Below are 72,089 nucleotides of genomic sequence, written 5' to 3'. Positions count from 1 at the left end.
TATAACTTTAACTTTATTGGCTAATTGTGGATCCACTAGCCTAAATAGCCTACAAGGGCTCCTATGTTGGCACATACTTAATGCATCATGAGACTTTACTTAAGGACCCCTTAGGTCGAGTCCCCATCTATATGCTACATTCGGTGCTAGGTCAATCCCACGGAATAACATTTAAATATCATAATAACATAAGCATTGTATAACTTTAGACATCAAATCATTTTCGGTGGAATAGCTCATTAAATATTTCATTTGATTCAACTATGTGAGAATTATCCCTTCACGTTGAATCCCTTCTTTGGCTAAAAGCCCTTTCATCATCATTCAATCATTTCTCAAGACTCCCTTAATCATGGGTATTTGCTTCATAACTTTCAATTCAACTTCATTTCACTTTACTTTAATCATGAGGAAAACTAGGTGGAATTTCTTCATAAAACCTTTAAATGTATTTTGAAGAATTATTGCAAGCAAGAGAGTGATGAAATGCATCAATTTAAAACATCTCAAAATAATCCACCATTCATAGTTAAAACCATCCTTCAAGCCTTCATAGAGGCACATTAGCAAATCATTCAATTCATGCAATTGAGAGTCAAAATACATCAATATAGGTAAATAACTCAAAATACACCATGATCTATGCATTTAAAGTCATCATATAAAAGCCCATGAAGATTCACCCTTAAAATTTCAATATAAAATTTGAAAAAAACTTTTGGACTCCATGGGTGGAAGGACCCATGGATGGAAGCTCACATACCTTGAGGAGTCAACTCTTGAATGAAAAACTTAAAAATAAATGGAGGCTTGATCTTCGTGGAGATGGAGGAAGAAGGCTTGAGAGCACTTGGGAGGTTAGGGCTTCTTGTTCTCTTTTGTTCTTATAGTGTGAGTGAGAGTGAATGAGGGAAGGAGGCTTAGGAGTCTCTTACTAGGTGAATTCCCCCCCAAAACGACCTCACTTTGGTAACACACAAGAAAAGGCTAAAATGCCCCTTAAAAATCTGGAAAATGGGCTAAAACCCTGCTGGCGCTATAGTGGCGCGTCGCGCCACTGCAGCGCCAAGTCAGAATAGGCTAAAAACCTGTACATCTGATAGTGGCGCGTCGCGCCAAAGACCAAACTACTGAGGCTATTTTATGGCGCTATAGTGGCGCATCGCGCCACTGGAGCGCCATGCCTGAAAATCCTGCAGTGATCGCCCAAGCATGAAATTCCTGCAGTACTAGTCTGTAGTAGAATGACCATCACTTTTGACTCCGAACTCCAAAAATTGAAATCTTGGTGGCGTTGGAAAGAAAACTCAAAGGCCTTTAATTTGATAGGTTATGAGACCCCCAATTAGTCATAATATACGAGATATAGTTGTTTGAAGGTGACCCTTATATGAACTCATTCCAGAAACTTAGTCGATGGGAATTCTTTGGACTTGGCTTGGTGGTAGAGATCCCTTATGACCTCTAAACACATCAAACACACTTCAATTACTTAGAAATTGATCCTAACTCATATATGAAATTAGAAGTCGTCGGATTCAAGCCTATACGCCTATGAAGGATGGTTCGGGTCTTGACATGGAAATTTTCAAGGCGTTACACACCGACTAATTCCCGTCTCTTTTAGACCGCTTTCAAGCAGCAAATAATAACAGAAAAATTAAAGAGAATAAAACAACACAAGATATAACGTGAAAATCCAATGTAGAAAAAATCACGGACCACCCAAAACAATATTCACTATACGAAAAATTGTTACAACCATATAATACACAATATTTTTCTCACACACCCAAATACCTAAAATACTATACCCAAGAGATCTCCAAAAGAACCTTCCCTAAATCTCTCAATAGTAAAAAAATACTATACCATATATTTTATACATTTTGATATTTGATGTATTTTGATGTGTCTACAAACAATGGAGCTAAGTTCCTTAAATAACTAACAGAAGCTATTTTCATTTGGTATGCGTATCCCACTGATGTGGAATAACCAACATTTTTTACCTTATTTTTTTTCTTCCTTTTTCAAACCAATAACCAACATATCTTAGTAAAAAGGATAGGGTTTGCGACATGAGAAATGGCCTGGAGGCAAAAGATGGATTTGTCTGCGTGAGATAATACGTGAGATCTATAATTCTATTCTAATTTTATGAAAATATTTTTGTTCATTTAGCCCATTGGATTTTAAAAAGTGTGAATGGAAAATGAAGATTTTGTGACTATTACGAAAGGTTATGATTTTTTCAAAAGTCTGTGACTTTTTTAAAAAGTTATGACTTTTTCGAATGGTTGTAACTTTTCCGAATGGTTGTTACTTTTCCAAAGAATTGTGAACTTTTCAATAAAGGCACAATAAACACCTATTTATACTTCCATTTGTTATTTATAAATAGAGGGATTTTCTCTCATTTCTAACATCGAATTTTCTGAACTTTGGAACTTCTTCTTCTGCACAAATAAATTATAGTGTTTTTTACTGCAATTGATTGGTTTGCTGATACCGTGGTTTTAGATACCGATACACCGGTGAGTAAAATTATTTTATCGTAGGAGGATATATATATTCCATTAACTCGGGTATGAAATTATTATTTTTTATTGTGTCTGTTCCTAAGTAATACTAAAAAAGCTTGTTGATTTATAAATATATGCCTATATCAGGTGAATTTAACCTTAAGGATAATGTCGTATACAATTCACCTCAAACAACAATTTTTTATTATAACAATATCTTTCGATTTATTAAAGGGGACAAGTGAGAAAAAAATATTTTAAATTTTAGTTGACAAACAAAAAGAAAGGAAAGAGGTACAAATCAACCACACAAATTCTTGTGGCTAAGTTGAACTTTACACTTAAGACTCCTCTGGTATTATGACCATAATATGACATTTGCAGCTATAAAAGAGGAAGGAAAGATCACATGCCAGATATAAAAAATTAAATGAAAGATTGTTGTTCCCAAAAATAAATGCAAAGCAATAGTATCAGTATATATAAGAGTAGTAATTAATTCTATGGAAGGACTACCAATTAATAGTGCAACCTTTATTTACATGACCTTTAAGTTATAATCTATCATTTTCAATTTGTTTGTCTTACTTTTCATACAGTGTGCTTTTAAAATAATGTTTCTTTCAGTTTTTGACTACTCTTTAATTTTAGTTTTTCTACCTGACATGTTTAAAACCACAAAAATAAAGAATATTTTGGTTCATTCCACATATCCTTAATTTAAGACTATAAGATTCAAAAGTCTTTTTTGTTATAAATATTATTATAATATAGTGTATGTTTTGTTTTTTGATATGTTTCTTTGCAGAAAATTTAGGAACCATAACTTTGGGATCAAATTAGTTTTCCTCTATTAATAAGAATTATTTCTTAATTGTAAGAAATCCCTCAAGAAAAATAAGAGATCTTCTCTCATTTTTCTTCTCATATATTATATTGTTCTTTTTATTATTTATATTTTTATAATTTGTTATCAACATAAATCTCAATTTTTTCGAGTGGATTTAATTTTATTCTTCACAAAAATTAAAATTCCATCGACGCATGATTGTTCACTCCTAAGTGCTTGATATTACTCCTCTCGTGCTTTTTCTTAAAATAATTTTCTGGTGCATGCATGTATATATATATATATATATATATATATATATATTGGTCAAGTATTTAACACATTTATTTCATGTTCTTTATTTCTAAGAATATGTGGTCCTTCCGGACAGGAAAAAAGGACTTGCTATTAATTTCGTACTAAGTCATATTTAACATTAGACGTACGAGATTTTGTGTAATGATCCTGAAGGTTATTTTGGAATTTTTTTGTAAAATGATCGATTTATCCTTTTCGATAGTTGCCTCGAGTCATATTTGATCAGTTTTTGAAGTTGGATTTAGAATTTCTTTGAAAAGGTAAAATTTTTGAAAGTTTTGAGTTTTCAAAAGGTTTAAGTTGTTTAAAAGTAGTTTTTGGTACGAACCGGAGCTACGAGTCTCAAAATTGAATTTCGTCAGTTCCACCAGCTTTGGAATGCAGAATTTGGTCTAAGAGAGTAGTCAGTTTCAGTTTTGGAGTCTTATCATGGAATTGAGGTCTTAAGTAGGAAATTTATGAAATTTTAGGCCAAATTGTGTGGCTGGGTGTCACGTTCACGATGAGCATTTGGTGCCTGAACAATGTTTTCTTCCCAAAAGACGGAAAATGACCCATTTTCACCATATTTGAACATTGGGAGCTCGGGAGGGATGATTCTAAGGCGAATTTTTGAGAGACTTCGATTGGGTAAGCGATTTTAGCCCTAAACATTCATTACCCATCTATTATTGTGTGAGTTTAATCTTTAATTCGTGATTTTAAATTCCAAAAATAGGGGTTTTCATCAAGAACATGGAATTTTATAAAATTTGAGACTATGAACTGATTTCAACTCCATTTTCGAAATTGCTTCCGCTGTGGGTTTTCAAATTCTTTGGGTAACGTATTTATGAAAAATTTCCAAATTCACCCTTCATTTCTGAAATCAGGGTTTTTGGATCATGTTACGACCCGATTTCTCAGTTCAAGATAGTACCTACTATAACCCAATAGTAGGTAAGTCAACCCGTAAACCCAAAATATTAAGTAATGGATTTGAGGGTGAAAACCAATACGGGAGTGGCAAATAATAAAAAGAAAAGTAGAAAGAATAAGCGAAAGTAAACCAAAGCATGATATAAACAACATAAGCATCTAAAGTGAAAAGAGTACTATCTACGAGAACTATAGCTAACTATACCCAGCTGAGCCCCTATAAACCCAGCAGGGACACTCGTGTGCAAGTTAGATAAAAACTCGGACAAACCCCATAAGCCCGCCGAGTACACAGAATAACTACAACTACCAAGGCTGGGAACCAAGAATCTGCGATGCCAGAAATCGAAGAACTGCATTATTTCCAAACTCAGAGTCTCCAAGAGTCAACGAACTAGGGGTGCCTTAGGGGTCGAGGCAAAAACTGGGACCCAGATTGTAACACCCCTCAAAATCTTTCCCTAAAATTCGGATCTTTCTTGTACACGTGTAGGGTCAATCGTATTTATTTCAAAGTATGTGCTTGAGTTAAGACGGGTCCCTGAGAAATTGAAGAGTGTTGGAGGTGATGTGGGGTCATAGAGGACCCCTAGGACCAAGCCAAGTCCAAAAGGTTCATCGTGGTTAAGTGTCACGCCCCGGGAGGGTACCCTAGACGTAACCGGCACTCAGAACCCATTTCTGGCTCCCAAGCGAACCACATAGCCTGATCACATATCCGTTCATTCATTCATTCAGCGGAAAGTTTAAAAGTAAAGAATAATTTAGCGGGCAACTCAAATCATCCATCCAACTCAAAGAATAAAGGCCATGGGCCAACAGATCAACTAAAATATTTGTCAAAAAAAATAGTTTTACAAGAATAACTCAATCGACTCACCACTATCTAGTCTATGAAGCCTTTATCACTACTATCTAATTGGTGCCAATGACATGTTCATGGCTAGCTCAAATCAAAATGAAAAGGGCTATTTTGATGCAAGAATACACAGACGGTGTCCTCCGAATGTAGGGGAGGACTCACCACTACGCTGAGTGCGAATAGATCCCCAATGATGCTCCTATTGACGATCTCTGAAACCTGTCTCTGCATCATGAAACGATGTAGGCCAAATGGCGTCAGTACGTGGAATGTACTGGTATGTAAAATGGAAGAGTGGAACTTACCTCAAGGAAGAGTAGCAGCGGTCCAAATATCTCAAATTGAAAGATAAGAGAGACTCAACAAGGCATCATAAGTCTAAAGTAATAACACATTTTTAGACAAAGACCAATCATATACCATACAGTCCAATCCAATCATACACAATACAGTTCAATCAAATTATTTACAATTCGATCCCTTTCAATCATGTACAATCCGATTATATACACCCAACTCAACAATCAACTCAATAATCAAATCCAATCTAGTCACATACCATTCTATTCAATCTAATCACAATTCATCTACTCCAATCCGACCGTATACAATCAACTCAACATTCAACTCAACAATCAGCTCAAGGGACTCGACTCAGTAAATATGCAAATTAAATTATACAACGTTTTACAGTTCAACTCAAAGGACTCAACTCAATAAATATGTAACAACTCACTCAAGTATCCTAAGTCTAACAAGACATAGTTTAGACAGGACTATCTCATAAGCATATAGAAACTCACTCATCTTAACTGACTCAGAGCACTATCAAGACCTAAATGGAAGTTTCTCTTAACCGACAACCATCACCTATGAGCCGGTGATAGTACAACAATCCGACGTTGTTGCCACGTCCGTCCATACCTTGCCAGGTTATGAACGCCTCTCTAATCATGAGTACCATCGATTAGTCAAGTCCTATCATTTCAGGACAATACAAATGGGAAACATCTGACTTTAATGGTTCGATCCCACGGGAAGCATCTGACTTTAACGGTTCCAATCCCTTGGGAAGAATCCAACTTTAACGGTTTCATCCCTACCTACGTTGGTGACGTAGTTTCTGGGGTTCGAGTATGGACTATACTCTCATCCGCTTCTGTGCTCGATACTCTTCCCATGACTCTATGCTCATAAGACTCTTCGAATCATCTCAAACAAGCCCTCATGGCTAGTTTCATGTGGTACAATACCACCTCATCAACTCGGTTCTCATTTCAACTCAAATAAGTCATAATGGCAAGTCTCATTGGACTCTTTTCAAAACTCGACTCAAATCATCAAACTCTTCTCTTTAAAACTCATACAATCTCAACTCGATGAATGCACAAAATATTATGTACATTAAAACATAATTTCAACCCCTCAACTCAAACTCAAAATAGATACTTTAATGTAAAAATACTCAACTCGTTTAAAGGCTCCTCCTACTCAACTCATGCTTAAACTCTTTTTAAACCATAGATGAAAATAATCATTTCTTAAACTCAAAAATAGTGTATAAATAGTTCATGCAAAAATGCTCACAAATCATTTATTTAAAACTCCTTCTCAAACGATCCTTTATTTCCAAAATACTCATAAGACTTAAATCAACTCAAATTATGCAAATCACATATCACATATTCACATTAGACTCCAATCCGCTCCATCACATAACATCCGAGTCAATATACCTCTTCATCAATCATTCTACACATATTAAATAAGCACCATTCATGTCATCACTCACATCGTCATCAAAATATCATCATCACATCATCATCATATATTATCATTTATATCATTATCAAACATTATTATCACATCATTGTCAAGTATCATCATCACATCAATCATCAAACATCTACTCCAAAATCCTTATTTTTGTCCTATGTTCTTTTTATAGAAGCAAAGGGACATTCTTAACTAACCAATTCATTCTTTTCATTCCAATCAATACATATATACACACAACTATCCATCTCAACCTCAAGACATTTATGATAAGAAATCTCATCTTGGGTTCATGTGAATGAAACATGAACCCATAATCTCAACAAAACTCAACTCAAGAATATCGTCAACATCTATAAATCTATATACAAAGATACATTTGTAGTCAAAATATGAAAGATAACTATTTAGTAACTCAAGTCATTAAAATCATCAATCAACCATTTATATCTAAAAACATTCCATGGTTTAGGGAAAAACTTTCAAGAAAACCTTTCTAGAAGGTTCAACTCTTTCACAACTCCTAACCAACACATCTATGGGCATATGGAAGAACTCAATCCATATTTTAGGTTAGCCTTACATACCTTGTTTGAAGACTTTGAAGGAACTTGATGTTAGGTCTTCAATGGAAGACTTGAATCCTTGAAACTCTTGAAGGCACCCTTTGTTGGAGATGGATTTGGAGAAGAAGAAGAAGAAGAAGAAGAGAGAGAAAATATCTAGGGCTTTTTAGAGAGAGAGAGGAGCTGAAAATAATGGTCCAAAATACTCAAGGATGGTGTATATATAATTTGGCAAAAGTCCAAGTTGCCTCTCTTCCAAAAATCTGGAAATTTGGGCAAAAGTCTTGCTGGCGCTATAGTGGCGCGTCGCGCCACTGCAGCGCCAAGCCAAAAATAGGCTTAAAACCCTGCACACCTAATAGTGGCGCATTGCTCCAAGCCCCAAACTACTGAGGTTGTTTTCTGGCGCTATAGTGGCGTGGGGTGCCACTGGAGCGCCAACCCTGAATTTCGCCCAGGCCTGAATATTCCTGCAGTACTAGTCCGTAGTAAAATGGCCATAACTTTTGACTCCGAACTCCAAAAATTGCAATCTTCATGGAGTTGGAAAGAAGACTCAAATACCTTTAATTTGGTAGGTCGTGGGATACACAGTTCTTTATATACTAGGAGATATGGTCTTTTGAAGTTGACCCTTAAACTAACTCGTCCGAAAACTTAATCAATTAGAGTTCTTTGGACTCGACTTGGTGTTAGAGATCCCTTATGACCCCTAAACACATCTAACACACTTCAAATACTTAGGAATTAATCCTAACTCATGTGTAGAGTTACAAGTCCTCCGGCCCGAGTCTACCCACATGTGAAGAAATGTTTGATTCTTCGCGAAAATTTTTTCCGGGGTGTCACATTAAGTTTTAGGATGAGTTTGTGTATATGGTAGACTTTTAATGACCCTATATTTTGAAAGACGGCAATCTTGGTGGCCCACGACCCATCAAATTAAAGGTCGCCGAGTCTTCTTTCCAACGCCACCAAGAATGAAATTTTTGGAGTTCGGAGTTAAAAGATACGTTGATCCTAAGGTGAACTAGCACAACAAAGATTTTCAGGCCTGGGTTGCATTCACTGGAAAATTGGGCTTGGCGCCTCAGTGGCGCGACGCGCCACTATCGCACCAGAAACATGCCTCAGTAGTTTGGGATTTGGCGCGGTGCGCCACTAAAAGGTGTGCAGGGTTTTTCAAGCCAATTCCCAGAACTCAGAAACTTTGGCCTTGGCGCTATAAGGGCGCAACGCGCCACTATCGCGCCAAGAATGTGCCTCAGTAGTTTGGTCCTTGGCGCGGCGTGCCACTATGAGGTATGCAGGTTTTAGGCGTAATTGGCCTGGCACTGCAATGGCGCGACGCGCCACTATCGCGCCAAGTGCATTTTTGCCTATTTTTCAGAACTTTTAAGAAGGGGCAATTTGGGAATTGTCCCAAATTATATATGTATCAGCCTTAGCACATTTTGGGATCATTTTCAATCCCTCACTCTCTCTCTCTAAAAGCCCTAAAAACCCCTCTCTCTCTCTCTTCTTCTTATTCTTCTTCTCCATTTCCAACAAGGAATTCTTCCAAGAGATTCAAGACCTCAAGCTTCCATTGAAGACCCAACAACAAAGTTTCTTCAAACATCTATTCTAAGGTATGTAAGGCTATCTAAAACATGGGTTGAGTCCACCCATGTGCCCTAATCTTGCTTTGAGGTTAGATGTTCATAAAAATAGAGTTTTTTGGTATTGTTTATATTTGTATGAACTTTGTCCCCTGTTTATTTGACCCTATGTGTTGATGTTGTTGGGCCAAGGAGTTCCCAAAATGAGCCTATATGTGAATATGAGTTGATGAAGATGAGTTGTTAGGGCTTCTTGTTCCTTTTTGTTCTTAGAATGTGAGTGAGAGTGAATGAGGGAAGGAGGCTTAGGAGTCTCTTACTAGGTGAACTCCCCCCCCCCCCCAAAATGACCTCACTTTGGTAACACACAAGAAAATGCTAAAATGCCCCTTAAAATTCTGGAAAATGGGCTAAAACCCTGCTGGCGCTATAGTGGCGTGTCGTGCCACTGCAGCGCCAAGTCAGAATAGGCTAAAAACCTGTACATCTGATAGTGGTGCATCGCGCCAAGGACCAAAATACTGAGTCTATTTTATGGCGCTATAGTGGCGCATCGCGCCACTGGAGCGCCATGCCTAAAAATCCTACAGTGATCGCCCAAGCCTGAAATTCCTGCAGTACTAGTCTGTAGTAGAATGACCATCACTTTTGACTCCGAACTCCAAAAATTGCAATCTTGGTGGTATTGGAAATAAGACTCAAAGAACTTTAATGTGATAGGTTATAGGACCCCCAATTCATCATAATCTAGGAGATATAGGCATTTGAAGTTGACCCTTATATGAACTCATTCCGGAAACTTAGTCGATGGGAATTCTTTGTACTTGGCTTGGTATTAGATATCCCTTATGACCTCTAAACACATCAAACACACTTCAATTACTTAGAAATTGATCCTAACTCATATATGAAATTAGAAGTCGTCGGATTCAAGCCTATACGCCTATGAAGGATGGTTCGGGTCTTGACATGGAAATTTTCAAGGCGTTACACACCGACTAATTCCCGTCTCTTTTAGACCGCTTTCAAGCATCAAATAATAACAGAAAAATTAAAGAGAATAAAACAACACAAGATATAACGTGAAAATCCAATGTAGAAAAAATCACGGACCACCCAAAACAATATTCACTATACGAAAAATTGTTACAACCATATAATACACAATATTTTTCTCACACACCCAAATACCTAAAATACTATACCCAAGAGATCTCCAAGAGAACCTTCCCTAAATCTCTCAATAGTAAAAAAATACTATACCATATATTTTATACATTTTGATATTTGATGTATTTTGATGTGTCTACAAACAATGGAGCTAAGTTCCTTAAATAACTAACAGAAGCTATTTTCATTTGGTATGCGTATCCCACTGATGTGGAATAACCAACATTTTTGACCTTATTTTTTTTCTTCCTTTTTCAAACCAATAACCAACATATCTTAGTAAAAAGGATTGGGTTTGCGACATGAGAAATGGCCTGGAGGCAAAAGATGGATTTGTCTGCGTGAGATAATACGTGAGATCTATAATTCTATTCTAATTTTATGAAAATATTTTTGTTCATTTAGCCCATTGGATTTTAAAAAGTGTGAATGGAAAATGAAGATTTTGTGACTTTTACGAAAGATTATGATTTTTCCAAAAGTCTGTGACTTTTTTGAAGAGTTATGACTTTTCCAAAGAATTGTGAACTTTTCAATAAAGGCACAATAAACACCTATTTATACTTCCATTTGTTATTTATAAATAGAGGGATTTTCTCTCATTTCTAACATCGAATTTTCTGAACTTTGGAACTTCTTCTTCTTCTGCACAAATAAATTCTAGTGTTTTTTACTGCAATTGATTGGTTTGCTGATACCGTGGTTTTAGATACCGATACACCGGTGAGTAAAATTATTTTATTGTAGGAGGATATATATATTCCATTAACTCGGGTATGAAATTATTATTTTTTATTGTGTCTGTTCCTAAGTAATACTAAAAAAGCTTGTTGATTTATAAATATATGCCTATATCAGGTGAATTTAACCTTAAGGATAATGTCGTATACAATTCACCTCAAACAACAAATTTTTTTTATAACAATATCTTTCGATTTATTAAAGGGGACAAGTTAGAAAAAAATATTTTAAATTTTAGTTGACAAACAAAAAGAAAGGAAAGAGGTACAAATCAACCACACAAATTCTTGTGGCTAAGTTGAACTTTACACTTGAGAATCCTCTGGTATTATGACCTTAAATATGGCATGTGCAGCTATAAAAGAGGAAGGAAAGATCACATGCCAGATATAAAAAATTAAATGAAAGATTGTTGTTCCCAAAAATAAATGCAAAGCAATAGTATCAGTATATATAAGAGTAGTAATTAATTCTATGGAAGGACTACCAATTAATAGTGCAACCTTTATTTACATGACCTTTAAGTTATAATCTATCATTTTCAGTTTGTTTGTCTTACTTTTCATAAAGTTTGCTTTTAAAATAATGTTTCTTTCAGTTTTTGACTACTCTTTAATTTTAGTTTTTCTACCTGACATGTTTAAAACTACAAAATTAAAGAATATTTTAATTCATTCCACATATCTTTAATTTAAGACTATAAGATTCAAAAGTCTACTTTATTATAAATATTATTGTAATATAGTGCATGTTTTGTTTTTTGATATGTTTCTTTGCAGAAAATTTAGGAACCATAACTTTGGGATCAAATTAGTTTTCCTCTATTAATAAGAATTATTTCTTAATTGTAAGAAATCCCTCAAGAAAAATAAGAGATCTTCTCTCATTTTTCTTCTCATATATTATATTGTTCTTTTTATTATTTATATTTTTATAATTTGTTATCAACATAAATCTCAAATTTTTCGAGTGGATTTAATTTTATTCTTCACAAAAATTAAAATTCCATCGACGCATGATTGTTCACTCCTAAGTGCTTGATATTACTCCTCTCGTGCTTTTTCTTAAAATAATTTTCTGGTGCATGCATGTATATATATATATATATATATATATATATTGGTCAAGTATTTAACACATTTATTTCATGTTCTTTATTTCTAAGAATATGTGGTCCTTCCGGACAGGAAAAAAAGGACTTGCTATTAATTTCGTACTAAGTCATATTTAGCATTAGACGTACGAGATTTTGTGTAATGATCCTGAAGGTTATTTTGAATTTTTTTTGTAAAATGACCGATTTATCCTTCTCGATAGTTGCCTCGAGTCATATTTGATCACTTTTTGAAGTTGAATTTAGAATTTCTTTGAAAAGTTAAAAATTTTGGAAGTTTTGAGTTTTCAAAAGGTTGAAGTTGTTTAAAAGTAGTTTTTGGTACCAACCGGAGCTACGAGTCTCGAAATTGAATTTCGTCAGTTCCACCAGCTCTGGAATGCAGAATTTGGTCTAAGAGAGTAGTCAGTTTCAGTTTTGAAGTCTTATAGTGGAATTGAGGTCTTAAGTAGGAAATTTATGAAATTTTAGGCCAAATTGTGTGGCTGGGTGTCACGTTCACGATGAGCATTTGGTGCCTGAACAATGTTTTCTTCCCAAAAGACGGAAAATGACCCATTTTCACCATATTTGAACATTGGGAGCTTGGGAGGGACGATTCTAAGGCGATTGTTTGAGAGACTTCGATTGGGTAAGCGATTTTAGCCCTAAACATTCATTACCCATCTATTATTGCATGAGTTTAATCTTTAATTCGTGATTTTAAATTCCAAAAATAGGGGTTTTCATCAAGAACATGGAATTTTATAAAATTTGAGACTATGAACTGATTTCAACTCCATTTTCGAAATTGCTTCCGCTGTGGGTTTTCAAATTCTTTGGGTAACGTATTTATGGAAAATTTCCAAATTCACCCTTCATTTCTGAAATCAGGGTTTTTGGATCATGTTACGACCCGATTCCTCAGGTCAAGATAGTACCTACTATAACCCAACAGTAGGTAAGTCAACTCGTAAACCCAAAATGTTAAGTAATGGATTTGAGGGTGAAAACCAATACATGAGTGGCAAATAATAAAAAAAAAGTAGAAAGAATAAGCGAAAGTAAACCAAAGCATGATATAAACAACATAAGCATCTAAAGTGAAAAGAGTACTATCTACGAGAACTATAGCTAACTATACCCAGCTGAGCCCCTATAAACCCAGCAGGGACACTCGTGTGCAAGTTAGATAAAAACTCGGACAAACCCCATAAGCCCGCCGAGTACACAGAATAACTACAACTACCAAGGCTGGGAACCAAGAATCTGCGATGCCAGAAACCGAAGAACTGCATTATTTCCAAACTCAGAGTCTCCAAGAGTCAACGAACTAGGGGTGCCTTAGGGGTCGAGGCCAAAACTGGGACCCAGATGCTCGCCCGAATGTCCAATGTGGCCAAGTCCAGGACTGGGTACCCGGATGCTCACCATAAAACATCGGTGCGGTCGAGGCCGGGATCCGGTGCCATAACATATCGGTATGATCGAGGCCAGGATTGGGTACCTGGATACTCGTCATACTAGCAAGCCGACAGGGGCCGGAGATGGGTACCTAGATGCTCCTCGATAATTAAGAACGGAGGTCGGGATTAGGTACTCAGATGCTCACAGATAATTTATCACATGGTGCCAATTATTCTTCTTTCCAACTAGACAACAGTATCGAGAATCTCCTCTCCAATGTTCCAACTGATATGCTGCCAAAATTTAAACCAGAGTCGAAGCCAAATGGTCACGAAATCTAATATTGCCGATGCATCTCAAAGTCATGACTACACCAAGTTATGGATGAGGGTGTTATTAAGAGAAAATGTATTGCCTATCTAAGGCTAACTACCAAGCACTAGCCCGCTACACCATTCTACAAGGATTTAAGTTTGCCAAAGCGATACTAGGAAAACTAAAGCAGGTTTACAACCTATACTAAGGCTAACATACTCCACAATATCAAAATCATGCTCATTCAACTCTCCTAACAATACCGACGAATAATGGCAAGATACACATGCCTAAACATGATTTCTAACATCTAACATATATATAGATAAATTACACAACCCAAATTCCATCAATCTCAACATGATTTCACACATTCCGGCTCAATCTAAAGAAAGAAAAGTCGTAGCCTACCTGTAGGCCGAACACGCGAGCTCTAAATCACTGTATTGGGGTTTTTCCCTTACGAATGGCCCCAGAATGCTGCCACACTGATAAAAATAGAATCATAACGTCGTTATGGTCGTTTAGACACTAATTTCATAATTTTTAGAGATGGACCAATTTTGGGGTCTAAAATGGGAAATGTGGAACCTTGCATCCGGAATTTCGGAGTTGATTCCAAAAATAGGTTCTAAATGTCACTCTGCGCTCACAAATCAACAATATAACATAATTTAGGGTGGAAAACTATACAGGATGAGCATGCAACCATAATTCGCAAAATTCGAATAAAAGGTCAAAAATGGCAGCTTCTTGAGCATCTAATTCCAAAAAACTGAGACCCTTCCAACCCAAAAAAATTATACTATGATGATCCTTCCAAAAAATCCCACAATCTAGCCAAAAAAATTACTCAAATCGGATTTAAATTGATCAAGTTACAACCTCCACAATTTCAACAAAATACAACTTCGAAAATCACTAGAGCAGTAGCTAAATTCAATTTTTTATCTCAAAAGAAACTTCTTCTTGAGTTTCCGAGCTCACCACTAGATTCTTCATGAAAATATCCTCCAACGTTTGAATGGTGCACTCTGCTTGGCCATCCGTCTGGGGATGAAAGGCCGTACTAAGGTTCACCTTTGAACCCAGTCCCTTCTGAAAGGATCTCCAAAATTGAGAAGTGAATTGAGCTCCTCGGTATGAGATGATAGACAAGGGGACCCCATGCAATTTGATGATCTCCTGAATGTATAACTTTGCATAATCTTCTGCGGTGTCAGTGGTCTTAACTGCCAAGAAGTGGGCTAATTTCGTCATTCTATTCACAATCACCTAAATCGACTCATGTTAATTTTAGGACCTCGGTAAACCTGTGATAAAGTCCATATTAATCATCTCCCACTTCCATTCTGGGATTTCTATATTTTAAGCCAAACCACATGGTCTTTGATGCTCAACTTTCACCTGTTGGCAATTCAGGCACTTGGAAACAAACTCCACAATATCTCTCTTCATCTCACTCCACCAATAAACTTCCTTCAAGTCGTGATACATCTTTGTAGAGCCAGGATGAATAGAATATCTGGAACTATGCACTTTGGCCATAATCCTTCCTCGAACATTATCGACATCTGGTACACATAATCTGTTTTGGTACCTTAACACACCATCTCCCCCTTTGGTAAAAACCATCACCTCCTGTTTGTGAACAACTTCCTTCAATCGGAGAAGGACGGGATCTTGGTCTTGCTTTTCTTTTACCTCTGTCACGAGTGAGGATGCAGTCCCATCCTAAATATTAACTCTACCTTTATTGTTCTCTTCAAGAAGAACTCCCAATCGGGCTAATCTATGTACCTCCTTCGCCAATTCTCTCCTTCCATCCACCACATGGGCAGTACTACCCATAGACAACCTGCTAAGAGCATCAGTAACAACATTAGGTTTACCTGGATGGTAGAGGATGCTCATATCGTAGTCTTTGAGTAGCTCGGGCTATTTTCTTTGCCTCAGGTTGAGTTCCTTCTGGCTGAAGACGTATTGTAAACTCTTATGATTGGTGAACACATCAACATGCACTCCATACAAGTAGTGGCGCCAAATTTTAAGGGCAAATACCACAACTGCCAGTTCAAGGTCATGAGTTTGGTAATTCCTCTCATGAACCTTAAGTTGTCTTGAAGCATAAGCTATCACCTTCCCCTTCTGCATCAGCACACAGCCCAAACCAACTCTAGATGCATCACAATAGATCACAAAACCTTTTGTTCCATTAGGCAAGGTTAGAACATGAGTAGTGGTTAGCTTGGTCTTTAATTTCTGGAAACTCTCCTCCCAAGCATCAGACCATTGGAACTTATCCTTCTTTTGGGTCAGCTTGGCCAATGGTGATGATATGGATGAGAATTCTTCTACAAACCTTCGATAATAGCCGGCCAAACCCAAGAAGCTTCTTATCTCTGTCGGGGTCGTGGGTTTGGGCCAATTCTTCACTGCCTAAATCTTCTGAGCATCAACTTGAATACCATCTCCAGATACAATGTGGCCTAGAAAAGCCACTAATGCAAGCCAAAATTCACATTTGGAGAACTTTGCATACAATACTTGGTCCTTCAGAGTTTACAAGACGACTCTAAGATGATGGGCGTGCTCTTCCTCATTCTTAGAGTAAACCAAAATATCACCTATGAATACAATCACAAACATATCAAGGTATGGTTTAAATACTCAGTTTATGAGATCCATAAAAGCTAAGAGGGCATTAGTCAACCCGAAGGACATCACCAAGAACTCAAAGTGGCCATAGTGGGTTCGAAAAGCTGTCTTTGGGATATCACACTCCCTCACCTTCAACTGATGGTAGCCCAATCTTAGGTCTATCTTTGAGAAATGAGTGGCACCCTGAAGTTTAACAAATAAGTCGTCTATTCTGGGTCGAGGGTATTTGTTCTTTATGGTGACCTTGTTCAGCTGCCTGTAGTCAATACACATTCTAAGGAAAGACATCAGGAAACTCGTTGACAATCGGAACCGACTCAAGGGGTGGAGACTCAATACTGTCATCTTTCACTCGGACAAGGTGATAAATACACCCTTTTGAGATTAGCTTCCTGTACCTAAGGTAGGAAATAAACTTACCCTTAGGCACGACGGGACTACCCTTCCACTCTATGACAGCCTTATCCGGGAATTTGAACTTGACAATCTGAGTTCTACAATCAATAGAGGCATAACAGACATAAGGCTAGTCCATGCCAAGGATCACATCAAAATCAACTATGTCTAACTCAACTAAGTCAGCCAAGGTATATTTGTGATGAATTGATACAATGCAATCTCTATAGACTCTTTCAGCTAAGACAGAATCACCGATAGGAGTAGCTACACTGAAAGACTCAAGGAGACACTCAGGGATTTTATCAAACTTACTTGCCACGTAATGAGTCACAAAAGATAGCGTGGCATCCGGATCCATCAAAACATAATAGTCAAGAGAAAGGACTCGAATCATACCCTTCATGACGTTTAGGGAGTACTCCCAATCTTGATGACTACCCATGGCATATAGTCAGTTTGTACCTCCGCTCATACTTGAAGTAGTACCCCTCTGATTACCTCTAGCTGGTGGTGCGGTGGTAAAATATGGGCTCTGTTCCCCCATGCCGGACACTCCTTCTAAAAATGGCCTATTTGGTCGCATTTATAACAACCAACCCTTCCCGCTCTACACTCTCCCAAGTGGATCTTACCATACTTGATGCATGGTGGCTTCCTTTGCGAACCATGACCCATGCTAGCCTGGGATTGAGAACCCTGGGGTCTGAAATTCTGGCGACTTTGTCCCTGCCGATCATACCTGTTCTGCGGCATAGGTGCACTGCCGGTAGATGAGGCATAGTTGGAAGGCCTCTTCTGAAAGAAGGACCTGTTGCCCTTGTTTTGCCTCTGTTCATTCTCCTACCCAGCTGATCTTGCCTTCTTGTTCGGATGCTCCTCTCTGTCTTTTCTCTTCTCATCCTCCACCTGTTGAGCATACACCATTAATCTTGAAATATCCATAACGGAGATTAATAATGCTGCTTTGCACTCCTTCTTCACATGTCTTCCCAAATTGGAGACAAATTTCTTCATCTTCGACCTCACATCTAGGATCATCTCTGGAGAATACCTGGACAACTGGATGAACTTCAGGCTATACTCCATAGCAGTCATGCCTTTTTGTTTCAGATTCACAAACTCCTCCATTTTTGCTTCCCTCAATTCTCGGGGAAAGAAGTGGTCAAGAAAGGCTCTTTCAAATTCATCACATATAGCAGGTTCAACATCCTCACCTCTACCTTATTCCCATTGGTTATACCAAATGTTTGCCACATCTTTGAGTTGATAGGACACCAACTCAACCCACTTAATCTCCATAGCATGTATAGCTTTCAGGATTTTCCATATCTCATCAATAAAAATTTGGGGGTCTTCATCAACCTTAGAACTCGTGAATACCGGCGGCTTAATTCTCATAAAGTCTCTAATTCTGGTAGTAGCAGACGGCTCTTGGGAACTGGAGCAAAGAGTTGGTGAACTCTGGTTACCATTTCGGGCAGCCACTAATTGAGTGAGCATGGCAATTGCTCCTCTAAAGTCTGCTTCCGAAGTTGGTGTAGGTGGAGTAGTAGGCATTTGAGGTGCCTCCGCATACCTCGCCGGTCGGCCTCTAGGCCTTGATGGGCGTACCTCTGACTGTGGCATCTCTGGATTATCAGCATTCCTCTAGCTAGCAGCACATTTAGGAGGCATTATCTGTAACGTATAAACACACGAATTAGAAAGAAGTTTTATAAAGTTTAACTCCATCGCACGAATTCAGAGTATGACAGAAGTGAAACAATTTTTAATGTCTTATAGCCTCCTGATTATAAGTGTGGTGCACAACACACCCATAAGCAAGACTCAACTAGACACGGTTTCATAGACTCCCTAGGACTCTTGAACTCTGTGCTTTGATACCATGTTTGTCATGTCTTGGGAGGGTACCCTAGGCGTGGCCGGCACTCGAAAGCCATTTCTGGCCTCCAAGCGGAAGACTCAATCAATGAAGTACTATTCATAATTTAGGGTCAAAGGCCAAATAACTATCAAATCAACAAAACAGTTATAGAAGAACTACTTAAAGAACAATCCAACATTTCTACACTCCTGTCTATAAAGCCTCTATCAATAATCTAGGAGGTGCCAATAACAAGCCCATGGCTACCAAAAATCAAATTAAAGGAAACAACACAAAACTATACAAGAAACTCAACATCCTCCGAAACCTAGGAGGACTCACCAACTAACTGAGAGTGTGAGGATCTTCAACGGTGCGCCGGTTGATGACCTCTAGTACCTGTCTCTGCATCATGAAATGATGTAGGCCAAATAACCTCAGTACATGGAATGTACGAGTATGTAAAATGGCCGGATGAAACAACATCAGAAGGAACCAAATCAACTCGGGAATCTCAACTCAGAAAGAAATACAACTCAACAAGCGTCCTAAGTCTAAGAAAGAATATAGTTTAGACGGGACCAAATCATATACAAATCAACTTAATCCGACTCGGAGTACTAACAAGACCTATGTGGTAGTTTCTCTTATCCGACAACAATCACTTATGAGCCTGTGAAAGTACAACAAACCAACATTGTCTCAGCGTCTGTTCATACTTTGCCAGGGTATGAGCGAATCAACCAATCATGGATCCAATCCAACCAAGTCCTATAATGTCAGGACAATAATTTTGGAGAAACATCCAACTTTAACGGTTCAATCCCCTCCTACATTTGGCGACGTAATTATTGGATTCGAGTATAGACTATACTCTTGCCTAATTCGGTGCTCGATACTCCTCCCAAGACTCAATGATCATAAAACTCCATCCAATCAACTCAATCAAATCATATCGACAAGTCTCATTTACAACCTTTTCAACTCATCAACTCTATCATAATCAAACCTCTCCCAATCATACAACCCGATCAATCCCAATCATATTTTTCAAGAGTAGATTAAATATGCATATATAACAACATACATATCTATCCAATCGTTTCTCTATTCATTTAACAAATCTTTTGGGACTCACCACAACTCCAAGGTTTTAAATCAACAATTTAAGATAACAACATATTTAAGAAAATTAGCATTTTTATCATAATCCACATAGTTAAGAAAAATCAATAAAGCATATTTAACGACTCATCTTCATCAACTCATACTTACATGAAGGTTCTTTCTAGAAATTTCTTATCTCAACAACATCAACATAACAAGAATCACATTAATGGATGACAAGACTTATTTGGACATAGGCTTATCAAGAAACACCATTCTTATGAACATTTAACCTCAAAGAAAGTGTAGGGCACATGGGTGGACTCAACCCATGTTTTGAGTAGTCTTACATACCTTAGTGAAGACTTGAAGAAAACCTTATTGTTGGGTCTTCAATGAGAAACTTGAATTTCTTGAAGCTCTTGAATGAAATCTTTGTTGGAGAAGGATTGAAAAAGAAGAGAGGGATTTCTAGGGCTTTTAGAGAGAGAGAGGGGGGGGGGTTAAAAATGGTCCCAAAACGTGCTAAGGATGATACATATATAATTTGGGAAAATTTCCAAATTGCCCTTTCTTCAAAAAATCTGGAAAATAGGCCAAAAACACCCTTGGGGCGATAGTGGCACATCGCGCCACTGCGGCGCCAAGTCGAATAGGCTAAAAACCTACACATCTTTTAGTGGTGCGTCGCGCCAAGGACCAAACTACTGAGGCTTGTTCCTGGCGCGTCGCGCCCTTACAGCGCCAAACCCAAGTTTTCTGGGTTCTGGGGAAATAGGCTTGAGAACCCTGCACACCTCGTAGTGGCGCACCGCGCCAGGGGCCAAACTACTTAGGCTTGTTCCTGGCGCGATAGTGGTGTGTCGCGCCACTGCGGTGCCAAGCCCAGATTTCCAGCAGTTGCAACCCAGGCCTGAAATTCCTGCCGTGCTAGTTCGTCTTAGGATCATGATATCTTTTGACTCCGAACTCCAAAAATTACATTCTTGGTGGCGTTGGAAAGAAGACTCAACGACCTTTAATTTAATAGGTCGTGGGCCACCCAGATTGTCGTCTTTCAAAGATAGGGTCGTTAGAAGTCAACCCCTTATATGAACTCATCTTAAAACTTAGCCACGACGAATCTTTTGGACTTAGCTTGGTCCTAGGAGTCCTTTGTGACCCCATATAACCTCCAACACTCTTCAATTACTCAGGGACTCATCTTAACTCATGCATATACTTCACAATAATAGAGTTTGACCCTACCCGAATACAAGAAAGGTCTGAATCTTAGGAAAAAAATTTGGGGGGTGTTACACTATCGTCTTTCTTCATTCTGATAACATAAACCACGAAGATACAATCGTGTACATCACTTTCTCCAACTTGAGAAATTTCAATCCAGTTGCTTCTTGCACATCACATTTTTCACAAAGACGCCCAATAGCTATTCTTGGCTGCTTCCTGCACATGATCAAATCAGGGTGATGTTTGGCCATGTTTTTGTCAACAATGTCTTAACCTACATGAATGAAAACGATTATTAGTACTGCCAATTAGCAGAGACAAACATACAAGAGGCTACACCTCCATAGATTCTGCACAAGCACTTGAATTATCAACAACCACATCAAAATCATTAATCTCCCCCCAAAAGTATGTTAATGGGGCTGATAAGTGATCATAAGAAGCAACATTTGGCATTATCAAAAGTTAAAAGTACTGGTGAAAATAATGTAGAATAATCAAATGAAAATTTAGAGCCTTATACCTGAGGCATCTTCCGATTACAAATCAAGAACGAGGGAATCTTTTGAGCTATCAGCCAAATTTAAAAAGAATTTAAAATGTGTCAACAATTAAACTAGGTAAAAAAATATAAAAATAAAATACAAAAACTAAAAAATATACCAAGTTCAAGTTTTATAAGATCCTTAAAATCTTCTTCAACATTTATGGGATAAGGCTCATTTCGACGCCAATCTTGATGACAAATAACAGCTTGCACCAATTTCAGAGTCAAAGAACTCCTAAATGAATCAAGAATACAACCCCCGGTGCTAAAGGCACATTCCGATGCCACACTAGAAATTAGAATTGCCAACACATCACGAGCCATCTCGGAAAGAATTTTAAAGAAGCTTAAATAATTTTTATTTTCTAAATTGTTATACTATGTTTCTCTTATGTCCTTTATTCAACTTAAACAAAAAGAACCAAAACAACTTAAATTTTTCCTTTTCTTTGTGATACACCCATATTCCCCGATGCCCTTCCCACGTCAGCATGAACAAAATATGAAATACAAAAAAAATGAATTGAATAGATAAATACCCCAAGGCCCAAGCTCCCAACATAAACCACAAGATAAAAAAAAATCAAGAAAGGACCCAAGTAAGCAGTCACCTACTCACCTCGTAGAAGAAGAAGAAGGAGGAGGTACGACCGTATGAAGATGGAGCAGAATCAGAAATTAACATGGAGAAATTTGGAAGAAGACGATGGAGTTGTTGTGTGCTGTCTAGGGCTGGGCATTTCACATTTGGATGAATAGAAATTAGAAAGGGAAATGTAGGGATGGGCATTGAAGTACTAATTTTTGTTGTTGTTGGGTTGCAGGGGCACATGGCTGGTCTTAAAATATTTATGGACCTTTAGCCCCTTTAGGCAATTAGGCCCAACAGACATAATTTAATTTCGGTATTCGGTAAATATCAATTATCGAACGGTAAAATTATAAATATCAAATATCGAAACTGAAATACCGAATTTTATACTTCAGTACCGTATACCGAACCAAATTATCAAATTACTGAATACCGAAATAGCCGATTGGGTTTGGTAATTCGGTTTTCGATATTTTATGTCCAGCCCTAACAAGGAGATCAACTATAGGCTACAACATCTACCTAGGTGCAAATTGTATTTCTTGGAATTCCAAGAAACAGACTACAGTAGCAGGATTAAATGTTGAAGCTGAGTATAGAGCACTAGCCTTCACTGCAGCAAAGATGACATGGATCACATATTTACTTTATGATCTTGGGGTATTTCTTAAGTCAGTTCCTACGTTGTATTGTGATAACTTGAGTGCCTTGTACATGACATTCAATTCAGTTATGCATGCTAGAACCAAACATGTTGAGATGGACTATCACTTTTTTTGAGACAAGGTGGCCAGAGGTCAACTTCTTACTTAGTTTGTGAGGTCTAAGGACAAACTAGTTGACATTCAAACAAAAGCATTAACAAACCAAGTTTTTGTTGGTTTTCGAAGCAAGCTAGGAGTAATTGTTCCACCATTCACTAGCTTGAGGGGAAGTGTTGAAGATGCATAATAGAAACAGGTTGAACAACATGATCTAACTGATAGAAGTCCTGACGACTGTCAGAGACCTAATAAAAGAAATAAGTTATAGTAGGACTCACTGTTGGATAAGTTGGAGTCAGATTATGACTAGGCTGCTATGAATGTTTTTTGTAGTATACCTCTAAGTTTAGTTAGACTAGGACTCTATAACTCACTCCTATATAAAAGAGACATGTACTCATTTATTATCATCAATACAACCTTGATTTCTCTCATTCTTTTGCTGAGAATTCTACAGCAATCTGTCAGGTTTTCTTTGCTCTGACTAAGGCATCAATAGGAATTTCTCAGTCAACTCATTAGCTCTAGATTCAAGCAAGGCCAAGGTTTCCGCTGCTTTCATATTTGCTATTCTAGACAGGAAATCAAAAGTAGATCCAAGTGATGATCCAGTTGTTGGAAAAGATTTATTTATGCTTTTCTCATCTTATGATTTTTGGTGTATAATGACTTTATTATTGTTTAATTAAATCACTTTGTTTGTGTATGCTCTTAACAAAATTATTATTTTCAAAAAGCGAAAAAACAAAAAAAAAAGAACCAAACCGACAATAACCAAACCGATGGTTATTTTTTTGGTTTGGTTTGATTTTAAAAATATAAAAACTGACAAAATTGATTTGATTTTGATTTTAACCAATAACGGATCCAAATCGTACCATAAACACCCCAAGACAGGAGTTATTATTATAAGAGAATATTATAAGAGTAAATGAGGCTAAGAATTGATCATATCATATTACTATAGAATAAGTCTGGCTACTAAGGTTTGATATAAATATTCATGATCAAATGTAAACCTCACTTCAACCAATAGACCATTTATACAAAATAACTTAACATAAGGTCTTGATGTTTTTTTTTGTTATTTATTAATTTGCAGACAAATTCAAATTCGTAGCATAAATATCATTAAAGGAGAAGGTCCCTACAAGGAGTTACGCTACTCCATTCTCCTTGCTCAAACCGGATATTTTTTATTCAGTGTGAAGAGATTTCATCCAACTCACCATCATACTCTTTATTGGTTATGATTAAAAGAAATAAAAATGCATACGATCTGTTAGGATTTTTGGAGAAGGATCGAGTTACACGACGATAAATCGGAAAATCTAAATTAATTGATTTCGACTTTCTTTTGCTTTTGTTCGAATTCTTAGATACAGAACTCTGATCTATTGTTTTTGGTTAAAATATGACTTGCCAATTTATTTCTCAAAAATCTCTTTAAATGTGTGTCTTATTATAACAATAGAAAGTCTAAACCTTATGAAAGTAAATCATATTCCAGACTTAAAACAATAGATCCTTGTGAAGCTTTGAAACATGACACAATCATCAAAAACAATTCTTAATACTTAGAATAATGGAGATCCAATTGGTGAAGTCATGACCAAATGTGCTATGTTGTTCCAATTACTCTTGTTGTCTTCAAAATTTGTAAAGAAGCTATCCATATAATTGTCCATTTGTACTTCACTTGAGTAGTTTCCAGGGTTTTGGCTATAACCATATTCTGGAAAAAGCTCTGCTAACCCCTCAGTGATGGAAAATTCTGTTTGGATGTCATTATCTTTTGTTATTATATCTTCAAATGGGCAAAGGTCTTCACCAAGCTCAACATTTTCTTCGATATTGAACGAAGATGGAGTTGGAGAATTGCATATTTTTGTCCTTGAGTTTGTGAGAAAACCATCAAGAAGAATTGCACTAATGTCCTTTATAGTTGGTAGTTTTGTGCGCGACATTTGCCAAGCTTGTAGTATGTCAAGACAAGGGATTTGCTGCAAATTATAATGAGGACATTGAGGATTATTATTATTATTGTTGTTGTACCTGCTTCTATTTCGAACAGACCTAGCTTCTGCTTCAAGTCTAGCAGTCTCCCATTCAGCCATGTGGCTAAGGCTTGCAATGGACTTATAATTGGAACCATCTCTCTTTGGTTGATGAGTCATGGGATCAATGCCCATATTGATTAGTCTCTTCTTCAAACGTGTATTCCAATAGTTTTTTATCTCGTTATCACTTCTGTTTGGCAAGTGAGATGCTATTGTTGACCACCTTGATCGATAACGAGATGAACCAGTATGTTACTATTACACAAATCACTTAATAAAATATAATAACATAAACAACATCGGAGCCAGAATTTTAAATAAGGGAAATCAAAATTTCTTTACCTATTTCCAAGAAGAGCATGAAGTTGAAAGATGGTTCGTTCTTCCTCGGAGCTGAACTTTCCTCTCTTGATATTAGGCCTTAAATAATTGATCCATCTCAGTCTACAACTCCTTTTACATCGTTGAAGCCCTATACTCCAAATGTGGAAAACAAATGTACGTTAAATTATGTTAGCATAGTCAGAAATTTCATATATATAGTGTTAAATATACGTATATATACAAATTATTAATATTTGACTTATATATACAGTATAAAATGAATTAAGTTAATGTTACCTGCTCTAACAGGCAAATCACTCCAGCTACCATAGCCATGTTCCTCAACATAAGCCAAGAGCTTTTGGTCTTCAGCAGGTGTCCAGGGTCCTTTCTTCAAACCCTTTTTATCTAAACGTGGTGATCTTCCCATTTTAATTACCTAGCTCCAAATTTAATACTTATAATAAGAAGAAAAAGCAAGAAAGTGAAAGAAGAAATCTTTAAAATTAACAAAGAAATCTTCTTTTGATAAGATGGCTGATGGATGTAATGTGGAAACACAAGTGAGAGTATATATGAAGAAGCAATCATTAAATAGTATGACCAAAGTTGTACCACAAAATTTATAAGAATTAAATGGTAATTGATAAGTTTCTGAATAGAGAAATTTAAGATGGAACCTATGTTTATTTGATTCCTTAACTGGTGTGGACATGTGGTCCATAAAATAGTGAAATGATCCTTTCGAAAACATTAACTGATGGGAACCATAAATGGCTCACCAAATGAAATTAATAAGAGTCCCTTGGCAATTACTCTAAAAGAACAATAAACTGACACCCCATTTTATTTTTTTACTACAGTTTGATTAAGAATTACTCTAAAAAAATAATCAACGGACACACCATTTTATTTCTTTACTACAGTCTGATTCTTAATATGCTACTCACTCTATTCACTTTTACTTGTTCATTATATTAAAATAACTTTTTTATTTTTACTTATCCTTTTTACCATATCAAGAAAAAGATTTTTAAAAAAATTGTGTTGTATCGTTAACTTAAACTAGCAATACAGTGATAGAAAAAAACCAAAATTGAGAAATATTAATTTGTAAGTTGAAAGACAATAGAGAAGAGAGAGGCAATATAATCGAAGGAATTGTTTTTGACTGAATGACTAAAGAGCTGCAACTACAATCCTTTATAAGCAAAATAATGTGAAGCTAAAGATTAGGAACTACACCTAGCAGCCCACATTTCAAAATTATTTCCTAAAGACTACGACAAACATAAAATATAGGCATTTTATTTTCTAACAAAACTGTAATTTACTAAGCTGAATTATTAAAACTAACAATTTGCCTTAAACTTAAAGCTCTCAGGCTTCAGTTTAACCCTTTAACAACATGAAGGAGTGCTTCTATTTTTAAGTAGGAGACCTTTTTTTTTCACCACCTATATGGGACAAATGTTTATTTCATAAAGCAAGAGGGACTACTCATTTTTTCCTCCACTTCTTTTTCCGTCCATTTCTCATTCAACCTATCAATTAAACCCAACACTTCATTATTGAAATCTCACGGGAAATAATACTTCACATCGATGTGCTTTCTTCTTCCATGTAAAACAAGATTTTTTGACAGCTTAATGGCAGAGTTGTTGTCGCAGAAAATTGTAGTTGCTCTTTCTTGTTTGAATTGTAGTTCTTCAAGAATTCTCCTCAACCAAACAGCACAATAAGCACAATTTGTAGCAGCAACAAATTTCGCCTCAGTAATCGATAAAGTGACAAATTTTTACTTCTTGGAAGACCATGAAACAGCCCTTATGCCTAGCAAAAAAACATAGCCTGAAGTGCTCTTTCTATCGTCTTGATCTCCAGCGTAATCACTGCCAGCAAAACCAATCAAACTAGATTTTTCAACCTTCTTGTAGAACAAACCAAAATCCTTAGTTCCTTGTACGTAGCAAAGGTTTCTCTTGGTAGCTAGCAGGCGGATTTCCATTGGGATCTCCATATACCTACTTATAAGACCTACAACATACATGATGTCGGACCTTGCGGCAGTAAGATACATCAAACTATCTACAATATGTCTGTAGAGTGTGTTGTCTACCTTATCTCCTCTTCTAGCTTTGTTTAGCTTCAAGCCAAACTCCACTGGAGTGCATTTCTTCATGTTGAATCAGTCTAAAATTTCCCTCAGACATTTCTTTGAGAAACAAATATCCCATCATCAGATTGCACTACTTCTAAATCAAGAAAATAATGCATCTTACCAAGATCAGACATCCCGAATTTATCCATCATAGAGTTCCTAAAATCAGAAAACTTGGCACTATCATTCCCGATAAATATAAGATCATCAACATATAAACACACAATGAGCATTTTCTCAGATTCTCCAATTTTAACAAATAGAGAGTGCTCATATGGACATTTTAAGAAATCAACTTTCAGAAAGTACGCCTCAATGCGACTATACCCAGCTAGCGGAGCTTGTTTAAGTACGTAAAGAGCCTTTTTCAAATTCTATACATTATGCTCTATTGAAGACTGATTCAAAGTATGACCTGGTCAAATTTAATTTGTTATTAGTTTCCTATTTACTTGGGTTGTTAGCAGTCATGTTGCTGTATTTTTTTTAGTTTAGAGCTATTGGATAGTTGTTGTTTAGTTAGTGGAATAGTGGTTAAATTAGTGAACTAGAGGTTTCTGTATTTTGTAAGCCTATATAAAGTTTGTATCTTCCTTTATTTTATATACACAGAAAAGCTGAGTTTCAGTAAATATTAAGGCTTCTTACTTTCAATCTAGTAAATATTCAGGCCTCTTACTTTCAGTCTCTGTTCTTTAAGAGACATACCTTGGAGTCTAAAGGGTTTAAGTTGAGTAGGACAAAGACAGAGTACTTAGAGTGCAAGTTCAGTGAGACACCTCAGGAGGTTGTCGTTGAATTTAGGCTTGGTGCTCAGGCCATCCAAAAGAGAAGTAGTTGCAAGTATCTTGGGTCTATCATGCAAGGCAGCGGGGAGATTGACGATGATGTCACACATCGTATTGGGGTAGGGTGGATGAAATGGAGGCTCGCTTCCGGAGTGCTATGTGACAAGAATGTGCCACCAAAACTTAAGGGCAAGTTCTACAAAGTGGTGGTTAGACCGGCTATGTTGTATGGGGCGGAGTGTTGGCCAGTTAAGACTTCTCACATTCAAAAGATGAAAGTTGCTGAGATGAGAATGCCGAGATGGATGTGTGGGCACACCAGGAGCGACAGGATTAGAAATGAGGCTATTCAGGACAAGGTAGGAGTGTTCTCGGTGGAAGACAAGATGCGGGAAATGCGACTGAGATGGTATGGACATGTGAAGAGAAGAGACACAGATGCCCCAGTGCGGAGATGTGAGAGGCTGGCCATGGATGGTTACAGAAGAGGTAGGGGTAGGCCGAAGAAGTATTGGGGAGAGGTGATTAGACAGGACATGGCGCAGTTACAGCTTACGGAGGACATGACGTTAGATAGGAGGGTGTGGAGGACTCACATTAGGGTAGAATGCTAGTTCATAGTCTCTTTATTCTTCTCTATTCATAGGCGTAGTAGTGCATTACGATCTCTTGCGCTGTGACTTCTGATTTCTGTTATTTCTGTTATTATTTATTACTTTCTATGCTTTGATTACTCTATTTTACCTGTGACGCTATCATTATTTATTTAATCGTTATTTGTTATTTGTATTTATTTATTTGTGTTTATTTGTTATCTATTCGTTATTTGTTTGTTGTTTTTCTCATAAAGCTTTTAATTTCCTATTCTTATCTAACATTTTTATGCATTTATGCTTTTACTGAGCCGAGGGTTTCCAGGAAACAGCCGTCCTACCTTGGTAGGAGTAAGGTCTGCGTACATTCTACCCTCCCCAGACCCCATGTTGTGGGATTTTACTGGGTTGTTGTTGTTGTTGTTGTTGTAGTCTTTTTTCCCAACATCTCTGGTATCAAATCCATGGCAAGTAGAAACAATTCATCTGGTATGACACAACCACTCATTCTTATCTTCACGGGAGAAAGCTACAAATTTAGGAGTATTCATATGAAAACTATACTCAAATCCCAAAATCTTTGGGACTTGTAGAAAGTGGATTTGCAAATCCTGAAGAAGAAGAGAGACTGCGAAACAACAAGCAAAAAGATGTTAAGACACTGGTATTTATCCAGCAAGCTGTCCATGATAATGTTTTTACGCGGATCGCTGCAGCAACCACATCAAAGCAAGCTTGGTCCATTCTATAGAAGGAGTTTCAAAGGTCATTGTGGTGAGATTGCATTCACTTCAGCATGATTGTGAAACCTTGATGATGAAAAGTGGAGAATATATTGCTGATTTTTTGTCCAAAGCAGTGGCAATTGTCAGCAAAATGCGATCTTATGGCGAGAAAATTACTGACCAGACCATTGTGGAAAAGATACTACCAAGCTTGACTCTAAAATTTGATCATATATTTGCCCTTTCAAGAATTGATGGGGTCTCTTCAATCTCATGAAGCGAGACTCAATCGATTTGCTAAAAAGAATGAACAGAAGACATTCCAGGTGAAAGATGCAGCAACTAAATATGGATAAATCAATGATCCAGCAAGTAGAGGTCGAGGAAGAAGAGGATTTTTTGGTGGCCAAGGTCGTGGTTATGGAAAGGGTAGAGGAAGGAATGATAGGTACAAACAGTTCAATGAGCAATGTAACACAAAAAATGGCATTCAATGTCATCATTGTCAGCGCTACGGTATATAAGGGCTGACTGCTGGTATAAAGACCAGAAATTAAATTTTGCAGCAGGAGAAAATGAGAAAGGAAATTATCTCTTTATGGCTTGCGTAGATACAGACCATGAGCCAAGTGATTTATGTTTTGTAGATAGTGGTTGTTCAAATCATATGGCGGGTGTTAAAGGAGCTAGATAAGAAGCTAAAGAAAACGGTGCATCTTGGCAACACAAAAGAGATGCGGGTTGAAGGAAAAGGCACTGTGGGTGTCGATACTAGCCACGATAAAGTAAAAATATTATAATGCCCAATTTTTGCCTGATTTAGGATATAATTTGTTTAGTGTTGGACAAATAATGACTAATGGGCATTTTCTTTGGTTTGATGATGATGCTTGTGTCATTACAAATAAGAAGTCAGGCAAAAAGGTTCGCATCACCATGACACCAACAAAGATGTTTCCGCTGGATGTTTGCAATATGGAAAATTTTGCCCTTGCTGCAAGTGCAAAGGATGACTCAAAGTTGGCATTTATGGAAAACAAACTAGAAAGTCTATTCCTATTGGAAAATCTTGGAGGGTTTCAAAGTATCTTAAATTAATATATGCTGATTTATGTGGACTTATGCATATTACATCTTTTGGTAGGAGTCGTTATTTTCTAGTCTTTACTAATGATTATAGTCGCATAAGTTGGGTCTATTTTTTGGAAACCAAATCAGAAACATTTTAGAAATTCAAGCATTTCAAAGCCAAGGTTGAGAAACAAAGTGGTCTGTCCATCAAAACCTTTCGCACTGATAGAAGCGGCAAGTTCTTATCCAAGGAATTTAATCTCTTTTGTGAAGAAAGTGGCATCCACAGGGAGCTAACAATACCTTATACTCCTGAGAAAAATAGTGTCGTTGAGCAAAAAAATCGCACTGTTGTGGCGATGGTAAGAAGCATGTTGCAAGCAAAAGGACTTCTGAATCATTTTTGGGCTAAAGTTGTGGCGACATTAGTCCATTTATTGAATCTGTCTCCCATAAAGGTTGTTATGAATCAAACTCCATTTGAATCTTGGAGGGGTTAAAAACCATCTGTAGGTTATTTAAGAATATTTGGTTGTATTTCTTATGCTTTGATAAATTTCCAATTTCTTCATAAGTTAGATGGAAAATCTGAAAAGTGCAATTTTATTGGTTATTGTACACAATCCAAAGCATATAGATTGTATAACCCCCATAGTAGAAAACATTTAATCAGAAGGAATGTAGGAATGTAGTATTTGAGGAAATGGCAAGTTGGAATTGGAGTGGAAGCAATGGTAAGATGCCAGAGCAGATTCTTATGCCGAATGGAATAACTTTTGATGAAATTCAATAACCAACTTCTACAGCTACATTAGCGAGTTCTTCTACAATTGTCACGCTCCGAGAGGGTACCCTAGTCGTGGGCTGCACTCAAAAGCCATTGCTGGCTCCCAAGCGAACCACTTGGTCTGATCACACATTCATTCATTCAGCGGAAGACTTAGTTTAAGAGAAAAACAAATCTTTGTGGGCTAACTCAATCATCAATCTCCATCATTCTAATCAGAAATATAGGTTTGGAAGAAAACTAATCAAGAGTTAAAGACATCAAAATAAATCTATCACTATCTAGTCTATGAAGCCTCTATCTCTACTACCCAAATGGTGCCAATGACAGGTTCATGGCTACCTAAAAAAAACTACTCATAAGCAATGGAAAGAATGAATATGATGCCTCCGAAGGCAAGGAGGTCTCACCACCATCAGGAAAGAAATAGATCATCAACGAAGCGTCTATTGATGATCTCTAATACCTTTCCCTGCATCATAAAATAATGCAGGCACAAATGGAAGTCAGTACGTGGAATGTACAAGTATGTAATATGGAATAATGAAATAACAATAAATCAAAGGTACTCAAGATAGAATGAAACTCACCCAACTCAGTATGATATGCAAGTATAAAATATAACAATGCTTTAAAAGGACTCCATAATATGCAACTTGTTTAAACCATGTCATATACTTTCATACACAACCTGGGAGTCTCTCTTAATCGACAATAATCCCACCACCTATAAGTAGGTTAAGTACAAAGAACCGACGTCGTTGCCATATCTGTCCAATACTTGCCAAGGTAAAGGATTCATCTACCAATCTGGATCCACCAATCAATCAAATCCTATATTTTCAAGACAATGAATTAGGGAAACATCCGACTTTAACAGTTCAATCCTCTTCTACGCTAGCTACATAGTTATAGAGTTTTACTCTCACTCAATTTGATGCTCGATACTACTCCAAAAACTCAATATGCTCATGCAACTTAAATAAATCAGTTCAATCAAAACTTTCGACTAGTCTAGTTGGAGTCCCATCTAAACTCAATCACATCTCAATCATTATACTCCATCAAATCAACTCAATCCAATCCACTCATTGAGATTAAATTCTCAACTCTTTTAAATATCTTTAAAACATGCAATTTTGACTCAAAATAATACATCGCGAAATCCAGATTAAAATGGTTAAAATCTTAAAGACTTATTTTCAAATATGGATAAGTGGTGGAAGATATATATATATATATGTGTGTGTGTGTGTGTCTTATGACTCATTAGGGTCATTCTTATCCCAAGATAATTCTAGAAAATTCTAGAGGAAGAAGAGAAGAGAAACTTGTAGCTAGAGAGAGAGCTCGGTTTTGGGAGAGAAAAAAAGAGGTAAGTCTCCAATTTCGCTCCGTAAATTAATTATCTAGGGTATACCAAGATGTTATGAAGGTATTGGTAATGTAAATTTATGGTTTGGAGCAGCCAAAAATATTACCAAACAGCCCCAAAATTTTAGCCGCACTACAAGAGCTTCCGAGGTAAGTTTTGGCGAGTTTTGGTGAATTTTGAGCAAGGTAAGGTTTTTTCTTTCAATTGAAGTTTATGAGGTTGTTATGGGGTATGTTAAATGTATTAAATGATGCTGGAAGTGAAAAAATATATAAGGATGCTTGACGTTAGAAACAACTAAATGGAAGTCATAGTAGTTAAATCGAAGTCACGTAGTGTGTTGTCGTTGTAGTGCTGCGGTTGCAGATGGTTGGGTTGCATGTTTCAGGGATTTAAAGTGTGTTAAAAAGTGTGTGGGGATTTCTGGTTTCAGCCACACGACCCCCCGTTTGGTATGGTTAAAGATTTTATGAAATAAAGGTTAAAAACTTCATTTTGGTATCGTAAATTTTGAGCTTGTTGTTTGGAGTTGTATTGTGGGATATTGAAGTGATTTAATGGTATATGTGCTGCTGGTTATTGTTGTTGGATGTTTTTTGATATTGTGGCCGAGTTGAAATATCGGGGATGATGTATTTACAGGGGAAGTGCTGCCGAAATTTCAATAGAAAAAATATTATTTTAGAATGAGAATTTTGGATATCTACAGCTAATGTTTGCATTCGTTAACATTATTATAGATTTTTGGGAAGGCCAAGATTTAAGTGGGATTGACTAAGAAAGCGGACAAGGTATGTAAGGCTTACCCTTTTCTTTCAAGGCATGATTCCGATGTTATGGTTTCATAAGTGCTTCCATATTTCCTTTGTTTTCAAAAGTTAGGTGTCAATGGTCCCAAGGAAATGACTATTTTTCCTATAACCCGTCAATGTTTTTTAAAATGTCTATACTTTCCCAAAACAAAGGTTTAAAGTATTACAAGCTTTTATGACAATAACGATGGATATGTTTTACAACGACATTCATGATGTCGAGGATGAGAATATGTCTATGATGGCTATGATAAGAACGGCTTCATGTATGTAAGGTTTACTCTTCTTTCTCTTGGCATGTTTTGACATAAGTATATAGAGCTACTCTTTCATTTGGCATGGGTTTTATGAAATAAGTATATGATATTTTATACAATTTCAAGGAAGTCCTATTTATAGAGCCACTAGGATGGCCAATTTTCTTGAGTTTTCAAAGGATATTTTCTCGTGCTTAGACACGTGTATATGATTTCAAAAGTTTTATTTTGATAGAATCCATGGTAATTTTTGAAAGTTACTTGACATGACTCTTGTCTTGATTTTTTTGAATCATAGCTCATTCCGATTATTCTACGAGTCTTGAAAATTTGTCCTATGTGCATATGTATACGATTTGGCACCTTACGAGATTGTGACCTTATTCTGCATTCTCTTAATATTATCCTTCGTGGATAGTCTCATCTTATAATAATTGTTCCTTCAAGGTGAGACAAAGCGACCATGGTTAGTCTATAATACAATCGAAGGTTACCGACCTTCCGTCACTCCGATAGATACATGACTTTTGTTGAGCTCTCTTGCATGCTATCTATCTATCTATATATATATATATAAGTATATAGGGGATATGGGGAAGGTTCATATGTGGCGCTATAGACGCATTGCCACCTGGTCAGTTGGCGTAATTTTCATCCCGAACACGGGACATGTAGGAGATATGACATGTTCTATTTTCTATGGATATGAAAAAGAAATGTTTTTAAAGGAAAAGACAAGCATGAATGGCATGCGGCCTAAAAGGCACTCATATGTACATGTTACTCTCATATCTCACTATATTTTCTATGATTCTATGATATGGTTGTTCATACCTTATGTTCTTTGTTATGCTGATTTTCATGCCTTACATACTCAGTACATTACTCGTACTGACCCTCTTTTCTTCGGAGGCTACGTTTCATGCCGTGCAGGTACACCCAAATGAGTAGAAGCTATTATAGAAGATGTTCCAGTGGGGTTAGCAACTCCACTTGTTCCTGGAGTGCTGCTTAGTTAGAGTATATGCGATATGGTGTTTCGTTCGAAGTTAGAGATTTTGCAGACAGAGTCATGGGTATAGAGTGTCAGCTTTGTAAGTGATGTCACCATGCAATATGTTATTGTGTCGTATGTCACGAGTTTTATGGGATGATAGATTATGGAAAGCAAGATTTGCAAAGCTTAGCTATGTTTTTTTCATTTCTTTTGATGTATATGTCTAAATAGATTAAGTATGTAATATGAGGTAACGGGTTCGCTCGGCTCTAAGCATAGGGTCGGGTGCCCATCACACCCTATTAAGATTGGGCTGTGACAAAGTGGTATCAGAGCAGGTTGGTCTAAGGGTTGTCTGCAAAGTCGTGTCCAGTAGAGTCATGTTTATGGATGTAAAGCCGGCCATATTTATAAACGGAGGCTGCGGGGCATCTAGGGATTGTTGACCTTCTTTCCATCCTAGATCGTGTGATAGAGCCAAGTCATAGGAAGAGAGATTCCCTATATGAGCCTTATACGCGACAGAAGGAGGTGAGTAACGATATGACGAGATATAGAGGTAAGTCTGGATATATTTGCTTTGCTACCTGAAACTAGGAATACTGGATGTCTAGAATGTGTCATATAGCTGTATGTTCTGTGAGGTACTATTGATGTTTGTTACTCACAGATTTTGAATAGTAGACATGGTGAGGAGATCCTGCCAGACTGGGTACGCCTAACAGGAAGAAGCTTGGGAAGGAAATACTGTAAATAAACAATAAGTGAGACGCATTGTTTCAGAGAGGTTATGGATTTGGCATGGCAATGAAGATGCAATCACTATCCTCGGGAATCTGGGAGTCCAGGATGAAAGATAGTCATGCACGAAAGAGAAAGGTGGAGATTGAGGATTAAAAAGGGAAAAATAGTAATTGTAAAAGAAGGACGTGTTACGAAAGTGTCTCGGAACCTGTAAGACCTTGACTTGCTCCCGATAATGTAATAAAGGTCATGTGAGAAAGTGGACGCGATTATAACGGCATTAATGCACCCGATTCCATCAAAGTTACGAGGTTAAGCGTGCTTGGGCAAGAGTTGTACTAGGATGGGTGACCCTCTGGGAAGTATGCAAGAATTCTATATATTCAGACATAAGAGACAAGTGAGAGGTTAGAGTAACCTAAGGGAAAACTAGAGTTTATGAAATGGCTGGAAACCTTAAGAGGCCGCGTAAGACGAGGTAGATTAGTCTGGTGAAGAGACATAAAGTGCATCACAGCTCTGGAATAAGGATATGCTTGAACAGCGTTAGGAAGTATTTTGTGGGCTAGTCGATGGTATATATATACATATACATATGAATGTGTAGGATGTCCCACGTACGATTGTGTCTGTAAACATGTGAGTTCCAGCAACTAGTGTCACGGTAAGGAAGGCATTAATCACGCAAGGGTACCGAAGATCAAGCGACAATAAGAATAAAGGGTACAATTATTGCAACATACGCTACTATTATTTGACTATAGGTTACGATTGAAAATTCTAGTGGAACGATATTTGGAAATAAAGAGAGTAAGTATATAGAAAACAAAGAGATCAAAGTATTAGAAGGAGGTGAAAAGTAAGGAAACCTCAGTAAGTGAAACTCCCGAGAGAAATCACTGGCAAAGCGCGATACCATATTATATTAGGCCAAAGAGGAATCACAATATTTTCAAGTACCAGAAAAGGAAACCCATAACATGGAATGAGGACTCGTGTAAGACTTAGAAGTTCGAGTATAAGGAGAATGGAGTGCGGGATAAGGAATGGGCATAAAAAAAAGGACAACAATAAGAGGAACCCTCCCGAAGTATTAAGACATCCCATGAGGTTAGTTGAACATTCGAGGATGAATGTTCTAAAGGGAGGGAGAATGTTATATCCCGTATTTTATACGGTTGGATATTTTAAAGTAGTCGTGGTAAAGTGAAGGGAATGACCATCTTCTAAAATTTATTTTAATATACAAGTTGGTTATGAATATTATTTATGAACATTAATAGTGTGGAAATTTGGAAAAGGCAAAGGGCAAAAAGAAAAATTCGCAAAGTGGCCTATGGTAGTATTGTGGAAGGCTAGGGGTAAAACGAGAATTTCACAAAGTATTCAAGAATGTTCTTGAAAGCCCAAAGTGTTCAAGAAAGTTTATGTAGGGGTGCACTCTTTTATGTCCATGTGATGAATATATATAAACCAAAGTATACATGGCAAGACAATTAAGTTATCTTTATTTTTATTTTTTAAAGAAAGTTCTAGAAAAATGGAGAAGGGGTCATGTGTCTATATTCATATTTGAGGGACTTATTTTCAAATATGGAAAACTGGTGGAAGATATATATATATATATATCTGTGTGTGTGTGTATGTCTTATGACTCATTAGGGTCATTCTTATCCCAAGATAATTCTAGAAAATTCAAGAGGCAGAAGAAGAGAAACTTGAAGCTAGAGAGAGAGAGCTCGGTTTTGGGAGAGAAAAAAAGAGGTAAGTCTCCAATTTCGCTCTGTAAATTAATTATCTAGGGTATACCAAGATGTTATGAAGGTATTGGTAATGTAAATTTATGGTTTGGATCAGCCAAAAATGTTACCAAACAGCCCCAAAATTTTAGTCGCACTACGAGAGCTTCCGAGGTAAGTTTTGGCGAGTTTTGGTGAATTTTGAGCAAGATAAGGTTTTTTCTTTCAATTGAAGTTTATGAGGTTGTTATGGGGTATTAAATAATGCTTGAAGTGAAAAAATGTATAAGGATGCTTGATGTTAGAAACAACTAAATGGAAGTCGTAGTAGTTAAATCGAAGTCGCGTAGTGTGTTGTCGTTGTAGTGCTGCGGTTGCAGCTGGTTGGGTTGCATGTTTCAGGGATTTAAAGTGTGTTAAAAAGTGTGTGGGGATTTCTGGTATCAGCCACACGACCCCCCGTTTGGTATGGTTAAAGATTTTATGAAATAAAGGTTAAAAACTTCATTTTGGTATCGTAAATTTTGAGCTTGTTGTTTGGAGTTGTATTGTGGGATATTGAAGTGATTTAATGGTATATGTGCTGCTGGTTATTGTTGTTGGATGTTTTTTGATATTGTGGCCGAGTTGAAATATCGGGGATGGTGTATTTACAGGTGAAGTGCTGCCGAAATTTCGATAGAAAAAATATTATTTTAGAATGAGAATTTTGGATATCTACAGCTAATGTTTGCATTCGTTAACATTATTATAGATTTTTGGGAAGGACAAGATTTAAGTGGGATTGACTAAGGAAGCGGACAAGGTATGTAAGGCTTACCCTTTTCTTTCAAGGCATGATTCCGATGTTATGGTTTCATAAGTGCTTCCATATTTTCTTTGTTTTCAAAAGTTAGGTGTCAATGGTCCCAAGGAAATGACTATTTTTCCTATAACCCATCAATGTTTTCCAAAATGTCTATAGTTTCTCAAAACAAAGGTTTAAAGTATTACAAGCTTTTATGACAATAACGATGGATATGTTTTACAACGACATTGATGATGTCGAGGATGAGAATATGTCTATGATGGCTATGATAAGAACGGCTTCATGTATGTAAGGTTTACTCTTCTTTCTCTTGGCATGTTTTGACATAAGTATATAGAGCTACTCTTTATTTTGGCATGAGTTTTATGAAACAAGTATATGACATTTTATACAATTTCAAGGAAGTCCTATTCGTAGAGCTACTAGGATGGCCAATTTTCTTGAGTTTTCAAAGGATATTTTCTCGTGCTTAGATACGTGTATATGATTCCAAAAGTTTTATTTTGATAGAATCCATGGTAATTTTCGAAAGGTACTTGACATGACTCTTGTCTTGATTTTTTTGAATCATAGCTCATTCCGATTGTTCTACGAGTCTTGAAAATTGGTCCTATGTGTATATGTATATGATTTGTCACCTTACGAGATTGTGACCTTATTCTACGTTCTCTTAATATTATCCTTCGTTGGATAGTCTCATCTTATAAAAATTGTTCCTTCAAGGTGAGACAAAGCGACCATGGTTAGTCTATAATACAATCGGAGGTTACCGACCTTCCGTCACTCCGATAGATATATGACTTTTGTTGAGCTCTCTTGCATGCTATCTATATGTATATGTATATGTATATGTATATGTATATGTATATGTATATGTATATGTATATGTATATGTATATGTATATGTATATAGGGGATATGGGGAAGGTTCATATGTGGCGCTATAGATGCATTGCCACTTGGTCAGTTAGCGTAATTTTCATCCCGAACGCGGGACATATGTGGGCGATATGACATGTTCTATTTTCTATGGATATGAAAAAGAAATGTTTTTAAAGGAAAAGACAAGCATGCATGGCATCCGGCCTAAAAGGCACTCATATGTACATGCTACTCTCTTATCTCACTATATGTTCTATGATTCTATGATATGGTTGTTCATACCTTATGTTCTTTGTTATGCTGATTTTCATGCCTTACATACTCAGTACATTACTCGTACTAACCTTCTTTTCTCCGGAGGCTGCGTTTTATGCCGCGCAGGTACACCCAAATGAGTAGAAGCTATTATAGAAGATATTCCAGCGGGGTTAGCAACTCCACTTGTTCCTGGAGTGCTGCTTAGTTAGAGTATATGCGATATGGTGTTTCATTCAAAGTTAGAGACTTTGTAGACAGAGTCGTGGGTATAGAGTGTCAGCTTTGTAATTGGTGTCACCATCCAATATGTTATTATGCCGTATGTCACGAGTTTTATGGGATGATAGATTTTGGAAAGCAAGATTCGCAAAGCTTAGCTATGGTTTTTTCATTTCTTTTGATGTACAAGTCTAAATAGATTAAGTATGTAATATGAGGTAACGGGTTCGCTCGGCTCCAAGCATGGGGTCGGGTGCCCATCACACCCTATTAAGATCAGGGTGTGACATATATTTTTGAAAATCAATCACAATTCATTAAAATTTTGTCTCAAAACCATCATTTATGCTCAAGATATCCATGTTCAAAATAATGAAAAAATTAAATTATGTGAAAACTCAAACTCTTGCACAATCAATGCTCAAAATCAAATATAATCTTCAATTAGGGTTCATGTGAATGAAGCATGGACATGTATCTAAATCATATACTCAACTCATGAACAATATCAATACATATTTTAAATATATACAAGGAACCCAAAAGACAATAGATAACTCAAGAATTCAATTCAAGGAACTCAAAAACTCCAACTCAACCCAACTCGAATCAATAAAGATGAAGGGGCACGTAGACGAACTCGGTCCAATGTTGTGTTAGCCTTACATACCTGAAATTCGAAGGATATCAAGACTTGAAGGAATCTCTTAAAACCTAGCTTTTCTTCTTCGTCTTCTCTCTAATCTCTTTTCTCTATGGTTCTAAGGGTGAATGAGAAACAAATACCCCTAGGAGGTGGATTTTTAGACTCAAAAAGTAATAAGTTAGGTTTGAAAAGAGTGGGGAAAAGTCTGAAATATCCGTCCTCAAGAAGAATTGAAAAATGGGTCCAGGACCCTGCAGGCGCTATAGTGGCGCGCCGCGTCAAAGTCCAAACTACTGCAGCTAGTTTCGGGCGAGTCACGCCACGCCAAGCCTCCAAAATGCTGTAGCGGTAGTCTTTGGTAAAACGGTCATAACTTTTTACTCCAACTCGAAATGAGGCAAACTCGTTGGCATTGGAAAGAGGATTCAAAGATATTTAACTTGATAGGTGTGGGACACCTAAGTCTTAATATTCTAAAGTTATGGTCTTTTGAAGTTGACTCTTCTTCGAACTAATCCTAAAACTTAGCCAATAGCAATTCTTTGGACTTGGCTTGGTGTTAGAGAACCCTTATGATCCTAAACGACATCTAATACACTTTAAATACTTAAAAAATGATCCTAGATCATATATACAATTTGACGTGTTTGAGTTCAAGCCTATATGTATACAAAGAATGGTCTTAATCTTAGTGTAGAAATTTATGAGGTGTAACAATATCTCCCCCTTGGGATCATTCGTCCTCGAATGATGAGTAAACCAAAGATGGAAATCGAGGCTCGAATAACAATCAAGATTCAATCATTCAACCAATCAGATGCTCAAAATAATCGATTATTCAAACTCAATGATGGATATATCAATTCAAATCAAGAGTAGATTCATTTCCTTCAATATTCTCATTAGGGCTGTACAGGGCAAACCGATAAACCGCACCAAATCGACAAATCGAACCAAACAGGAAAAAAAAACCGACCAGTAGTTTGGTTTGACTTGGTTTGGTGTTTGAAAAATACCTCAACCATTATAGGATTGATTTGGTTTTAACTAAAAAAAGTCAAACTGAACCCAAACCGACCCGATTATAAATATATTACTTTTAAATTATGTTATACATAAAAATATTTATTAAAATATAATTTATAAATATTTTTTAAAAAAAATTCATAATTTTTATTTTCTTTCTTACATTTAGATTTGAACTTGAGAAGCCCATCTAAATAATATACAAAAAGTCATCTTATAAAGTTATATTATAAAGTTAAAACTTCAAACATTGTTCTGCCTCCATCTTATATATTGATATTTTGTACTAGAACTCTTTTTAAAAAACACTGTTCTGTGCTTTTTATTAGATACTATGAAAAATCCGAGAAACCCAAAAAAAACCCAAAAAACCCAAAAAACCCGAGAAACCCAAAAAAACCTGAAAACCCCGAGAAAATTGATATCGAAAAACCCAATTTTTATTGGTTTGGTTTGGTTTATAGATTTAATAACCCGACACAAATGGTTTGGTTTGGTTTGTAAAAAATCCGAACCAACCCGGTCCATGTACACTCCTAATTCTCATCATTAGGCACGAATAGAACATCAAAACTCTATCTATCGATTCACTCAAGCATTTAGATCATCAACCATCAAACTCAAGAAAGAATACATCAACTCGAATCAAGAATAGGACGTTACTTTCAACATCATCGTTGATGGCACGAATAGAAATGAATAGTTAATCTTTACATCATCCTTATAGGATAGACTATCCTTGATTTCAGCACTATCATGGGAACTACGAACAAAGGATCTCCCAAGCACTCCTTCGATCATTGAGACATGAAGCACCAAATGAATGGCGGCTAACTCAAACGGTAACTACAATTCATGAATGACATCTCCAATCCTCTTCACACTTAGGCAAGGACAATATATCGATGCCCAAGCTTTCGCTTCTGACCAAGCCTCATACAACTTTTTACTATCTCGTATACACATATTAAGTCTCTTCTTATCAAATGACTTAGACTCAATTCACTACTTACATCTAAAGGTCACATACCCCCCATTCGTAACACATACTCCTCGCAAGTTAATATCTTAATATCTCGCATACACTATGTCAAGCCTACTAAATAAAATCTTAAAACTGGCACTATCACACTCTAATCACACCACTCACCTCAAATTCAATCTTAGGGTGTAATATTAACACACACATCATACACTGCTTGCATACTATAACAATCTACAACTACTAGATGAAATTAAGAAACACTCTTCTACGAAGACCTCATGATAAGTAATCGACCCTCGTCTCACTGTTTGTCTAATTACAATTTATCACCTCATCTCCCTTCATAACCTAAGTACTATTTACCCATTCATTACACCTTATTGCCGAGTTATATTCATACCCTTCTAAATAACATGGGGCTCTCTTTTCAAAATCATAAGCCTATCTTAGATCTATCATCTCATGACTACTCATCCCTTCCGTTTAATACCTATACTAGGTCTTTACTAACACAAAGACACCCCAACATAAAACTCTTCTATTGGTTTAAGTGTATTCTAACTCATCCTAACTAACAAACTTTCATCTACCTCCTATCATGAAGGTTAGACGATACTTACTACTCTTTAGTCAAAACCAAAAGGGACTTTACTAATGAACCCATCACCTACCTTATAGCTACATAACTCTAGTTACATGCCTCAACCAACCACCCTTCACATACATCCAATCATTCACCTCAAACTCCAAGTCTTTTCCCCTCACCTCAATTTTCAAACTCTCTAGAATGGTTTTCACTTCCTTTATAACTTGGTGAACTAAGTCTAGTCCAACCCACTCAAAGATAGGGAACTCACTCGCTAGAAGACATTATACTAGGGATGAAAGAAGAGCTTCAACCTCGAATGCTCCCATCAACATTCCTATTACCCAGTTCAAGCCTAGCTTTAAGTCCTAAGGTCTAGTCCTAAGATGATCATACTTATACAAATCTAACAATCGAATTCATATTCTATACCACCATAGGGACCTTTTACTTAGAGAATACTACTCCTTCTCACCACTTCATACAAACACTCACAATCATCACCCAACATTCATCAATAGCCTACTACTATCACTCTCTTAGGGACCACTACACTCTCAAGCCTATCACTCTAACCACCTCAACCACATCTAAGAACAATCAAGCCTACTTTAACACTTCTACCTCCATTATTGCATGAGCTCTTACCAGAGACTCACTACCATACTCTTACCTATCTATTGCACATCACAGGGTCTTATCTCTCTCCTGTTTCACATATTTATCCTTAACTCGACAAGTATAACACAACTATCATAATCAAGAAACATTCACTCTCCTCCATCTATTCTCACTCAACTTAGTCTGTTATCATCAACATTGCTATTAGAATTGGGAGGAGCTCATTATCTCCCCCTTTGGCAATAACCAATACTACTATATTTCCATTCTATGATAGGCATGATCAATATTTGAAACTAGACATTCCAAATTCTACCATTAATGGTGAAATAACAAGCCTAAGGTCGGTGCATGCCTAGAACAATGTTAGAATCAGTCATATTCAACTCAAATCAGATTAACCATGGTATCTCTATGATGGAAGGGAATGGTACAATCACTATTGACTCACTTAATTAGGATAAACTCATCCATGGGCATAATAAAAGATGTGGCACCCGGATCAAACAAATCATAAATATCATAGGAAAAGATTCGAAACATACCAGTGACATCATCTGACAAGTTCTCTTGATCTTGGTGAATACCCATGGCATACAAACAGTTTGTACCTCCGCTCGTACCAGAAGTAGCATCCCTTTGATTTCCTCGAATTATGGTGCAAGAGTAGAAGATTGGGCTTTTCTAGACAACTTCGGACAGTTTCTCTAAAAGTGACCCCCTTGACCATACTTATAGCATCCACTGGTGCCCTTTTGACACTTTCCCAAATGAAATTTTCCATAAGTACCATAAGGCGGTTTTCATTTAGAACCTCGGGCCACACTTCTTTTGAACTGAGGATTTCGGACTTTGAAGTTTTGATTACCACATGGCCTTATATTATAATTGTTATTAGATGTAGGTGTCCTCACTGATAGCGGGGCATACCTCAAGGACCTCTAGAGAAATGAGGACTTGTTTTTATTTCCTTGCTTCTATTGACGATGCTTACGTCCTATCGATTCAGCCTTTTTTCCCTAAGGTTCCTCCCTGTCCTTCTTTACCCATCAAGAATGTACATTAATATGAGTAACAGGCTCAGGCTCTTCTACCCAAAATTTGGTCTCTATTCCAGATTCTGAGGGCATGCCTGGCGAGGAAATCCAGTGTTGACGAGGTCTCTCTTGCTTACTGTGTGTTTTGAAGGCATGCTTTGACAACAACGCGTAAACACAGGAGTTATAAGGGATTATACAGAGTTAAACTCTGAAGCATGAAATAGAATACCAAAAGACGGTCAATACTTCTTAATGTCATATAGCCTCCCCATTATGGATGTGGCGCGCTTCATACTATTAATAAGGACTCTACTAGACACGGCTTCATAGACTCCCTAGGATACTTGAACTTTGTGCTATGATACCAAGTTTGTCATACCCCGAGAGGTACCCTAGTCAGAAGCCATTGCTGGCTCCCAAGTGAACCACTTGGCCTGATCACACATTCATTCATTCAGCGAAAGACAATTTAAGGGAAAAATAAATCTTAGTGGGTTAACTCAATCATCAATCTCCATTATTCTAATAAGAAACATAGGTTTGGAAGAAAACAAATCAAGAGTTAAAGACATCAAAATAAATCCATCACTATCTAGTCTATGAAACCTCTATCTCTACTACCTAAATGGTGCCAATGACAGGTTCATGATTACCTCAAAAAAACTTACTCATAAATAATGAAAAGAATGAATATGATGCCTCTGAAGGCAAGGAGGTCTCACCACCATCAGGAAAGAAATAGATCCTCAACGAAGCGGCTGTTGATGATATCTAATATCTTTCCCTTCATCATAAAATGATGTAGGCCCAAATGGACGTCAGTATGTAGAATGTACGAGTATGTAATATGGCATAATGAAATAACAATACATCAAAGGTACTCAAGATATAATGAAACTCACCCAACTCAGTATGATATGCAAGTATAAAATATAACAGCGCTTTAAGAAGGACTCAGTAATATGCTACTTTTTTACAACATGTCATATACTTTCATGCACAATCTGGAGTTTCTCTTAATGACAACAATCCCACCACCTATAAGTAGGTGATGTACAACAAACCAACACCGTTACCACGTTCGTCCAATACTTGCCAAGGTAAAGGATGAATCTACCAATCTGGATCCACCAATCAATCAAATCATATCTTTTAAGGACAATGAAATAGGGAAACATCCAACTTTAGCGGTTCAATCCTCTCCTACGGTGGCTACGTAGTTATTGAGTTTTACTCTCACTCAATTCGATGCTCTATACTACTCCAAAAACTGAATATGCTCGTGCAACTTAAATAAATCAGTTCAATCAAAACTTTCGACTAGTCTAGTTGGAGTCCCATCTAAACTCAATCACATCTCAATCATTATACTCCTTCAAATCAACTCAATCCAATCCACTCATTGAGATTAAATGCTCAACTCTTTTAAATATCTTTAAAATATGCAATTTTGACTCAAAATAATGCATCGCGAAATCTAGATCAAAATGGTTAAAATCTTAAAGATTTTTTCAATTCAACTCGGGTTCGACTCGTGCTCAAATTATCAAGTTCTTTCAGAAATATATTTTTGAAAATCAATCACAATTCATTAAAACTTTGTCTCAAAACCATCATTTATGCTCAAGATATTCATGTTCAAAATAATGAAAAAATCAACTTATGTGAAAACTCAAACTCTTGTACAATCAATGCTCAAAATCAAATATAATCTTCAATTAGGGTTCATGTGAATGAAGACATGAACATGTATCCAAATCATATACTCAACCCATGAACAACATCAATACGTATTTTAAATATGTTCAAGGAACTCAAAAGACAATAGATAACTCAAGAATTCAATTCAAGGAACTCAAAAAATCCAACTTAACCCAACTCGAATCAATAAAGATGAAGGGGCACGTGGACGAACTCGGTCCAACATTGTGTTAGCCTTACATACCTGGAATTCGAAAAAAAATCAAGACTTGAAGGAATGGCTTGAAACTTAGCTCTTCTTCTTCTTCTCTCTAATCTCTTTTCTCCAAGATTCTAAGGGTAAATGAGAAGAAAATACCCCTAGGAGGCCGATTTTTAGTCTAAAAACGTAATAGGTTAGGTTTGGGAAGGGTGCAGAAAAGTCCGGAATGCCCTTCCTCAAGAAAAAATTGAAAAATGGGTCCATGACCTTGCAGGCGCTATAGTGGCAGCCACGCCAAATTCCCAAACTACTGTAGCTAGTTTCAGGCGCGTTAGTGGCACGCTGCGCCAAGCCTCCAAACTGCTGCAGCAGTAGTCTTTGGTAAAACGATCATAACATTTTACTCCAAAATCAAAATGAGGCAAACTCGGTGGTTTTGGAAAGAGGATACAAAGACTTTTAATATGATAGGTCAAGGGATAATTAAATATTAATATTCTCAAAGTTATGGCCGTTTGAAGTTGAACCTTGTTCGAACTCATCCGAAAACTTAGCCGATAGAAATTCTTTGGACTTGGTTTGGTGTTAGAGATCCCTTATGACCCTAAAACACATCTAATACACTTTAAATACTTAGAAATTGATCCTCGATCATATATACAATTTGAAGTCTTCGAGGTCAAGCCTATACGCATACGAAGAATGGTTCGAATCTTAGCGTAGAAATATTCGAGATGTAACAAGAACTTCCCCGAATTCATCTTCTTCAGCTTCACCAAGAAGAACCTCTTACAACTCTTGAAGAGTCTCAAGATGAGCCAATTCCATTAAATATCAACAAGGCTTAAAAATTCGAATTCCAAGTATGCTAGTGACATGTATACATCTTGTCAATTTTCTTTTGTTGTTTCAGATCCTACACATTATGGAGAAGAAGCTGAAAAGAAAGAGTGGTAAAGTGTAATGCAAGAAGAGATGAATTCTATCAAAAAGAATGGCACGTGGGAGATGGGGGAATTACCAGAGGACTAAAATGTAATTTGCTTAAACTGGGTCTTCAAAACAAAGTTGGTAGCAGATGGGAGCTTACAGAAGCATAAAGCTCATCTAATGGCAAAAGCATATGTGCAAAAATATGGTATTGATTTTGAAGAAACATTTTCTCCAGTCGCTTGATTTGAAACAGTCTAACATTGGCTACACTGTCACATTGGCTAGTTTATCAATTTGATGTCAAGTTGGCATTTATCGATGGAGACTTACAAGAAGAGGTCTATGTAGCACAACCAGAAGGTTTCATAAAAAAGGGAAATGAAACCAAGGTATACAAGCTAAAAAAGGCATTATATGATTTGAAGCAAGCCCCTCGAGCGTGGTATAGAAAAATCGATGGGTATTTTTAGACAAAGGGATACATGAGAAGTAAGAATGAACCCACATTGTATGTAAAGAATAAAAGTAATGATTTCATTATTGTTTGCCTTTACGTTGATGATAACATTTATACTAGCTCTTCTATTTCTCTTATGGATGAATTCAAGTATCAAATGATGAATGAGTTTGAGATGTCAGATATGGGTTTATTACATTATTTTCTTGGACTTGAAGTCCATCAAGCTGAATATGGAATATTTTTGTCACAAACGAAATATGCCAGGGACCTTCTCATTAAATTTGATTTGCTTAATAGCAAGCCTACAGCTACTATATGAATGTTGGTGAAAAATTGTAGCTTAATAACAGAGTAGAGATGGATGATGCTAGAATTTTCAGCAGCCTGGTTGGAGGTTTGATTTATCTAATCCACACTCGCCTCGAAATTGCATTATATGTTGGTGTCATTTTCAGGTTTATGCAACAACTTTCAAAGGTTCATTTTGGAGCAGAAAAAAGGGTTTTGCATTGTATTCCTGGAACTATGAACTATGAGATTTAGTACTCACAAGTTTCCAATTTCAGATTATGTGGGTTCACTGATAGTGACTATGTTGGTATGTTGGATGATAGACGGAGCATTTCAACTCATGTTTTCACTCTAGGTTTAGGTGTGGTGACTTGGAGTTCAAAAAAGCAAGATATAACAATGTTGTCAACCTCAGAAGCCGAGTACATTGCATCAACTTCAGCAGCTTGTCACGTCATCTGGCTTAGAAGGATGTTAGTAGAACTTCAGCATAAGCAAAAAAGTGCAACAGAGATATACTGTGACAACAAAGTATGGATCTCCATGACAAAGAACCCAAGTTTTCATAGCAGAACTAAGCACATTGATGTCTGCTTCCATTTCATTCGTGATTTGGTAGAAAAAGAGAAATAATATTGAAGCATTGCAGCACTCATAAGCAATTAGCTGATATACTGACGAAGACTTGGCAGAAGACAAGTTTATCTATTTAAGGTAACTTTGAATTAATAGGGAGTATTAAAGACTGATTCAAAGTATGAATCGGCCAAATTTAAATTGTTAGTAGTTTCCTATTTTCTTGGGATGTTAGTATTAAAGGCCTCTTACTTTCAGCATATGTTCTTTAAGTTGTTTGCAGTCTTTTTTCCCAACATGCTCAGATCCAATTTTAATATAACTAGAAGGTTGCTCGATAAAGACTTCTTCCTCCAAGTATCCACGTATGAAAGCCGATTTGACATACAACTAAAAGATAGGCTATGAATTTGTTCTTTCAAAGCAATTGCCATTTTGATGTTGTATTGCCTTGCAACTAGAGCAAAAACTTCAGTGTAGTGCACACCATACTCCTGCTTATATTCCTTAGCCACCAATCGTGCCTTATACTCGTCAATTTCACCATCTTGTTTAGTTTTGTCTTATAGATCCACTTAACACCAATGGTTTTGTTCCCCTTCGGAAGGTCTAATAAATTCCAGGTGCCATTTATTTCAATAACATTAATCTCATCTAGCTTTCCTCCATTTCTCCTTTTTGACAACATTCTCAAAAGTTGTAGGATCGCAATATGAATACAGTGCAAGTACAAAGTGGAAAACATATTCATTAACATCAATTTAGTTAACCTTATAATTCATCATCCAAACGGGCCTTCTGCGAGCATGAAGAGGAGGCTGATCAACTACATCAGTTTCTTCCAAAACTGATGATGAAGTTTCAGAAGTTGCTTGAGTAGAAGTTTCATAATTTTCAAATACTACAACTACTTCTTCGACTTCATTATTAATTAAGATTGGACTAATTGCTACATATTGCAATCCCAAGTGTTCTCTTCATCAAAAACGACATCTCTGCTTGTCACAACCTTTTTTGTCAACGAATTGAACAGCTTGTATGCCTTGGATGCCTCGTAACACCAAGAAAAATACACTTCTCACCTCTATTATCAAGCTTCTTTCTTTTTGTTTGTGGAACATGTGCATAAGCAATGGAACCAAAACACTTTGAAGTGGTCTACTGCCGATTTCCCTCCACTCCAAACTTCCTTTGGTGTCATATCTCAAAGAGCAAAAGTGGGACTTCTGTTCAAGATGTGAATGCTCCAATTCACTGCTTCCGGACAAAATTCCTTTGGAACTCTTTCACGAGCCAGCAAGCTACGAATTATATTGAGAATGGTTCTACTCTTCCTTTCTACCACACTATTTTGTTCTGCTGTATATGTTATTTCGAGCTCTTTTCGAATGTCACAAGTCTCACAAAATTCATCAAATACCTTAGAGAAATATTCTTCTCTGTGATCTGTTTGAAGGTTCTTAGTGGTCCTTCCAGTCTCATTCTCCACATGAGCTTTGAAACTTTTAAATACAATGAAAGCCTCCAACTTTTCTTGCAGAATATACACCCCAAGTCTTTTTAGAATAATTATTAATAAAGGTGATAGAATATCTTATGCCTCCAATTGAGATTGGTGTTATTGGCCCACAAATATTTGAGTGTACCAGCCCCAATACCTCTTTGCATCTCCATGACTTATTTTTGAGAAAATGAGAACGATGTTGTTCGCCAACAACACATTCTTCACAAACTTGGAAGGGAACCATAATTTCAGGAAACCCCATCACCATAGTCTTCCCTTGAAGGATCTTCAAGCCACCAAAGTTCAAGTGACCATATCGAAAAAGCCACAACCATGAAGGATTTTTCACTTCTGTCATAGATCAAAATTGAACATTTTCAATCTTCAAAGGAATAACATGTTTCGACTCATTTTTACAACAACAATAACTCCTTTAGAAGGATCATAAATTTCACATGTGTCATTTCCTAAGGTGATGACATATCCTTTTTCTAACAATTGGCCGGCACTCACTAAATTGCTTTTCAAAACAGGAACATAGAACACATTAGATATGATTTTGCACACCCATTCTTGGTTTTATTCCCATCACATTCACAGTTGAGAGATCACCAAAACTAAATGTCGATCGGAAGTTTTCATTTAAATTAGTAAATGAAGTGTCACGCTCCGAGCTTACATCCTGGACATGGCCGGCATTCAAAAATAGAAAAACATTGCTGGTTTAAAGCAAACCACTTGACCTGGCTAACTCACTCAGCAGAAGACTCAAATTCAATAAAAGAGTAACATCACGTGGGCAATCACATATCATTCTCATAAACTTTAAAATAACTTAAAGTACTCATTTAAAATATAAGGCAAATATCATAACTTCAATAATGAAAGTCGTAGTTTTTAAAACAGACTCTAAATGACTCAACATAACTCCACTGTAATCAGTCAATGAAGCTTCTACTACTACTAGAAAGATACGAGATAAGTCCACGACTACTTCAAAGAAATAAGAAAATAACATAAAGCTAAAAAGGAAGGAGTTGCTCAAAATGCAAAGAGGTTTCACCAAAAGTTATAGAAGATAGGTCCTCAACGTTGCATGCTGATGATCTCTAACACATGTATCTCCATCATAAAATGATGCAGGTCAAATGATATCAGTACATAGAATATACGAGTATGTAAAATGGCAAAAGAAAATTTACATAAGGATACTCAACTCAATAAAGCATGCAATAACATAAGACAATGATTCAAAATGATATGCAACATTAAATGCAACTCAGTATGTGAAATATAATACTTTACTTCTTAGGGAGATTCTCTAACCGACAACCATCACTTATGAGCTAGTAACGATACAACAAAGCGATGTCGTTGCCACATCTGTCTAATACTTTCTCAGGATAAGGGAAGTCACATCATCTCTAGATCCATATAAAAAATTTTCTTTTGGGACTATGCGGAATCGCCCGAATGAATGGCACGATTCTATCCTACGCTGGCTACGTAATTTATGGAGATTGAGTTATTTAAACTCTTACCTAAGTTGGTGCTCAATACAACTCCCAAACTACTCATTATGCTCATATATATAACACTCAAAATACATTTCATCTAGTCTCATTGGACTTATACATTAATTTACATCATCTTCTCGTATTAAATATAGTGAAGTGTCAAAAATATATCAAAACTATCTCCTTTTTTGAGTTTCATATCTAAACTATTAGAAATACAAGTTTCATACCAAAACCATGACTCATTAGTTTGAAAAACAAGAAATATTCAAATTTACTATAAATACTATAGAGAAAAAGAACAACATGTATATAATGTATTTTTCCAAAATATCAGAGCACAACTTACATTTATATCTGCTTGTCTGGATCATTGTTCAACCAAACATCGTACATACATTAAAAGTATGTTTAAGAATCATAAATATATTGTGGGACTTTAGATTTTAGTGCATTCGTACAAATCAGTTTAGTCCTTTTTTTTCAATATTAATACCTCAGTCTCGTATTAGATAGGCACTTTTAATTTTATATAATGATTAAGAAATAATTAATACATTGAAAGATTTTATCATTTTTCTCTTTGATTATATCAATACAATAGACATAGAGTATAGAAATAGCTAGTATTGAGAATTGTTTATATTCAAAAGGCCATATTAATTGTAAGAGTAAAATAGAAAAAAATTAATTATTTTTATTTTAATTTAGTAAGTGATCAAGTAATATAAAAAAGATATTTTTAATAAGATACGTATCTAATATGAAATAGAGGGAATACTAATTATACTCCTATTTGTCGGACTTTTTTTCTGCTAGAATTTTCCAATTCTGATTTAAATAGTCAATAAAGTCGGTATAATGATGACAATTAATTCTTTACTTTCTCAATAATTTTGTGGAGCCTTTTCAGCAATGATCACATTTATTTGAGTATCTCCTTCTCATTCATAAGAAAAGTTTATAGTACATAATGTTGTTCAAACCACGTATCAATTTTGGTGTAAATTTATGTTTGATCGATAAATTAAATTAAAAAAACAGTTATTGATTTAGCGGTATTGGATTATTAGTTATAATAAAATAGATTTATGGTTCATTAATTATTTGATATTTCTACCAAGTGAATAATTGTATTATATTTTTTATTTATTTATTTGTCATTCGATGTTTGGAGTCGCATTGGAGCCACAATTAAATTTAAATCGCACAATGCAGGGCTATTTGGGGTTGGCGCTCTAGGGGTGTCAATGATTTTCAAAAAATTGATTTAACCAACCGAATCGATTTTTAGGTTTTTTTAATAAAACTGATGGTTTTTATATAAATTTAGCCGTACCGAATAATTAGGTAGATTTTTTGTTTTGTAAGAATTAACCAAAAAATACGGATTTCATATCGAATAATATATGGGTAAAATATTTTATACATCAAGTTTTAAAATAATAAAATATGAAAAAATAATAATTTAGACTTGAGATAATGGAAGTGACTACAAGCGACAACATAATTAACACTCAAAGCTCTAACACTAAAACTTCTTACACTACTCCGATTAAAACTAAATTAGTTATAACATCTCAACTCTCGAGTAGTAATTAGTAAACTACAAGGTATTCCAACGTCTTGGATAAAAAACTACAAGTTATTAGATATTTTTCATCTCTTATGGTTTAAATCTCTCACATTGGATACATAATTAAGTAAACTCAGTTCTTGAGTTTCGTGCTAATTGATTTCTTTTTGCTCGTATGATGTAAATTTTATTTTTGTGTTTGCTTAATATTGTTTTACACTACCATAATATAATGGGATGAATCTCTATTCTTGTTTTCTTGATTCATCACCTTGTAAACAATAAAAATATATGGAGATTTTTTATCAAAGTCATACCCAAGTATATATAGTAACGTGTTCTAACTTTCATATTTTTTTAAAAATAAAATATCAAAAATTAATCAAACTGTACTGATACCGAGATGATGAGATGGTTTTGAAAATCCTAGTTTTAGTTATTTAAATAAAAGGGGAAAGGGTCAAATATGCCATCGAACTTTGAGAAAAAAACCCATTTATGTCATCCATTAAGAGTTTGACTCATCTACGTTATTATTGTTTGAGAAAAAACTCATCCATGTCATTATTTTTTAACTTCAATTTTGCAAAACTATTTTTGCGTGGTCAATTATAATTCGACCACCTCATTAATTATTTTTTCTTTTTAAAAAAAACTCAACCTAACTCAACAAGAAGCAAACAACTTTTAACACTTTTCAATTGAGATTTTGGATCAAATGTACTCTTTTTCCTCCTTCTTCCCCAAGAACTCCCAAATTTACAACTTCATCAATTTTTTACGAAATCACCTCAAATTTCAAGAGTAGCGTCGCTTCGAGCTAGATTCCAAACTCAATATTTTTTGAGCTCGAATTCAACCTAACTTAACAAGACTCATTTGAAATTTTTTCAAAGTTTCAAAATTTCAACATCCTTTAATGGTAGAATTTTCTCCACAACTTCAAATCACTTGAAATTTTGAACAGACTCAAAAAACAATAGCGAACAATGATCTAATTTCAAAAACAACGATAAAAATATGAATCAAAGCAAATTTTCTAAATTTTGGGACTTAATTATCTGTTTAATACGTGTGTGTTTTTTAATTCCATAAATAATTTTTAAAATTTGTTTTTTTTTAAAAAAAAATTAATGATGTGATCGAATTATAATAGGCAGCGTGTAAAAAATAGTTTTATAAAATTAGAGTAAAAAAATAATGGCATGGATGAGCCTTTTCTCAAACGATAATCGCATAGATAAAAAAAACTTTAACGGATAACTTAAATGAGTCTTTTCTCAAAGTTTATTGACATATTTGAGTCTTTTCTCAAAATAAAATAATCAAAAAAAAATGATATGGTATAAATTTTATAAAATAACAAAAAAAATTTCATATTCAGTGCTTGAACCAGAAACCTTTAATTAAAGATGAAGTCGTCTTACGACTACACCACGGCCCATATTAGGTGTATTTTCTCCAATAAAAGGTAAATGAAATCTGCTCTAGTATGTACCATTATTTAGTAGCATTAAATTTTCTTGATATATGGGCAATTGAATTGTCACTTGTTAAACCAAACACATGTACGTAATGTAAGGTCAAGTTCATGAGTTTATGGATGTTTTATCTTTTTTTAATAAAAATTATCATGTTTTGAAGATGTGGCCAACTGGCCAAAATATTTATTCACACTTGTTGAAATTAACAATCGGTCAAAAGATATCTTCACATACCTTTGTTGAAATTGATAACTGTTCAAATGATATCTTCACACACCTTTGTTGAACCGGCCAAAAAATTTGTTCACATTAAAATATTGAAATTTCTACATTTGCTTATGTCATCAGTGACATAGGGGTTTTTTTTCTCTTCCTATAAATAGGGTACTCTTGCTCATTTGTAAAACACCCCAAGATAGAGAGAAAAAAATATTAGAGAGCAAAGTGAGGTATTCCATAGACTATAAGAAGATAGTTTATGATGAAAAATAGAGTGTGAGCGATATTTTTAGTAAGGTAGAAAATCAAAAGAGTGTTATTCATTTTGAGTGTGTTGTGGTCACTTTGAGTATTGTACTCATGACTATTCAGTGTAAAATTCCTTACTATAGTGATATCAGTTGCTCCTCTTGACATGTGGTTTTTTCCTTATTTAAAAATGTTTTCACGTAAAATTCATGATGTCATTATTTTTTCATTTTATTTTCACTATTTGATCATATATATTTTTGTGTTAATCCACATTTTTTCCAACACTTAATTTACTGTAATATTATCAATGCTTGTTGGTGCTCACCGCCCCCAATTGAATTGTCACTTGCTAAATCAGACAATTATGTTAGGTATATTCCCTCCGTCCATTTTTATTTGTTCACTATATTATTTTGAAATGTCCGATGATATTTGTTTAGTTTATAAAATCAATGAATAATTTATTCTATATGTCTATTATATCCTTGCTATTAAACACTATCTATTTTCCAATGTTTAGATAGCTTATATTTAATAAAGGTGATTTGGTAAAATTACTCCTATTATTTACTGTTTCTTAATTCATATGTCAAGTCAATAGTGCACGAATATTAATATGGATATTTATATATATACATGATCAGGTGAGAACACAAAGTTAAAAATCAAAATAAGGTTAGACTCCCAAAAGATAAGAACTCGTGAAAAATATCAAGCAAACAAATGGATGTTGATAATATAGATATTCATATTATCCATTTTTATTGAATAATAGCAATATTTGATTCCTTTTAATATGAACATTTATCCAACTTATATTTAATGGATTGAATTGAATTATCACTTATTTTTTAAACCACCTAAAGCTAGGATAATGGTAGCCAAAGAAATTAACTAAGTAGTAAGCCTAATACTTCAAAAATAAATAAAGAGTCAAGTTATAGTCAATATATAACACCAACAATTTGTTTGGTCTATATTGACTTGATACAAAGTTTAAAAAATAAAAAAGACTTATGAATCTTGTAAAGTCATTCCTCACCGTTGACATTACTAAATGTTCTGTTTAACTTAAAAATATGTCAAATATACTAAAATATTCTTTAATTTTATTTTTTTAAATATGTTATGCTCAAATTTGGAATTAAACAGTTATTAAAAAAGGAAAGAATCATTCTCTTTTAAATGAACCAAAAGAAAAATAGATCAAATAAATTAAAATGAAGAAAATATCTTCTAGTTTCGCATTATTATAATTTTCAAATAAGAAATTTTGATGGAAATAGAATTGCAGGTGTCTCTTCCTCTCAATTTTGATTACTGGTAGGCAAAATTTACTGAAATTCATGTAATTCATCCAAGAAAGTTTTAATGGGTTTGAACTGTCACGCCCCGAAGAAGGTACCCTAGGCGTGGCCGGCACTCAGAAATCATCTCTGGCCTCTGAGAGAACCACTTGGTCTCATCACTTATTCATTCATCAGCGGAAGACTTAATAAGAGTACTTATATGGGCTCTCCATTAACAACATTTAATGAAAGAAGAATTATTTTTTTTGAAGAAGTAGTTTCAAAGGAGAACTACTCCAATTACATCATTAAACTCTGTCTATGAAGCCTCTAATACTCTTAGATGGTGTCAATGACATGTCCATGGCTACCTTAAAAGAAACATAATACTCAACAATAATTAAAGGATAAAGAGTTCCTCCGAATATAAGAAGGACTCACCAAATAGCTGAAAAATAATGATCTTCAACGAAGCGCCTGTTGAGGATCTCTAACACCTGTATCTGCATCATAAAACGATGCAGGTCGAATGACATCAGTACGTGGAATGTACGAGTATGTAAAATGGCAGGAAGGTAAGGACAAATATCAAGAAACTCCTCTCAAGAAAACTCAGCTCAGAACTCAACATCATCTCAACATCAATATGTAATGCAAGTTTAAAATATAATAATAAAAATAATAGTAACAAGCAATTCTTACTCAATTGGGAGTTTCTCTAACCGACAACCATCACTTATGAGCTAGCGATGATACAACGAAGCGATGTCTTTGCCACATCCATCCAATCCCTTGCCAGGGTAAAGGACATCACCATCTTGGATCCACTCATCAAAGTCCTCTTTTTGGGACTTAAGAGGCATAGCCTCCATCCTACGCTGGCTACGTAGTTCTGGGGTTTGAGTCAATTAACTCTTACCCAACTCGGTGCTCAATACTACTCCCAAAATATGTGCTCATATTAAACTCATCATCTAGTCTCATTGGACTTTAATTTAAATTATCAAACTCATCTCATTTCTTGTTCATCAATCATTATACTTCCAAAAACATCATTTACATCTCATCAAAACATCTTGCTCAAAATATCATTTTTTTCAAATTCATTCAAATTCAACTCTTTTGCTCTTTCAAAACTCAATAAAATACATATATAGTATTAATTCATATAACTTTCTTTTTATCAATGAAAATAATAAAAAGTCAACATATTTACTCAAAATATGTGTAAAAATATTCATGAACATCAAATCAATTAGGATTCATGGGAAAGTAGCCATGAACAATAATTCCAATAATATGAGAGATAACAATAATAATAATAATAATAATAATAATAATGCATAAATATATCAAACTCAATAGAAGAAGAATTATTTTATTTAGAATTCAAGATTTGGATGAAACTCAACTATAACTCAATTATAATGAATTTAAATATTGGGCGCATGGACGAACTCAATCCAATGCTATGAAAGTCTTACATACCTTAAATCCGAAGGTTTACTCCGAATTGGAACACTCTTGGACCCTTAGACTTTTCTTCTCGCCGGAGCATTTTGTGTACTATCCGGAGTATAAGAATAACCAAAGTAGTATTTTTATACTACTAAAACTAAAACTATATTTGAGAAGAAGTATATAGAGAGAAGAAATGCTTAAGAAAGCTTGGTGAATAAAATGAGGAAATAAGGTGGGTATTTATAGGTGTGGAGGAGGGACCTAAACATAAATAAACATAATCATAAAGGATGATCTTGAAAATTCAATGGAGAATTTTGATTTCATGGATGATGTCAAATGGTTCTAGATCTTTCTATGGTAGGTGAGATGAAATCTCTTTTAACGGAATATCCGTTTTCGAAGCTGCGTTTGAATAAGATAAGATAAATTCCTTATTCGGATTTGATATCTTCATAAGAATTGTAGCTATAGAAGTCTAGTTTCAGTTAGTTTAAGAATTATTCAATTTGGAGCATTCTACATCGAGATATGAATTTTATTCTACAAATACTCTATTCCGTCACAGCACTATATCTTGCAAAGATCAATTTATTTGATCTACTTAAACTCCGAATATTAAGATATGTTCTTCATGCAAATTGTAGGTAATGAGATTGTGGTTATTCAAAAATTTGAATCACCTAATTTGGACCATCCTATGAAAAGTTATACCCAAATTACTTTAGGCATGAGAGAACATGATCAAAATACTTTTAGAACATGATCAAAATACTTTAGAACATGATCAAAATACTTTAGGAATGAGAGAACATGATCAAAATACTTTAGGAATGAGAGAACATGATCAAAATACTTTAGGAATGAGAGAACATGATCAAAATACTTTTAGAACATGATCAAAATACTTTAGAACATGATCAAAATACTTTAGAACATTTTTATGTCTTCATATAAGGATTTTTGATAACTCAACAATTTAATGCATTTAAAAGCCAATATAAGTTAATATAAGATAGGTAATTAAACTTCAAATATTTAATAATCTATGCATTTGGAATCATGATATGAAAATCCATAAAGTTTCATGCTTGAATTAAATAGAAAATTTTGATAATTCATTTGGACTTCATGAATGAAAGGATCCATGAATCAATAACATTTTAAGGGGTGTTACATGAACAATGTGTGATTTTAATGATTAGTTGACTAGGATTATGCCCAATTAACTCATCACAAAGCAGCAATCAAATGAACCAATGATTTTGTTTTGATCATAAAAATACTCAATTTTAACCCTTTGATATTTTTGCTATAAATTGTTATTTCTGATTTGCTTGTTTTGCATGATTGATCTTAGTTGTTCTTTCTGTAGTTTTTTATTTGAATATATATTTCGTTTGGATATCCAAAAAGAACAAAAATTGTCACAAGAAAGTATCTACGTGAGAAAAAAGTATATTTGATATTAAATTCAGTAAAACATACTCTCTCCGTCATATATGTCACGACCCAAATCCGGGTGTAATGACACTCATCTCAACCCACCGAGACAAGTCATTCTAATACCCAACGGAAAGTAGATGCGGAAGAAAACAAAATAAATCAAAATTTAACTTAATCAAAAACACATAAAACAAACTCAAATTCCCTCAAGATTGGTTGTTATGTGTACAAGCCACTTATACATTACCGAAGTACGAAAGAAAATACAGTCACAATGTCTTTGTCTCTAAAATAGGACTAAAACATATTAAAGGAGTAAGAGGTGTCCGCTAGATGGATGTAAAAGATACCTCAACACTCGAGATGATAGCCTCGGATGTGGTATAAAACGCAAAGAGATCAATCAGGTCCGGGCTCACAACCTACACAAGTGTAGAAGCAAGGGGTGAGTACCTGTAACACCCCAAAAATTTCTACGCCAAGACTCGTAGCATTTTTCATGTACGTATAGGATCGTACTCTACGACTTTGAAGTGCATTCATGAGTTAGGATCAATTCCTAAGTAATTTAAGGGTATTATATGTGTTTTAGGGTCATAAGGGATCCCTAAAACCAAGTCGAGTCCAAAGAATTAGTCTCGACCAAATTTCCGAATGAGTTCGTATAAGGGTCAACTTCCAATGACCATATATCCTGGAATATAACTAATTGTGTGGCCCACTACCTACCAAATTAAAGGTCTTCGAGTCTTCTTTCCAACGCCACCAAGATTGCAATTTTTGGAATTCGGAGTCAAAAGTTATGACCATTTTACCACAAACTATCTCTGCGGAATTTCAGGCAAACTAGCCTCAGTAGTTTGGGTGCTGGGGCGTCGTGCCAGCTATAGCGCCAGAAGTTTTTTTGCCTATTTTCCAGATTTTTTGATGAAGGGCAACTTGGGCATTTTCCCTAAATGTATATACACGAACTTGGGCATGTTTGGGAGTCATTTTTCCGCCTTTCACCTCTCTAAAGAATCCTAAACTTCATCCTCTTCTCTCTCAAATAATCCCCTCCAATTTTTCTATCAAACTCAAGGATTCAAGGCTCCTCATTAAAGACCAAGACTTCTCCAAATCTTCTTCAAGTTCCTCCCTAAGGTATGTGGGTTTTCATCCATGGGTTCTTCCACCCATGGAGCCCAAATGTTTTCTCAACTTTGCATATCAATTTTTAAATGATGAAATCTTATGTTATTTTACCTAATGGTTCCAAATGCATAGATTATAGTATATTTAAGTTTATTTACTCCTATTGATATATATGTGTATTGACTCTTAATTTCAAGTGATGAGAAATTTTAGGAATTTTCATACTATGATTCCAAATGTATAGATTCTTGAATATTTGAAGTTTATTACCAATATTGACTTATGTTGATTCTTATTTACATGAAATGGATGGTTTATCAAGGTACTTATATGAAAGCTTGAAAGTAGTTTTAAAGTGCATATGGTGTGCTATTTTTAAGATGTTTGATTTGATGCATTCAGATCACTCTCATGCATACAAGTATTCTTTAAATGTATTTGAAAGTTATATGAAATGAACCCACTTAGTTTTGTTATGTTGAAATGAAGTTGAATTGAAAGTTTGACTCCAAATAAAAGTTTATGAAACAAATGCCCATATTTAAGGGAGTCTTGTGAAATGATTGAATGAATGATTGATTGATAAAAGGGTTTCTTAGCCAAATTAAGGTTTCAATGCGAAAGGACAATTCTCAAATTGAATCAAATGAAATGTCTAAGGTTATGATATGACATGTTTGACCTCCCTATAGGCCGTCAATGCTTTTGAACATTTTTCCAAAATGGAAGGTCCGATTAGCATGGTACCCGGAATGACATCACTGATTGTAGACCTAATTTTTTTATAAATCAAGGTTCATTAGTAGAACGGTAAATAGGGCATGGTAGTCATGATGATATTATAAACCAAAGGTTTTAATGAGCTATTCCATCGATGATGATTTGATATCTAAAGTTATACAATGCTTATGTTATTATGATATATAAATATTATTCTATGGGATTTGACCTAGCACCGAATGTAGCATATAGATGGGAACTCGACCTAAGGGGTTCTTAAGTAAAGTCTCATGTTGCATTAACTATGTGCCACCATAGGAGCCCTTGTCGGCTAGGCCTTTGTAGCCACTAAATGTTAAATAATTAAATGTAATCTGAATGGAGTTCTACCTGGCAAGTAGTCTCCCCGTGCCAATATAGGGGCTTATGTTGAATTCCATGTAATAGCTCGCATGGTCTTAAATATCGGTTATGGTCACTTCCCCACAAAATAAATATTTTAAAGTTTCATATGATGATGTCTAATGCATGCATTCACTTATGCATATTGCTTACTCATGCCTCTCTTATGTTCTTCATTTCATAGCATACTCACATACTTAGTACATTCAAAGTACTAATGCATACTTTTGCCTACATGATATCACCATGTAGGAACCGAAGTCACTCCTCAACCCCCCTCCACGTGGCTAGTTCAAGTTAGTTGAAGATTTCTTGTGGTGAGTTCCCATGTTTCGAGAACGACATCCTTTTTATTCTAAGCTTATGTTATGTAGAATAGTAAGATTTTTATGAAGACATTTCTTGACACTTATATTGAGGGTGAGCTAGGGACATGTCTTAGCCCCCGCCAAGTCTATTAGTAGAGGTATGTTTGGACATAAATGGAAAAATGCTTTTATTTCCGCTTATTATTGTTTACCATTACCAATGAAATGCTTAATTAATGCTAGTAGGCTTGAGTGAGGTACCTTTAGGTGTCTCATTCATTGTGTCACGTCTAGGCCCTAGGTTCGGGTCGTGACAGACTTGGTATCAGAGCACGAGGTTTTGAAATGGTCTTCGAAGTCCAACATACCGCGTCAAATAGGGTTTTGTTCATGATTGTGAAGCGCTCCACTATTATGAATAGGAGACTATGAGGCGTTTAGAAAAGTTTCCCTTCCTTCATAATAATTATCATATTTGAAAAGGAAAGATGAAACATCTTTTATTTGTCAAGAAAATAAATTTACCTGTGTTTGCTTCTAATAAACCTCAGTTTATGAATGATAAGGAATGGAAATTTGAGCACCTATAGGTTTGTTCTATATCAAATAATGGGTTGAAGATAAAATTAAAAATCACATTATGAATGAAACACATCCTAGAAGTTTATTGGATAAGCCCAAGACACTTTATGCTTCGAAGATTGGCAATAAAAAGTTTTTCCTACTATAATTATTGATGAATATCAGAAATAAAAAGGACAATTCTATTTCTAATCATATAAATAATTTTTTAGGTGTCCTTGAGCACCTTTCTAGAATAGGTGTACAGTTTAATGAAGAAATACAAGGACTCTGACTTTTTAACACTCTGCCAGACTTTTGAAAAACTCTTCAATTTTTTTGACTAGTTCTTCTCCTAGTAGTGTTGTAACTATAGAATATGCGAAGAGTGATGTCTTAAATAAAGAGATAAGAAGAAGATCTCAATTTCATCTTTTTCAGTTTCACACTCCGATATTTTGTATACTGAAGACAGAGGGAGAAGCAAGTTTAGAGGTCACAAGGCAGAGATAAAAGTAGAAGCAAGTTGTCACAATCCAAATTCGAGTATGATGGCACACGTAGTTATTGGGTTCGAGTATGGACTATACTCTTGCCCAATTTGGTGCTCGATACTCCTCCCAAGACTCAATGCTCATAAAACTCCATCCAATCAACTCAATCAAATCATATCGACAAGTCTCATTTACAACCTTGTCAACTCATCAACTCTATCATAATCAAATCTCTCCCAATCATACAATCTGATCAATCCCAATCATATTTTTCAAGAGTAGATTAAATATGCATTTATAACAACATACATATCTATCCAATCGTTCCTCTATTCATTTAACAAATCTTTTGGGACTCACCACAACTCCAAGGTTTTAAATCAACAATTCAAGATAACAACATATTTAAGAAAATTAGCATTTTTGTCATAATCCACATAGTTAAGAAAAATCAATAAAGCATGTTTAACGACTCATCTTCATCAACTCATACTCACATGAAGGTTCTTTCTAGAAATTTCTTATCTCAACAACATCAACATAACAAGAATCACATTAATGGATGACAAGACTCATTTGGACATAGGCTTATCAAGAAACTCCATTCTTATGAACATTTAACCTCAAATAAAGTGTAGGGCACATGGGTGGACTCAACCCATGTTTTGAGTAGTCTTACATACCTTAGTGAAGACTTGAAGAAAACCTTATTGTTGGGTCTTCAATGGGAAACTTGAATTTCTTGAAGCTCTTGAATGAAATTTTTGTTGGAGAAGGATTGAAAAAGAAGAGAGGGATTTCTAGGGCTTTTAGAGAGAGAGAGAGGGGTTAAAAATGGTCCCAAAATGTGCTAAGGCTGATACATATATAATTTGGGAAAATTCCCATATTGCCCTTTCTTCAAAAAATCTGGAAAATAGGCCAAAAACACCCTTGGCGCGATAGTGGCACATCGCGCCACTGCGACGCCAAGTTGAATAGGCTAAAAACCTGCACATCTTTTAGTGGTACATTGCGCCAAGGACCAAACTACTGAGGCTTGTTCCTGGCGCGATAGTGGCGCGTCGCGCCCTTATAACGCCAAACCCAAGTTTTCTGGGTTCTAGGGAAATAGGCTTGAGAACCCTGCACACCTCGTAGTGGCGCACTGCGCCAGGGGCCAAACTACTGAGGCTTGTTCCTGGCACGATAGTGGCGCTTTGCGCCACTGCGGCGCCAAGCCCAAATTTCCAGCAGTTGCAACCCAGGCCTGAAATTCATGACGTGCTAGTTCGTATTAGGATCATCATATCTTTTGACTCCGAACTCCAAAAATTACATTCTTGGTGGTATTGGAAAGAAGACTCGACGACCTTTAATTTAATAGGTCGTGGTCCACCCAGATTGTCATCTTTTAAAGATAGGGTCGTTAGAAGTCGACCCCTTATATGAACTCATCCTAAAACTTAGCCACGACGAATCTTTTGGACTTATCTTGGTCCTAGGAGTCCTTTGTGACACCACATCACCTCCAACACTCTTCAATTACTGAGGGACTCATCTTAACTCATGCATATACTTAACAATAATAGAGTTTGACCCTACCCGAATACAAGAAAGGTCTGAATCTTAGGAAAATTTTTTGGGAGGTTTTACACTATCGTCTTTCTTCATTCTGATATCATAAACCATGAAGATACAATCATGTACATCACTTTCTCCAACTTGAGAAATTTCAATCCAACTGCTTCTTGCACATCACATTTTTCACAAAGACGCCCAATAGCTATTCCTGGCTGCTTCCTGCATATGATCAAATCAGGGTGATGCTTAGCCATGTTTTTGTCAACAATGTCTTAACCTACATGAATGAAAAAGATTATTAGTACTGCCAATTAGCAGAGACAAGCATATAAGAGGCTACACCTCCATAGATTCTGTAGAAGCACTTGAATTATCAACAACCACATCAAAATTATTAATCTCCCCCCAAAAGAATGTTAATGGGGCTGATAAGTGATCATAAGAAGCAGCATTTGGCATTATCAAAAGTTAAAAGTACTGGTGAAAATAATGTAGAATAATCAAATGAAAATTTAGAGCCTTATACCTGAGGCATCTTGCGATTACAAATCAAGAACGAGGGAATCTTTTGAGCTATCTGCCAAATTTAAAAAGAATTTAAAATGTGTCAACAATTAAACTAGGTAAAAAAATATAAAAATAAAATACAAAAACTAAAAAATATACCAAGTTCAAGTTTTATAAGATCCTTAAAATCTTCCTCAACATTTATGGGATAAGGCTCATTTCGACGCCAATCTTGATGACAAATAATAGCTTGCACCAATTTCAGAGTCAAAGAACTCCTAAATGAATCAAGAATACATCCCCCGGTGCTAAAGGCACATGCCTATGCCACACTAGAAATTGGAATTGCTAAGACATCACGAGCCATCTCGGAAAGAATTTTAAAGAAGCTTAAATAATATTTATTTTCTAAATTGTTATACTATGTTTCTCTTATGTCCTTTCTTCAACTTAAACAAAAAGAACCAAAACAACTTAAATTTTTCCTTTTCTTTGTGACTATACCCATATTCCCCGATACCCTTCCCACGTCAGCATGAACAAAATATGAAATACAAAAAAAATGAATTGAATATATAAATACCCCAAGGCCCAAGCTCCCAACATGAACCACAAGATAAAAAAACAAATCAAGAAAGGACCTAAGTAAGCAGTCACCTACTCACCTCGCAGAAGAAGAAGAAGGAGGAGGTACGACCGTATGAAGATGGAGAAGAATCAGAAATTAACATGGAGAAATTTGGAAGAAGACGCTGGCGTTGCTGTGTGCTATATAAGGCTGGGCATTTCACATTTGGATGAATAGAAATTAGAAAGGGAAAAGTAGGGATGGGCATTGAAGTACTGATTTTTGTTGTTGTTGGGTTGCAGGGGCACATGGCTGGTCTTAAAATATTTATGGGCCTTTAGCCCCTTTAGGCAATTAGGCCCAACAGACGTAATTTAATTTTGGTATTCGGTAAATATCAAATACCGAACGGTAAAATTATAAATATCAAATATCGAAACTGAAATACCGAATTTTATACTTCAGTACCGTATACCGAATCAAATTATCAAATTACCGAATACTAAAATAGCCGATTGGGTTCGGTAATTTGGTTTTTGATATTTTATGTCCAGCCCTAACTAAGAGATCAACTATAGGCTACAACATCTACCTAGGTGCAAATTGTATTTCTTGGAATTCTAAGAAACAGACTACAGTAGCAAGATTAAATGTTGAAGCTGAGTATATAGCACTAGCCTTCACTGCAGCAAAGATGACATGGATCACATATTTACTTTATGATCTTGGGGTATTTCTTAAGTCAGTTCCTACGCTGTATTGTGATAACTTGAGTGCCTTGTACATGAAATTCAATTCAGTTATGCATGTTAGAACCAAACATGTAACACTCCTCAAAATTTTCCAAAGATTCAAACTATTCTTGTGTTCGAGAGGGGTCGAACCCGAGTATCTTGAAATATATTTGTGAGTTAAGATGAGTCTTTGAGGGACTGAGCAGTGTTAGAGGTGATGTGGGGTCACCAAGGACCCCTAGGATTGAGCTAAGCCCAAAAGATCCGTCGTGGCTAAATTTAGGGTGAGTTCATATAAAGGTCGACTTTTGACAAACCTATCTTTTGAAAAATGTCAATCTAGGTGGACCACGACCTATCAAAGTAAGGGTCGTCGAGTCGTCTTTCCAACGCAACCAAGAACATAAATTTTGGAGTTCGGAGTCAAAAGATATGACGATCCTAAGATGAACTAGCACAACAGGAATTTCATTTTTGGCCTGGGTTGCAACTGCTGGGGAAATGGCCTTGGTGTTGTAAGGGCGCGACGCAGGGTTTCTCAGGCCAAATTTCCAGAACCCAGAAAATTTAGCCTTGGCATTGTAAGGGCGCGACGCGCCACTATCGCACCAGAAACATGCCTTAGTAGTTTGGTCTCTGGCGCGGCGCGCCACTATGAAGTGTGCAGGTTTTAGGCGTGTTTCAGCCTGACGCTGCAATGGCGCGATGCGCCACTATCGTGCCAGGTGCATTTTTGCCTATTTTTCAGAACTTTTGAGAAGGCGCAATTTGGGAATTGCCCCAAATTATATATGTATCACCCTAGACTATTTTGGGATCATTTCTTCAGCCCCCACTCTCTCTCTAAAAGCCCTAGAAACCTCTTCTCTCTCTCCCTCTTCTTCTTCCTCTCCAAATCCTTCTCCAACAAGAAGAGTTCCAAGAGCTTCAAGATTTGAGTTCTCCATTAAAGACCCAACATAAAGGTTTTCTTCAAGTCTTCACTAAGATATGTAAGGCTATCGAAAACATGAGTTGAGTTCACCCATGTGCCCTACTCTTGCTTTGAGATTAGATGTTCATGAGAATAGAGTTTCTTGGTATTGTTTGTGTTTGTATAAACTTGGTCCCCTATCTATTTGATTCTATATGTGTCAATGTTATTGAGCTAAGAGGTTCCAAAAATGAGCCCTTAGTTGAGTATGAGTGATGAAGAAATGAGTTGTGAAATATGTTCTATTTATCTTCTTAATATGTAGATTATGATAAAGGATGTTATTTTCTTGAGAATGTTGCTCGATATGAAATGTCAATTTAAAGTCTTGAAATTGTGATAAGCCTAAAAGATTTCTCAAATGGATGAAAGAAATAATTGATTATATCTAGATGATGCTATATATGTGTATTTAAATTTCTTTGAATAATATGCTTGAGATTGATCGGATAGTACGATTGAGAAAGATGTGATTGTGATAGAGTTGATGAGATGACAAGGTTGTAACGAGACTTGTCAATATGAGTTGATTGAGTTGATTGGATGGAGTTTTATGAGCATTGAGTCTTGGGAGGAGTATCGAGCACCGAATTGGGCAAGAGTATAGTCCATACTCGAACCCAATACCTGTGTTACCAAACGTAGGGAGGATTGAACCATTAAGTCGGATGCTTCCCCGAAAGTTTGTCCTGACATTATAGGACTTGGTTGGATTGGATCCATGAGTGTTTGATTCGTTCATACCCTGGCAAGGTATGAACGAGCGCGGCAACAACGTCGTTTTATGCGATTGGTCCCGTCTAAATGAGTCTTGTCATCCATTAATGGGTGGAATTATATGCGATTGGTCCCGTCTAAATCATATTCTTGTTTAGACTTAGGATATTTGATTGAGTTGGTATTGCTCTTGAGTTGAGCTTCTGAGTTGATTGATTCTTCCTTGATGTTCGTTGTATTCGGCCATTTTACATACTCGTACATTCTATGTACTGACGCCATTTGGCCTGCATCATTTTATGATGTAGAGACAGGTACCAGAGATCATCAACCGGCGCTCCGTTGAAGATCCACATACACTTTCAACTAGTTGGTGAGTACTCCTAGTTTCCAGAGGATGTTGAGCCTTCATGTACAATTTTGTTGATATTTCCTTTACTTTGATTGTTGGTAGCCATGAACTTGTCATTGGCACCTCTTAGACTGTGATAGAGGCTTCATAGACTGGAGTGTGGGGAGGTTGAACGATTATTTTGAGGAGTCTTATTTTATTGTCTTGTTGGGTTGTAAATGTATGGCCTTTGGCCCTATATATGAATAGTATTTCTTTAATTGAGTTATCCGCTAAGAGAATTTGATTGATTGAATGTGTGATTGGACCAGGTGGTTTGCTCGGAGGTAAAAAATGGCCTTCGAGTATCGGCTACGCCTAGGGTACCCTCTCGGGGCGTGACAAAATATGTTGAGATAGACTATCACTTTTTTCAAGACAAAGTGGCCAGAGGTCAACTTCTTACTCAGTTTGTGAGGTCTAAGGACTAACTAGCTGACATTCAAACAAAAGAATTAACAAACCAAGTTTCTGCTGGTTTTCGAAGCAAGCTAGGAGTAATTGTTCCACCATTTACTAGCTTGAGGGGAAGTATTGAAGATGCATCATAGAAACAGGTTGAACAACATGATCTAACTGATAGAAGTCCTGACGACTGTCAGAGACCTAATAAAAGAATTAAGTTATAGTAGGACTCACTTTGACTTCTGATTTCTGTTATTTCTGTTATTATTTATTACTTTCTATGCTTTGATTACTCAATTTTACCTGTGACGCTTTCATTATTTATTTAATCGTTATTTGTTATTAGTATTTATTTATTTGTATTTATTTGTTATTTATTTGTTATTTATTTGTTGTTTTTCTCATAAAGCTTTTAATTTTCTATTCTTATCTAACATTTTTTATGCATTTATGCTTTTACTGAGTCGAGGGTCTCCAAGAAACAGCCGTCCTACCTTGGTAGGAGTAAGGTCTGCGTATATTCTACCCTCCCAGACCCCATGTTGTGGAATTTCACTGGGTTGTTGTTGTTGTTGTTGTTGTAGGACTCACTGTTGGATAAGTTAGAGTCAGATTATGACTAGGCTGCTATGAATGTGTTTTGTAGTATAACTCTAAGTTTAGTTAGCCTAGGACTCTATAACTCACTCCTATATAAAGGAGACATGTACTCATTTATTATCATCAATACAACCTTGATTTCTTTCATTCTTTTGCTAAGAATTCTACACCAATCTGTCAGGTTTTCTTTGCTCTAACTAAGGCATCAATAGGAATTTCTCAGTCAAATCATTAGCTCTAGATTCAAGCAAGGCCAAGGTTGCCGCTGCTTTCATATTTGCTATTCTAAACAGGAAATCAAAAGTAGATCTAAGTGATGATCCAGTTGTTGGAAAGATTTGTTTATGCTTTTCTCATCTTATAATTTTTGGTGTATAATAACTTTATTGTTGTTTAATTAAATCACTTTGTTTGTGTATGCCTTTAACAAAATTATTACTTTCAAAAAGCAAAAAAACAAAAAAAAAATGGGAAGATTCTGAATTAGAGACTTTCTGAGGATGAATCCACCGGCATTCACGGGTTTTAAGGTTGATGAAGATCCCTAAAACTTTATTGCTGAGATGTGGAAGATTCTGAAAGCTATGCATGCTACGAAAATCGAGAGGGTCGAGTTGGTGTCTTATCAACTCAAAGATATGGCAAATATTTGGTATAACTAATGGGAACAGAGTAAGGGTGAGGATGCTGAACCTGCTAGATGGGATAAGTTTGAGGAAGCCTTCCTTGACCACTTCTTTCCTCGAGAATTGAGGGAAGCAAAAGTGGAGGAATTTGTAAACCTGAAACAAGAGGGTATGTCGGTTAAGGAGTATGGCCTAAAGTTCATCCAGCTGTCCAGGTATGCTCTAGAAATAATTCTAAATATGAGGTCAAAGATGAGGAAGTTCGTATCCAGATTAGGGAGGCATGTGAAGAAGGAGTGAAAGACAGCATTGTTGATCTCGGATATGGATTTTTCCAGATTAATGGTGTATGCTCAACTAGTAGAGGAGGAGAAAAGAAAAGATAGAGAAGAGCACTTGAGCAATAAGGCAAAATCAGCGGGCCATGAGAATAAACAGAGGCAAAACAAGAGCAACAAGTCCTTCTTGCAGAAGAGGCCTTCTAATTATGCCTTATCTGCCACATGTGCACCTATGCCGTAGAACAGGTATAACCGGCAAGGACAGAGTCGCCAGAATTTCAGCCCCCAGGGTTTTCAATCCCAGGACAGTGTAAGTCAAGGTTCGAGGGAGAAGCCACCATGCGGCAAGTGTGGTAGGCTCCAATTGGGAGAATGTAGAGCGGGAAGGGTTGGTTGTTATAAATGCGGCCAAGTAGACCATTTTCAGAAGGACTGTCCAGCATAGGGGAATAGAGCCCAGTTCTCTACAACAATACCGCCAGTTAGGGGTAATCAGAGGGGCACTACTTCAGGTATGAGTGGAGGTACAAACCGCCTATATGCTATGGGCAGTCGCCAAGATCAGGAGAACTCTCCAAACGTCGTGACAGGTATGATTCGAGTCTCTTCTTTTGATTGTTATGTATTGATGGATCCGGGTGCCATCCTATCTTTTGTGACTCCTTATGTGGCTAGTAAATTCAATAAAATTTCTGAACGTCTTCTTGAGCCTTTTAGCGTGGCCACTCCTGTCGGTGATTCTGTCTTAGCTGAGAGAGTCTATAGAGATTGCACTGTGTCTATTTATCACAGGGATACCTTGGCTGACCTAGTTGAGTTGGACATGATTGACTTTGACGTGATCCTTGGCATGAACTGGATCTATATCTGTTATGCCTCTATTGATTATAGAACTCAGATTGTCACGTTCAAATTCCCGAATAAGGCTGTCATAGAGTGGAAGGGTAGTCTTGTTGCGCCTAAGGGTAAGTTTATTTCATACCTTAGGGCTAGGAAGCTAATCTCACAAGGGTGTGTTTATCACATTGTCCGAGTGAAAGATGACAGCATTGAGTCTCCATCCCTTGAGTCGGTTCCGATTGTCAACGAGTTTTCGGATGTCTTTCCTGAAGATCTTCCTGGAGTCCCTCCTGATAGGGAGATCGACTTTGGGATTGATGTTCTTCCTAATACCCAGCCTATCTCAATTCCTCCTTATACAATGGCCCTAGCCGAGTTGAAAGAGTTGAAGGAACAGTTGAAGGACTTGTTAGATAAGGGATTTATTAGGCCGAGTGTCTCTCCATGGGGAGCTCCGGTCCTATTTGTTCGAAAGAAAGATGGATCCCTTAGGATGTGTATTGACTACATGCAGCTCAATAAGGTAACCTTAAAGAACAAATACCCTCTCCCCAGAATAGATGAT

General features: G+C 36.0%; 2 protein-coding genes across 2 annotated transcripts; both read right to left on the bottom strand.

Annotated features, from left to right (window-relative positions):
* Window positions 1–24,815: 24,815 nt before the first annotated feature.
* LOC129870874 (transcription factor MYB106-like) lies at window positions 24,816–26,214 on the bottom strand. The gene is made up of 3 exons (XM_055945758.1): window positions 25,967–26,214; window positions 25,688–25,817; window positions 24,816–25,568 (listed from the first exon to the last, which is right to left on the bottom strand). The coding sequence occupies exons 1-3, from the start codon at window positions 26,097–26,099 to the stop codon at window positions 24,863–24,865; spliced, it is 969 nt and encodes a 322-aa protein (XP_055801733.1). The 5' UTR covers window positions 26,100–26,214; the 3' UTR covers window positions 24,816–24,862.
* A 1,253-nt stretch (window positions 26,215–27,467) lies between these two features.
* LOC129869845 (secreted RxLR effector protein 161-like) lies at window positions 27,468–27,851 on the bottom strand. Its single transcript, XM_055944438.1, has one exon. It carries the CDS (start codon window positions 27,849–27,851, stop codon window positions 27,468–27,470), a length of 384 nt encoding a protein of 127 aa, XP_055800413.1.
* Between the last annotated feature and the right edge of the window lie 44,238 nt (window positions 27,852–72,089).

This window comes from Solanum dulcamara, chromosome 10, assembly GCF_947179165.1.
Source record: "Solanum dulcamara chromosome 10, daSolDulc1.2, whole genome shotgun sequence".
In the NCBI taxonomy this organism is placed as follows: Eukaryota; Viridiplantae; Streptophyta; class Magnoliopsida; order Solanales; family Solanaceae; genus Solanum; species Solanum dulcamara.
This window is presented reverse-complemented; position numbering and strand designations above follow the sequence as displayed.

Excerpts from the sequence above, each read along its gene's own strand:
- LOC129869845 (XM_055944438.1), bottom strand. The coding sequence starts at position 27,851 with ATGAAGAAATGCACTCCAGTGGAGTTTGGCTTGAAGCTAAACAAAGCT.
- LOC129870874 (XM_055945758.1), bottom strand. The coding sequence starts at position 26,099 with ATGGGAAGATCACCACGTTTAGATAAAAAGGGTTTGAAGAAAGGACCC. Across the intron at positions 25,818-25,966 it reads TGATTTGCCTGTTAGAGCAG|GGCTTCAACGATGTAAAAGG; the intron begins GTAACATTAACT and ends TTTGGAGTATAG. Across the intron at positions 25,569-25,687 it reads CATGCTCTTCTTGGAAATAG|GTGGTCAACAATAGCATCTC; the intron begins GTAAAGAAATTT and ends TTATCGATCAAG.